This window comes from Scomber japonicus, chromosome 18 (assembly GCF_027409825.1).
Source record: "Scomber japonicus isolate fScoJap1 chromosome 18, fScoJap1.pri, whole genome shotgun sequence".
Classification (NCBI taxonomy): Eukaryota; Metazoa; Chordata; class Actinopteri; order Scombriformes; family Scombridae; genus Scomber; species Scomber japonicus.
The window spans coordinates 6,187,626-6,259,714 of NC_070595.1; the positions used below are offsets into that span (position 1 = coordinate 6,187,626).

The following is a 72,089-nucleotide window of genomic DNA, read 5'->3' on the forward strand; positions in this document are numbered from 1 at the left end:
ATGTACAGTAAGTATGTTTGCTTATATTGCACATTGTGGGAGATGACAGTATAAACTGGTCTTAAAATTCTAAATGTTTGCATAAAGCAGTTGTAGTGTTGCTCAAAGCTGAACCACTAAAAGGGGTTTGAAGAAACAACAAATACAGTGCGTTATAGAATCCCAACTCCCCTCCAAGTTGTTTAAACCTCCAAATTTCCAGAAACAATACAGTGGTCACGACTTCAATGATAGCTACAGTCCTGATTTCCATGTCTTTAATAGACTCCAGTATACACAATACTATGAACTGTCATATATACTTATGCACTAAAGGCACTAAACTGCCCAGGTCCATCAATTATATCTGGACTGCACCGCCTAAAGCTGACTGCCATCACATTCTCCTGCATTTTATTTGATATAGCCAAACCTTTATACATTTACTAGTTATCTTTATTACATTGGTCTTCATCTGCAACTCTTCAGTGAAGTGTAAAAAGATGTATTGACTTTTTATGGCACCAGGAGTCCCCTTTAAACCAAGTATCTAAATATCAATGACCTATTTGACTTTCATGAATATCAGCAGATAGCTCATGAGCCATGCTTCCCTTTGCCTATCAGCCTTACTGCTGCCAATTCCATACCAGTGACTTTTATACCTAAGAGCAGCAGGCCTTAGCTCAGGCCCCACTAACTGAATTTGGGATTCTTTCTTGGGTCCATCTGTACCACTTTTATTGCTCTGGTCCCGTTCATTTGGAGGCCTGGAGGTTTTGGAAAGTGGCCAGTAATCTAATATGCTGAGCTACCATAGTGTGTGTGGGCGAAAGGTTGAGGTGGGTTGGATAAGTGCGGGAGTGCATCACACATAGACATATAGAGCTCTGGGCTGAGTTATGAGTTAACGCATACAACAAACAAAAAGAAAAGAAATTTGGAATAAAGAAGAAAATGGAAAGACACCAAAAAAAAGGCTAGGCTTCTGGGGATCCATGTGGTCCATTACACAGAAGAGAAATAGCTGAACATCGCAGTCTAGTCACAGAATTATGACTTTTTCTTATTATATATAATTATCTCCACTCACTATGTTGATTACTGATCCTTAACCATACACATTTAGGAACTGTATGAAAATTATTAGGATAGGATAGGATAGGCTTTGCATTATCACTTTTTTTGATAAAGGGAGAGTAATCTTACTTTTATAGGGAGCATGGAAGGTCCTTTTACTTTTGTCAGTCCATATAATATATAATAATAATATAATATATTTTACTCTTGAAATGTGGCTGGAATATTTTGTAATTTTTGAATGTGACATTTCATTGTATAATGTGCATTGGTGGCTATTGTGTTTAAGTTATTAAGTTGTAATTCAATTCAAGACGTTGAGATCGAAAGCAAAGGTTCGTCATCTTAAATATGGTATTTGTTTCTAAATCAAGGTGAGAGTCTAAATATATAATAAGTAACTTCTCCATGCCAATAGCTTTCATGCAGTCCCTAATCTAACATTAATCCTAGTCTTAAACTGAAACCTGAACGCTACATGCTTTTCAAGGCATTCACAGTTTCTTCATTATAGAAAGTTGTATGGGGTTTTTTAGCTGTCAAAAATATAGAAATACAGGACTAAACCAAACAAAGTGTATATCATACATATACACTTGCACCTACACAGTAAATTTTGCAGTGTTAAATCAACACTTAAAGAGTTAAATAGTGTTAAATTTAACTCTTTAAGTGTGGATTTAACACTGCAAAATTGACTATGTACTGCCCATGTACATGTACTGTATTCATACCTCTGCCTGGTGATCAGATTGATGTAGTGTCTCAGGGCGGTGTAATACTTGGCCAGCTCTTCGGGTGGGGCGTCTTCACCGGGGTTCTCAGGTTTGGGGGGGTAGGCATCTGCCAACATTCCCAGACACACCAGCACACACAGCACAATGGCCACCAGCACTGTCCATGGCTTCAGCATCACGGCCATCTGGAACAGAGAGACAAAGAAGTGAGGACTTATAGATGCTGAGGGTCCAAAGTCAAACTCCTCTGACGGCTGCCGTGGGTCATTTATTTTTCTACGATGTGCCTGTTCAGCTCAGTCTGAGTTGTCTGATGAGTAAATAGATGTGTGTGAAGCAGTGAAACATGTCAATGTATTGTATATCATGTAAGGAATAAGAAAGCCTTAGGATGTGTATTGACTTATTGTCAGACTCCCCTGGCTGAGTGTTGCTTAGTTCCTGGGTGAAGATGAAGAAAATGGATTGACTAGAGAGGAGGAAACTAATTTCACACATTATCAGGGAGGCTGAGGATTTGATGGTTGGTATGAAATGGATCATCATTAATCATTTATAACAGCATTTGTAAGATGTGTTAATATATTTGATATGGTGTTGCGATTGCTTGATTTCCATTCTATTGATGATGAGGCAGTTATATCTTTATAACCTTTAGGGATGTTATTATTATGACTACTACTACTAATAATAAGAATAATGCTCAGGAATTGAATATTTGTCAGTTTGACCTGATAAAATCTTAGTTGTGTTCACTAGCAGGGGCTGAGTGGATCTCACTGTTACCCCTGTGAGTTTAACACCCCAAAGTGACCAACCTCAACTGGATAAAGGTTGTTGATGAGACAATAAAACCTCAGTTATTACACAGCATTCATAAAAACTAGTAAATTTGATATTAACTCTCAAGTCACACCATCAGTATCCCTAAAGAAAGCTGACAAATATTTCAATTACCAATTATATTCTGTGATAGCCACCACAATGTGGTTATACTGTAAGTCCACCTGTCATTACCCATTACTACTCCCTACACTTTCTGATTTGCTATAATGTTAAATAACTTCTTTAAATTAGCTTAATTTCAGGTGATAAGTAATGAAAACAGCTAATAATAAAAAGTATAGTTCCTTTACAGCCCCTTGCCCTTATTTTAGTGTATGAGGCATCATCCTGGTCCAGTTCTTTTTAATGCATAAATTATACCCTTTCTACCATATTATGCTCATTGTTTGAGGACAGACACTGTCAGATTATTGTAGGACTTTACCAATTTGGGGTGATCCCGCCTTGCTACAGCTCACATGCAAAACATCCTGAAATGATTGATCATAATAACAATAATTATTAAATTGTTTTTTCTACTTGGGCAACATGCAAAAGTATATGGAATATCTTACTTATCTGGATTTACCTATGTGCCTCTGAAATAGATCAATACTGTAGGTACCATCTCCTATTTTTAAATACTCACTATATGTCATAAATAGAGCTGGAAGTGTTAAAATATTTACACGGATTAAGAGCAACAGGTTGACTTCATCGTTATACTCAGCGCTCCTCTCATTCTTCTACAGAAGATAAATCACCTTTGCGCTTAGTTTTACTTTAAAAAGCTCATCTCGGGTGCTTTATATGTCTGAAATAATGTTATACCACTCTTAAATGAGCCTAATTTACTAGTTAATTAACTCTTAACCTATGAAGAGATGCTTTGCTGAGATGTTTTGTTGGATCTGCGTTTGATTGAAATGCAAGCAGCGCTGTCCGTGGTGCTGAAAGGTCTAGGTGATTTCGTTTCCCAATAGAATCTAAAGATTAGGGAGCCCTTTACCTTTAGGCGTCATGTTAACTCTTTTAGAAAGTCGTTTTCAATTGCAAATTCATTGAATCCTAAGGAATCACTTTGTCTCCTGCAGTTTAAATGCGTGCTTGTTTCATGCCTTTGCAGAACATTAGTGTGCCTGCAAAGGTGTGAGCTTTATGAAGTCAATAATTTTTCTTACGTGTGGTGCAAAAGTTAATTGGAAAAAAAAGGAAACGGGTAAACAAAAGCATTTCGACATTCGGTGTCATCTAAAGGTAGAAGGTTTTACACAGAAAAGTTGCAAATTGTTTGATATTATTCATGTAAACATGTGTAAACTGTTCAAGGACAAACTTGCTTTCCAATGCAGTTTAACTCTTTTAAAAAAAGATGAACATCCTCGCTTAAAATGTGTTGATAATCTGTAAATCAATAGCAGTGAGAAGCGTTGAAGACTTACTTTGAGAAGACTTTGGAGGTTATAGGTAGAAGTCGGAGCCACGGGTGGTTTCTGACTGTTGCAGGGTCCTGGATCAGGTCTGTTTTTCTGTCTTTGCTGTTGGATCAGTTTTTACTCTGCAGTTCGCTGCACCTTGGTTTCAAACTCCGACAGAGGTGATTTATATAGTTTAGCAGCACTAGAGGAGGGAGGGGTTAAACCACGTTGCGTGCATGCTTGTGTGTGTGTGTGTTTGTATGTGTGTATATGTGTGTGAAGGAAAAGGGTGGGTGAAGAGGCCGAATGCGTCAGATGGTGATGATGATGATGATGATGATGATGGAGACATTACTAACGCGTCGGTCACGCAGTCAGTCCTCTGTTTTTTGATAAAGTTACCAGATGACATTTTAGGCCATGACATTTATGACAGCTCTATTAGTGGAGAAAAAATAATGTTTATTGTGGATTTCCATCTGCTTTCTCCCGAAAATACTCATATATTTTAGTAGGCTCCAGTCTTCATCCACCCTTGCTGAATTGTTCCATACAGCAGTAGTGTAAATTCCTACAACTCTACCAGCATCTTGACCTATGACCTCACCATTAAGAAGCAAAAATGAGCAATATCTCCTTAGGAAAATCCATAAAATCTCACTTTACATGTTCAGATAACTCTATCACTCAACCAGAAAATGTCTAAAAGAGTGATAACTCTAACTTCATCTGCATTGGTCTTACAGACCTGTTGTTTTTTTTTGCAGTGCACAGAGGCAGCAGCTGTATGGAAACACCAAGGTGCAAGGAATCACTGTAATGGGGTTTTCTGATGAGCTCAATTGGGTCTTTAGTGAGAACATTTAAGTCATTTTCATTGCATTAGATATGTGCAGATGGGGAGTGTCGAAATCCTATATTTAATTTCAAAAACATGATGCTGTCAAATCATTTCACAGAGATTACATTTATTTTATTTGCCATGTAGACCATTTCATTTGGCTGAGATGGGGTTGAAGATGATTAAACAAGATGCACCTGCTCTGGTTCCCACCACTAGGCGGAGCTCTGATCTTTGTATGGCAACCATGAGGCTGCCAGGCAAGAATACAGGAATTTCATTGGAAAGTAGTTGTGGTGACGTAAAGTCTCAGCTCTCCAAGGCATTGACGCACAAACACATGTGTAGTATATGGCTTTATGCATCACCTTGTTTCTATTCCAGCCCCCCTCGGCTATCCATAAACCTCTTCTGTCTCCTCCTGTCTCAGATATTTCTCCTTTTATATAATGGCAATAGTGTTTGGCTACAGAGTGTGTGTGGTCTTTCTCTAGTCGTAGGCCTGCAGTGGCTTCATGTCCAGTGTGTCTGCAGCAACTATTTAAACTCTGTAACATTACTTGACTTTTCTCACTTTCAGAGTAGACGTTACATTCAGTGGTCTGACTGTGGTTATAGGAGAATTGATCGGTGTACTAAAGTAAATACATTGACAATAGCCTCTGAACCATCATCAAACAGACCTTAAAAGAATCTGGACACACAAGATCTCTGAGTCCTGCTGAGGACAGGAGGAATAATACATAAGCCGTCAAGTATTCTGTTCTTGCACTTGCACAGTCAACATGAGCTCCAGCTAACATGTTCATTTCCCAACTTTCATCTACAATTGTCCCCTAACATTGCTGTAGCCATGACAACAAAGTCGCAGCCAAGTGATCTTCTGTACCCTCCAGTTCTTGGTTTACTGACTTTTGGTACGAGCTTCCCTGAACAAAAAATCAGATCTGTGTGGAGTGATCAGGAGAATTTAAAGTTCTTCAGATGAATACATGAAACACACAGAAATGTCATATTTCCATCATGTCTCCCACAAAGTTTTCCATCATTTTAGCTTTGACTGTCGCTCTTTTTATTAGGTAATCTCATTGCAAATTTTTAGCTTGACATGCCAAACCACAATGTTAATATAATTGTTGTAGATCACAGTAATAGTTCTTTTATTTGACTACATTTTGCATGACAGTAGAATGGAAACGTGGGTGTGAGTACTTGCAGTTACTGTGGCTAGCAAGCTCCTGGTAACGTGTATGCTAGCCAGCCATATCTAGGAATTTTCTGTATCAGAGCTGATAATTCAGAGGTTGTAGGTTCAAATCTTGTCTGTACCCAGCTAGCATGGCTGGCTACATGGGTAGTGAGTGTTCATGGGCATAAACAGGGAAAATTTTAAAACGTGGGATGGTTAAATGAGCCCTTTCGAGGCACTCTGATCCCACTTAGACCCCATATGGGCAAACATATGGGGCCAACATGGGTCTTACCCAGTTGGATCCAACCTGAACCCCAGTCAGAACCCAGTTGGGCCACCATGGAAACTGTATACAAACCCACTTGGGACCCAAATTTGACCCTTATGGGGCCCACATGAGTAACTGTAATAAGTTGTCTTGCCTTACCCAGTATAATAAAACCAGAAATGACATGTAGCATATGATAAACGTCATGGGCCTTTATGTGAATTCATCACATGTGAAATATTTGTTACCTGTTACCCATATGTCACACATCACATCACACCACACTGACATCCTGCTGGGACAAAATAAACTATACAGGGATGAGAAGATATAGAACAGAATACATGATGCAATATGTTTAACACTACAAGCAGAAAGAAAAGAAAGAAAGAGACATTTGGTTTTAATGATTCTCAAGATACTGTGATTGTTGACAGTGACTCTGGCATTTGGACATTTTCCGTGCCGGGACTGCTAAAGATAACAAACTGTCTGTCTTCTACCTGTTTGCAATTTCAGTCTTCTTTGAGCGGTTTATGTGCAGCTCAGCCTGAAAATGAGAGCGATTTTTCAGATATCATTTTAATCAACTTCCATTTAACATTTAGTCAGTGTAGATAATGTTACACAGTCTGAAAACAACCCACTCAGACAGTTAGTTGTATATGTTTTAATTGGAATGAGGCATCACATATCAGATTGAAGTGTGAGAACAATCAGAGCTGAGATATCAATAACACTCAACTAATATGAAATATATAAATAAACAAAACCACCACTCATTTATTATGTCATAACTAATCATCTTTATTCCTCTCAATACTGAGTGGAAATAAATAAAGCCGTATAGTCTAGATGTGTGAAACCTGACCTATGTAACACAACACCCTTATTACTGTAGTAGAGAAAAATGCAATCAGATATCACTTTCCACTGCAAAGCGTGAAATTGAATCAAGTGAATGTAATTATTCAGCTGGATTATGACATACTGTAGCTTTGAAAATGAAAAAAAAGAGAAAAGGAAATATATAAATGAAGGAGATGATTTGGAAAAGATCACTGTGATGAATTACCTGTGAGCAAGTTTGCAATTTGATTTTCAGACCGTATTTGTTTGCTTTGCAACTTGTGGCTGCCTGGAGGGTAAGAAATTCAACTAAAATGTTTGAGTGTACTTTAGTAAATCTAGATGTAGGACATGCAACACTTACAAAATAACAGTTTGTTCCTGCAGAGAAATGTGATTTTTCTTTGAAAAGCACAATTTAAGCATCAGTGTGAAAGATGTGGTGCTATATATAGATAGAGAGACAGAAAGGGTGAGAGAGGCAGAGTCCTTTGCATCTTTCCTATTGTCTTGCGCACACACACACACACACACACACACACACACACACACACACACACACACACACACACACACACACACACACATGCTAGGATGACACATGCTTGACGTCAATCTTATATTACTACTACTCTTTTTACCTTACCATAAGAAACTTAACATCTTGCTTTAACTTTTTTCATCCCTTCTTCTCTCAATCATCTTTATCTAAAGCTTACTTGGTATAATAATAATAATAATAATAATAATCATGTATTTTATCATTTAAATCAGGATACTTTTTCCATTGACCCAGCTTAATCTTTCTTTCGTTGTCTCGTTCTCTGTGTGTATTGCTCACACACAGAGTCAATAAAAGCAGTTCAAACATGTCAGAGATTAGCTCTCAACCATAGTCTATTCCCATGAGCAAACACAGTAGCCAACCGCCTGTTTGTTTGTGTGTGTGTGTGTGTGTGTGTGTGTGTGCGTGTGTGGTGTGTGTGTGTGTGTGTGTGTGTGTGTGTGTGTGTGTGTGCGTGTGTTTGAAGGGGAATGTAGGTGTGTTTGGAGAAGCCAGAACACCATAGTTCCTTCCACAAATATTTTTACCTGTGATAATGCTTTGCTAAAAGGGCAATTATTAAGGAGAGTGTGTGTGTCTCTGTCTGTGTGTGTGCCTGACTGTCTACCCACGGTCCACGTTAAGGCTGCCAAAGACACTTTTTACAGAAAACAGATTCATTTATGAATTGAGACAAATAAAACTAATGGCAGCAACATTCCTCCTGTTCATACTGGCTATTAAAAGACCCCCCCTCAAACATGTGATGTCTGATCGTTGATTGCAGATTACATTACGTCTCATCCTATTTCATGGAACAGTTGGTACTCCTGGAGAACAGGGTCATGTGAAATTGGATGGCGCGAAAGAGATTAGTTGAACTCTAAAATTCACTGATGGCTGCAGTTCCATTGAAGTAAAATTGATTTTGGTTTGAAATTTTGCTGTTCTAAATGTTGGTGTGACTGCTGGTGACTCATGGATGGAAATTACAGGTGACAGCTTTTTCTTTCTCTCTCTCTCTCTCTGACAGCCTTGGGCTGTCTGTCTGTCTGTTGAGACAGCACCTGCTGCAGGTCAGCCTGAAGGCCCAGACACATGCACACACTCACGCACTCACATTTAGAAAGCATCACAGACCCATGTCGTCTAATCAGAAACCATTTTATACTGCATCTTGAAGTGTACCTGAATTATTTAGGTGTTTGTGCCTGGGTTGGAGAAATGGGAAGGGAGCACATGAATCATTTATTCATTAGTTTGTATCACTGTGAAATAAAAGATCCTCTCCAGACATGTAAAGACATATGTAATACTCTGCTGTCAAACTCAACACATATATCATTAAAGGGCAAACATCCAAGTGAAATAACATAGAATGGAAAGTAATGAGTGAAAGGTATTTCATTTTCATCCAGTCAAAAGAATTGTCCAGGTCTTTAGATATCCATCTGTGAGATTTCTGCTTCCACAACAATATTAAGGAGGTGAATGGATGTTGTCGGGAACTCACACCCTTGCTTGTATGATGTGTCTTCCAGCTAATAGTGAAAAAAAATGACAGCATGGAGCTACAATTCTTTTTTTTTGTTGGCATATTTTATTGGCTTTTTCAAACATTAAAAGCCATACAACAATTATAGAATTAATATCAATTAAATGAATATTCCATTGAGGTGGGTTAACATTGAGAAAGTTACAGGATCAGAAGTAAGTGCTACTTATTATATATAAAGTTACATTCAGAAAGGTGTGGGATTGAGGAGCTTGCCTCTAGTATAATCTACTTGTATAAATGGTTTGCCAGATTTTCACAAATGTTGCAGAGGAGACTTATATTGTGAGTCTCAATTTCCCAAGTTTGAGATGCTGCATCGCCTCCTGTATCAACTGTGTCCAGCTCGAAGGATGAGCAGACCTCCACTGGAGAAGGATCAAGAAGGATCAATCTTCGTGCCAACAGAGTGAGCTATGATTCTTGCTGAGCGTCACTGTTTAACACTACAGTAGCGCGAATGGATGATGCATGCTGATGACGCTTTCTTGTACATTGATTTTGCATCATTGTCTACAATTAAGTCGGTGTGATCAAACATCAAACTTGATATCGTACCCAAGTTTATTAGATCCATGTTGCACAGTGTGGCTTGCAATACATTTATAACATTGCCTTACACATCAGCGGTGTTTGTGTCTCAGACTTCTGCTTTCTGGGTATCCAGATAGAGGACGACCTGACCTGGAGCGCTAACACTACAGCATTTATTAAGAAGGCACAGCAGAGACTTTACTTTCTGAGGATCCTCAGGAAGAACCACCTCACTCAGAAACTGCTTGTGTCCTTAGCTACTGCTGCTCCATAGAGAGCGTTCTGACCTACTGTATCTGTGTATGGTGCAGAGAGGAAGGTGTTCCAGAGGGTCGTCACCACCACCTAGAAGATCATGGGCTGCCCTCTCCCCTCCCTGGAAGATCTCTACAGCATCCTCAAAGACCCATCCCACCTGGGTCACACTCTCATTGAAATGCTGCCCTCAGGGAAATGTTACAGGTCAGTTGAAAATGGACATGCAGGTTAAATAACTGTTTTTAGTCTAAAGCAATAACTGTTCTAAATGCTCCAAAAACCTGATTTCTTTGTGTGTAATATTAAGGGGAATCATGTAATATTGATGGCAATTTTTGGAATGTCCTGTGTGTGTAATATGTGTTTTTCCTACTAATTACTTATTTATTTCATTATTTTATAAGCATCTTCTTATATCCTTATATCCTCTGAAAGCACCATAAGGATTACTTTCAATTTCGTTGTACATGTACAATGACAATAAAGAATATTCTATTCTATTCTATTCTATTCTATTCTATTCTATTCTATTCTATTCCTCCTGCAGAGGTAGACTACAGTCATACCAGGAAGCTCCCAGCTGTGAATGTGAACATACACTATGCATTAATAAGACAAAAAAAAACATGTCTTAGAAAGAGCATGTCAGTGCGTCAGTGTGTTTACGCATCTGTGTTTGTGTCTGATAGTATCAATAGCAGCCTTGTAAAGGTTAGCGTCGCCGAAAGCGGAGTGGAAGAGTGGCAGGAAACATTTAACGAGCGCTGATAAAGCACACAGTGCTGTCGCTGTCATTGCATGTCACTCAGCATCTCCTCACACACCCACAAACACATGCACGCCCTCACATGTATACACTTGTGTCTTAAAATGTACAATATGGAGTTCATTTACTTTTAATAAGGGAAACTGCAAATCACATCTTGAGGAATGTTAACCAGTGCTATACATACAGATAACGAAGCACATAAATAAGCACATGCAATATGCTCTCACCCAAACAGGCAAACACATACACACACACACACACACACACACACACACACACACACACACACACACACACACACACATACACGCAAATGCTTTTAAAGCCCATCTCCTGTCCTGATGTGCGGGAGCCTTTCAATATTTATTTAAGTCTGTGATTCTTCTATCTGTATCTCCGCTCTGTCAGGACAATATGACAGCCAGACTTCACTGATAACCAGCCATATCAGCAACAAGACCAACATGTCTCTCTAATGGACCCTGCTGTGGGTTTTTGTCTGTGTGTGTGTGTGTGTGTGTGTGTGTGTGTGTGTGTGTGTGTGTGTGTGTGTGTGTGTGTGTGTGTATCTCTCATTTTGCCCCTTTTTATATATTTTTGCATGCACGTGTTCCCTGAATGTGTGTTTTATACTCAGTGTCTTCTCTGCATGTCTCTGTTCCTCAGGAGGGCTGTTATGCTGTTTATACAGACTATACTGCAAAGTCTAAATCCCAAAATGTGTCACAAAAAACCTCTAAAAAACAAAGCCTCAATCCTTTCAGGAATTATAATCAGATATTAGACATAATATAATGGCTGAGATTAATACGCTCAAGTTTCATAGCTATATCATTACACTGTTGTTTTCTTCTTCAATACCATGCAGCAAATGAAATTCTAACTAGCTGCTAACTCCATTACCTGCTGCTGTTGATTAAAAATGTGATGCTATCATAGTCTCTCATAGCCTCCTTTAATATCATATCATATCATATAAAAAAGGACACATCTAAAGAAAGTATTCCTCATGCACAATTTTTACATTAATGTAAGTGCAAGTTTTGCTATCAAACACGAACTGGTTGCTTCTATCTTTATTAGACCTGTTAGACTTCTTTTGAACCAAAATGCAGCATCGTAATCATAATCTTTATTCCTGACATTACATTATAAATCTAGAGTCACTTTATATTGTTCTTATAGTCAGCAAATAGAAACATTCAATACATATATTCCTGCTGAAGATGTGTACCTTTAGAAATGGGTCATAACTACAGGTAGCGTTATTCATGGTTCCCAGAGGATAAATCCTACTGACTTTGGTGAACCTCTGACATTTTCTTTAGTGCCACCATGATATTGATGTTTTTGATGTACCGAATGTCTTACCTTATGCTAAAAATAAATCCCTAGAGTGTTTTGCAACCAGTGTTCTTCATGACAAAGACTGGACCTTTGCCTAATCTCTCTTCCTGTTGTGTGTGTGGTGGGCTCACATGGTGGTGGTTCAATTTGATTTCCTTGAGCTAAGCCCAACAGGGCTCAATTACAGTCTAGCTATCAGGTGCTCGTCAGCATCTGTAATTGTTTAATTGCTCACTCTGGGTTGGAAGTTTGTCCCTTCCTCAAATGTTCAAATATTTTGTGATGAGGAGGAAATGAAGATAAGCTAGAACACAAGATTAGTGAAACTCTTGATCCAACCCTCAACAATAGCCATGAGCTTTGGGTACCAACAAAAGAGACCAAAATCTATTTCTTCCACTAGGTGGCAGGGTGTCTCCTTAGATACAGGGCGAGGAGCCCAAACATTTAGGACAACTATGGAATGTTTGAACTGAAAACTAGCTGAGGTTGTTTGGACATTGTCCTGAATACCTTCCTTGTATGTGGACAGTCCAACTGAGAGATGCTGGAGGGATTGTACATATATATCCCATCTGACCTAGGGATGCCTACAAGTTGGAGGACATGGTTAGGAAGAGGGACATCTGAACTACCTTGTTGAGGCTGCTTCCTCCATGAAAAGGAACTGGATAAACTGCAGAAAATTGATGTAAGGATGGGCTATTACCTTTTTATTATTATTATTAACTTAAAATGGTGTTGAGACTTTCAAAATATCAAAGAGCAGTTGAGATTTTTGCCCTTGGCAGTTACCGTTGGTTGGTTTGTTCAGATGTAAGGCCTGTTTCCCCAGGGCATGAGGCTCTAGCATAATACAGGCTTCTCCCCATATTTATGACATGTCAGAAACAGCTTTAGTGCTGTCTTGTGTCCTGCTGTAACTCCTCTTATTCGATGCTGGAAAGCCAGGAGTGAGAATCTGTTCGTGTGTTTGTAAAATGAGATTTAGAGACAGAAGAATCCCAAGGGTCCTTACAGGTGAGTTGTCATCACTGGGAAAGTAAGAAATATCTAGAAAAATATCTATATAGATAGACATAGAGAGAAATCAGAGGCAGGCGAGAGGAGGGAGGGAACTGAGAAAGTAAAAAAGTAAAAAAGAAATTCTTGAAAAAAGACAGAAACCAGAGAAATGAGAGAAGGGTAACAAAGTGAACAAGGAGCCCCAGGGCTTCTCCGTTTGGTAGCCTATCCTCCGATCAATGAAGCTCATTTCTACCATCGATCTCCCAACATCTTGCACACACCTGCTTGCCTCTTTTAGAGTGGAGGCAAAAAGAAAATTAAGAGGCAGACAATCGAGAGAGCAACACAACCTTACAGACAATGAAAGAAACACATCTCAATAGGAAAAAAAGGAACATAAAAGAACAAATGGGGAAGAGAGAGAGAAAGAAAGTGGGAAACAGCAGAAGATTTAAAAAGAAACATCTACCTAATGCTTTTCTATTCATTGTCTTCAACGAGGTGAAAATGCAAAAGCACAGACAGACTTTTTTATTCATGGAGCTGGATGTTACTTTCATTCGTATCGGTCATTATAAACAAATTATTTATGATCATTACATTAAGATCATTATAGCACCAAGGAGCTCTGTGATAGAATGGATTAGATGGAGTGCACTGGACATTTTGATTGTTTCACTTTACTTTTAGGGTTTTAACTAGTTTTAATAAGTGTGTGTTTCTTGGCCCTAGTACAAAACGAGTAGTTACTTAAGAAATTTAAATGTATTTGAACAAGATGGTTTGGCAGGATTCTTTCCGACCTATCACAGCTCCAGTGACTGTACACACCAGGAAGCTTCAGAAAATCCAATTGGTTCCTGGATTTAGGCTTATCAATGACTAAGCTAGCCAGCTAAAAACAACACAACATGTTTTCATCTCAGGAATTGTCCCATGACCGCAGGAACCTTTCTTAGGGATTGAGGAGCTTGTTCTACATTTTGATAAAAACCTGGGTCAACAATTGCAGTAGTTTTATTATTGTTATTATTATTCATTATTGCTACAAGCAACAATATCATTGGTTGTGTGACTCTGTTCACTATGTACACGTTTTGCCTTCTACCTGTGTAGCATTTTGGAAAAGATTCCTACCTACAAAGAGAATGCTTGTATCATGCACAGTTTTCAAATGAGTGTTTTTTGTTATGCAGTGTAAATCAGCCCAACACATTTTCTGCCACAAAATGCCAAATGCAGTTTCAAGACCAGATGGCTTCTTTGTTGACATTTTGTTTCTTCTAGTTTGTCGAAGTTGACAGTACATACTGCCATTGGTCACCTTTTGATGAATCAGTGGTCACCATGTCATAACTCTAATGCCATTTGGTGGACATCTTGATCCAAAATGACTCACAAAAGCTGACAAAAGCTCATCCATTTTTAGCCAGGATGGCCCAGTGGGAATCAAATAGCTAATCCTAGCAGTGTTAGAATGCCTAACTCGTCCCTCACAGTACCGCAAATAAAGCAGCATCTTACAGACTAACCCTGTGAAGTTGTCATTCATGAGAAATCCAATCTAACAAAACTAAGATTGATACAAGCTGTTTTTTTTTGTTTTTGTTTTTGATTGATTGATCAGGGAACAGAATTAGTCTGTAATAAGTTGTTTCACAGTAAGCATGCCATGAAGTGCCTACTCCAGGCCAGGTATGCTTAACTGAGATTTATTTAAGTCATCGATCAGAATGTGGCATTTTGTAAGGGGAGCAGCACACACATTGATGTAACAATTAGAGTGATACCTGGAGAGACAGGAAAGCATCACAAAATTAAACCTGCAGGGTGAATTGCTCACCACTGCATACACCAATTCTGCTGTGACGTTAGTGCATTAGTCCGGTGGGATACAGCTGTAGGCAGTGATGTCGCACTAAAATGAAACAGCTCAGAGATACACAACATGTATGGCTGAGTTATTGCGCCATCCCTCTCTCGCTCCATTTATTAAAACTGTATGTGCTTAATGTAATATTGTGACTATTTTATACAGTGGCCGTAATATCTCAACACTTTGCAACTTAAAGGACCAAGCGTGTAGGATTTAGTGACATCTAATGGTGAAGTTACAGATTGAAACCAGTTGGAAGGCCCTCTCTAAAGACAGTATTTGGTTTGCTTATTCTGAGTTTCTGTAGAAACATGGTGAGCTCCGTAGATGAGGACCTATGTAGATATAAAGGTAACATTCTAAGGCATGGGTGTTAAAAATAAGGTGAATTATACAAATTTATCATCAGCACTCATGATACGGAGCAGCGTGGGTCGCAGTTGTAGGTTGACCCTATTAAACATGATGCTGTTCATCATTAAAGAAGTAATGTACACTGATCTGTGGGTGATGAGGTTTTTTTGGTTGTTTTTTTTAGTTGACACCCATTACTGTTAGTGGAGCATGCCAGTTCTTCTGTATACACTAATTAAAACATTATTTATTTGTATTTGGTTGTCTTTTCTGTATTTATAGCATGTTTTTTATTATGTTGCATTGTGTCAAATTAGAAAAGATGTCTAGTAATCAGTTGCAGTGCCTTGAGCTCTTGGGACCACTGTAATTTTTGTATGTAACAGAAGCAGCAAGTAATTACATGAATTCCTGGAAAATGGAATGCCTCAACTTGACTTTGACTTCAGCACCAAATAAGACTCTAGGGCTGATCCTCAGCAAACCGCAAAGATTACAATTCATATAATAAAGTGGAGCAAATCAACTCCTAATTTTCCTGTTAATTGACATACTTTTAAGCAATCCAGCTGTGGCCGAGTAGAGTCTTGGTATCTGGTATCTGGTGTCTCTGTAAGCAGCAAGAGGATTTTTAACCTTTAGTGGAAAATCAACCAAAGAACACCCGGACTGCCGTACACACAAGTACAAATCAGATTATTGAGATGAGAGTTTTGTATGTTTGAAAAGAACCGGCTGCCAATGTAAACAGTGTCCTCTGCGGAGGAAATCTGTCTCCAGGAGAAACAAAGTTTACCACCTTACTAGACTGGAGAATCCATCATCATTATGACCTCATATCTGTCGCCATGGAAAATGTGCAGTCATTTCAAAGTGTGTGTGCGTGTGTGTGTGTGTTTGCGTATGTGAGCTGGAGTCTTAAGTGTTTGGGTGGGGAGGGGGACAAAATATCACACCAAGGGATTAATCATCATTTGTGCATGGTTGTGTGAACATACTCATACACACACACAGACCTACACACACATCCGTATAACTTGTTTGTCGGCAAAATGCCTTCACTCTGAAGGACGTCATTCTACATGCCTGAACACATTTGGTCCTTACGACTGTAGAAATGCAAGAATACAAACACATGCTCAGTCACAATCACATACACCTACACACAACAACCCCCCGTGGTGCCTGTGAAGACATTTCATTCTGTGAGGACAATTACGAAGAATTTAAGGGGAGAAAGACATTGTGTCAAAGTCATAAAAACAGACTATTAGAAAGAAAGATGGGAGAACTTTGCTATAATAACCTACAAACTAAGGGCATTTAGTTTTGTAGGGGGCAAATCCAAGGCAATGGAAACAATGCATTCAAAAAAGAATCCTGTTTCATTTTGGTAGAGGAGAAAAACAGATTGATATAAAATAAAAAAGACATTTAAATCATATATATGATTACACATTTGCATCTGAGAAAGAAAGTGACCATCTATATGTCTTTCTTTTAAAGCCCAGGTTTACTTGCAGGCTCAAAAGTAGAACAATAAATCCTTGTTAAACATGTTAAATTTGTTTGCTTTGTTTGTGAAGTCTTTAAAGGACCATTGTGAAAGATTTAGTGGCACCTTGTGGTGACGTTGCAGATTGCAACCAACTTATTGCAACCCCTCCCTCTTCACCTCCTCAGAGGTCACTAATAAGCAGACTGCATTCTGGACTATTGTTAAATTTTATAGAGTGTTTCTATTTTAATGGGCACAGCTTCTCCAGCTAGTACCGTCAGTGAAGCGGCCCTCGGAAACCCACAGACCAATGTGCATAGCCAATCTAATCAAGCGACACTAATCAGCTAATCAAATCTGTGCATTCAGACTTGACTGTCAGTGAGCTAGACACAGAGAAAAGAGTTCATAGTGTTGAGATGTATTGTTATAAACTTATTTGAATCCCACAATTGAATGTAAATACTAGTAAATTAATTCTACTGCATTTAATATAGTCTACTATCTGCCCACTAGACACAGATGCTGATGGAACTACAATGCTACTCCAAGACACTGAAAAATAACGGTTTCCAAATGAAGGTCTGTTCCACAAATGCTACGAAATTATACACAGTGCACCTTTAAATTTGATGTTGACAGTAGTTCCACAGCTACATAAAATGATTGTTGGTCCTTGTAAAACAGTAGATGTGGTTAATGTATTGCATAAGTGCCATAGTATACGGTATAATAAATATAATAAATAAATACATAAATACATGCTTTGAAAATTCAGTGCTGCTGTTGCTCTGGCTAATTAACGAGAAGATACAGCTGTTGGCATTTTTTTAAATATACATTTTCTGTATGTTTCTCATTACAAACAAATTAAATGTATATTAATTCATTTATATTTGATTAAATCTAACTCATTTGAGATGCAAGCAGATCACAAATATCTCAAATTTGGACATATAACATCAAAACTACCTGCATACATAACACTAGATGCAACTGAGAACATGTTTTTCATATTGAAGTGGCTCCTACATGTTATAACTGCTTTGCCCCCAATTATTTACAAAATATGAAGTTTTCAAGATATAAAAAATAGAATACAAAACATTGAGTAATAGTAAAAATCTCTCTAAGGTTAAAAAAAGTTCCACAGTTGTCCTAAAAAGGAGAACCTTAAAAGAGCAAACATGCCCAAAAGAAGCCAAAGACCAAAGCCAAGGGGGAAAAAAGCTGCTTCCATCACATCATCCATATATGGTGAGAAACCAGAACACTAGAACTATCTATTGGATATTTCTCTATATACAGAAAAGGAGGACTCAGTTAGGTGCAGAAACCAAAGCTCACTTCACAGACCTCTGATTTCCTGCTGATATGCTTTTACTAAGCAGGGGTGTGATTTAAACTCTAAACACAAAAGTTCAGCTGTAGTTCAGCTTTTACTGACAGTTGCATTGTTTGAATTTGAATTCCAAATTTTGAAATATTTGTTATCTAAGGTTTGGGTCAGGTCTCGGACATAATAGGTGGCAAAAAAGAGGCAAAGATATTAATTATAGCAGAAAACAGCAGGTCACACTGTTATATATATACATCTATATATAAATCTAATCTCTCTTCTCTTCTCTTCACTTCACTTCTCTTTTGGCATTTCCACTTCTTTTCTCCTAATGCTTTTATTTCTTCTCTCCACTGCTGTGACCCCCTCAGGGCAGGACTCATAAAACATTCAACTGCTGCTTTTCTTTGTCACCTTGCTCCAGCGTGCTAACAAATAACTTCTCCCCAGGTGACCAAATGTCACTGGAACCTTTTAAAGGTACTAATTTAGTCACCTGAGGGGAGTTAAATGCAATGCTAGCAGTTAGGCCTTTTTCTTAATCTTCCTTCCTACTTTCTGTCTCCCTCACTCCCTTTCCCCCTGCAGGGCCTCTGTGTTAATAGGTTACTGGCGCCATCTTATGGTCACACAAGGCCATTAGGTATGTATAGTTTTCTATTTCTTCAATAAGTCCCTGCCCCATGCACACACTAATGTAGGTTATTTTCTGAAAATCACTTTATTTCATTTCATCAAATTATACAAATTACAAACAATTATAAAATAAATAATCTCTTCATCTTGTAATCATCTCATTGTAGATAGTCTTTTAGTGGAAGGATGTGTGTGAACATAAAAACATGTATATTTTAATTAAGGTGATGTGTGTATTAGTTTTTGTGGTCCTCCTCTGTCTTGTCCTTGGTGATGGGAAATTCCAATGATGTCCTGAACCGAATAGGCACCTCTCGCTCGTCAGTGGTTGGCTGTTTGGCCACAGGGGCGTGGATACGCAGCTGTCCATCGTCCATCAGGGAGCAGGATAAGCCAGACAGATCTAAATGGGGGGGCAAGTCGATCTTCTGGGCGAATCCCATCTGAGAGGCGGCTGAGGAGCAGAAGGAAGCTCTGGAGGAGGAGGAGGAACAGGACTGACTCTCCTCTGCTCCTGCCTGCTTCATGGCCACCACTGCCAGGCTGCGCCCCTCCAGTTTGACGGTGATGTCGTTGGGGGCATAACCGCGTGCATCTAGGGTCACCAGGAGGTCACCATTGTTTTCAGTGGCCTGCACAACTTGCTTTTGCACCTCTGAGCTGGGAGCGTCTTTCACCTGCTCTTTACCATCACTCACCCTGAAAGAGAATCACAATCTGGATCAGAATCAGCTCTCTGACTGTACTGGTCTAAAACATAACCCTGTTCAGGTGCATCTACTTATTCAATAGCGAGTTACTGTACATACCTGGAGAAAGTGGAGGAAATGAAGGGCAGCTGGCTAAGTTTGATCAAGTTGGGTCCATCGGTGAGCTCCTTCAGGAGGCTGTTGGCCAGTGTGGCTCTCCTGTTGAAGAAGTCTTGCTGCAGCGAGGAGAGAGACTCATGGTGGAGCGGCCACAGCAGCCGTTCTTGGCTAAAGAAAGGGTCATTGCTGAACAGGCTGGTCAAGGCTGCGTGCTGGGACATCATGTCAGAAAACAGCTCTTGATAAAAACTTTGTTTACAAGGCAACCTGTGAGTGTTGCGTATCCTCGCTGCTATGTCTTGAGATTCTTCAGATTCCCCTCCTCAGACTTGATATCTTAAGGCTCCAGTGACGAAAAAGAACTCTTCGTACTCTCTTAAGTTTCTTCTGTGTTGTTAGTCCCCTCTAAGTAGTTTGGGACATAACACAGGACGTCTCTCCTTTATATATCCCAGCTGTCCTGCTTCATCCCTCCCACTGAGCTATTTACGCCCCATGAGCTCACTGCTGTCTATTCGCATGTGCCAGGGAGGTCAGGAATGCCCTGTAGCTCATCAAAAGGCTAAAGACAGCTCATGGTCATACTCATAGCTGTTTGAGTTTGTGTGTATATGTCCATGTTCACACTGCAGTCCTAATTGTGTTTTTTTCCTTTCTTAATATACAGAGCAGATACAGATTTCTAAAGTGTGTGAATATAAAAATTGGTTAGCTTTTTGGCTATTCTTAATTCTGTAGAATGAGAACATCTGCAGGGTGTATATATGGTGAAAAGAACTGATGTAATAATTCACTCAAAATAACTGGAACTGAAGCACTTCATGCAACAAATGTCTTTCAATTCAATACTCTCTTTATTGAAACAAAAAAGAAAGTGTAAAAATGTTTTATGTAGTCCTGATGTTTAACAGGATATCATTGTTTCCCTCCAAATTTGTGTGTGATCCCAGCCAGCATGCCCATGTGGATCCCATTAGGGTTCAATTAGGGCTGCAAATATGGGTCCTGCAGTTGTGTTTGCCCATATGGGCTTCAAGTGGGTTCTGGCTGGGTTTCAGGTGGGTCCCAAATGGGTGAGAGTTGGAAAGTTGGATCAGAATGGGCCTTAAATGGGGCCCATTTAGCCAGCCCACATATATAGACCCATATATTTGCCCACTCAGTACCCACATTTAACCCCTGTGGGGCCCACATGGACATGCTGGCTGGGATTTTAAATGTGTGATGGCTACTAAAAAGTTGTGTTCTCTCTGAACATATCTACAGTAGGTTAAGTATCATAACTTCTTTAGATCCAGCATCTACTGTAATAAACATTAAATGTTCATTTGTATCAGCCAAAACTTGACTTATGTATAGGTGGACTCTGACCAACCATTCAGTGTTTTGTGTTATTAGATTAAATAAAAATAGTGAAGCGTCTTTTGCATCTTTTGCTTTTTTTACATTATACGTTCTGTTTATTTAAACATATTTTCACATCTTATTGATTTAAAACAAGATATAACAGACACATTGGGGTTTTACAGGGAGCTGTTGCGCAGGCTTTGTTAGTTTTGGACAGAGCCAGGCTAGCTAGGTTCCCTTGTTTGTGCTAAACTAAGCTAACCCAGCTGTTGGCTGTTGCTTCATATTTAGCCCATAGATATGAGAGTGGTATCAAGTTCTCATCTAATTTTCAGCTGGACAGTGAATAAGCATATTTCCCAACATGTAAAACTATTCATTTAAAGATGATATGCTGAAACTAGGATATGTCTGACCTGCCATGACTAAAGTTGCCAACCAATTTACCTCAAAATACTGAAATTCAGTTTATTGCTGATGGGATGCTTCTGTAACATTCATTAAAAACTTTTACTAATCTAAAATGTGTTTAAATCAAGTTGAAAGTGTACGTATTAGAACAAACATATGATCTTCTGCTTCTGTTACAGCTCACACATACTTTCATTGTTTACATGTCATGTGTCGTATGTACATTTTTCTCTTAGAAGACATAAACTCAAACACAAGAATCCGACCTCAGCAGCTGTTCAGAACTGAGCCTGACCTGCAATGTGAAGGAAGTGTCTCCTGTCTCAGGTTACAAGGCTTCATCACTGGTTCTTCTAGGGATGAGCTCAGTACACTCACATTCCCCAGAGAGTCTGTCTGCATATGTGTGTGTCCGTGTGTGTGTGTGTGTGTGTGTGAGGCAACATTACAAGGTGCCTGTTTCATATCTATTTATGGCTGTTTAAGCGTCATACGGTAAACCTGCCTTCACATCATTGGCTCGAACTGTGATGTAGCTCGCATGTGATTGGCTCATTGGGATTTTTGCTACTTCTGCTTGTCACAGTGTGCTGAGACAAAATAGACAACATTATATCAGTCTATCTATTGTTTCTCTATATGTTTTGTTTTAATCCATTAAACATTTTGTCAACAGTGTTAGTGTGGATGATTGTAACCTAACCGCTAAGCATGTAGTATTACTACAATTAAATATATTACTAAAGTAAAATGTGTTCCGTCATTGTTGGCAGGGTCACAGAGGTGTTGTAGTTACTTTTAAAGCCTTGTGTTTATGGTCATTATGGTCATGTTTATGGCAGAATGAGATATCATCAGACTGAAGAAAATAAAAACACACACAGATAGTCAGCTTTGAGTCATCAGGAAGGCTATTGCAAAAATAAAGAAGCGTGTCAGTGAGCCAAGGGATGCCAGGAACAGAAATAGAAATGGAGTTTCAAGATGGCTGCCTTTTCCTCAGCTCTAAATTACTGCACTATTATTACACCACCCAATCTGGTCAGTATTCATGGTTATGTGAGACCATCCTGCTAAAGACTCCCTATGGTTATATCTGGGTTATGTGTTTATGTGTGTGTGTGTAAAGAGATGGGCAAGATAACATATGACCTCATTACAAAATTTATTTATATGAAGTATAGATATATATTTTCAACATGAATCACTTCACATGTAGTCTTTAAAGCAATATTTAATTATAAAAAACGTACAATTTATATATTTAAATTATGTCCTCAAATGGTTTAAAACAGCAACACAAATATTTCTCAGTGCAGAACTCTCAAAAAACAACACAAATTTCATTACTGATCTACATTAGCACATCTTAACCTGAAACCCCAATAACATTATTTGATACAATAATTACAGTATATTTTATGTGTAACACTTACCAACTCGACATATGATTAAAAATCCCCTCCAGTCATGTTTTACGACATATTAACAGTAAAATACTTAAAATAATACATTCTGTCTGACGTGTTTTGTCCACAACAACTATTCATGAATATCTAAAAAAACAAAAACAAAAAACCCTTAAAATTACATCAACTATTTTACTCTCATTGAAAAATCCACAATCAATTAACACACAAATATATTTCATTTAAAAGTTTAACAGCTGGGCATGAGAGGTCTCCTACTTCACTGTAACATTTCTGCTCTGGAGGCTTCAAGTTTTCACATCGCACTTCGAAAATAGTTTTTATATCAGCTGACTCAGATTTGAAGCGAATACAGTAACTTTCCTCCTTCAGCAGGTGAATGTGAAAACAAACTCTACACATATTGTACATCATTCTACACAGTGAAGCAACAATAAGCATATTTTGTTTGACTAGAGAGGGGGATGTAAGTATTCAATGATGAGCATATTCTCCTTATCTCTCATTTCACATTATTTTCTCTTCACCAGTTGTGAGCCTGAAAGGAGATCATGTGTGTGTCCGTGTGTCACACACAGTTTGGGCTTATCTCAGACAAACCCAGGACACTTGGTTACAATGACATTGAATTATTCTATGCATCTTAAAGTAAATTCAGACATCCAGACACACCTGGAAACCATTTACTTCACTGTCTTGACATTTGGTGGAAATGTTTCAGAGGGACAATAGATCAGTCCGTTATTCATGGTAAGCACTAATATATTTCTGACCTGTGGGAACTTCAGTAATGTTATATATATCCTGCTGTTCTATATATAAATATCCACAATTTGTTCACAAAATAACTGGTTTTCATGGTCTACATTTTCATAGTCATTTTCATCATCACTGAAATTGTCATCTTCTTCTTCCTCCTCTCTGTTGTCCTCTACAGTAACAGCCTCCACAGTTATGTAAATTGCATCATTGTCCATCTCCTCATAATCATGATCTTCGTCACTCTCTGGTGTCTCACAATCGAAACCATCCTCTTCCTCCACTAACCCTGCTTTCTTCGTTGTGTATACTGGCTCAATGTTTTCATAGTCTTCCCCATCCTCCTCATCTTCATCATCTTCGAGTTTCTTCTCATTGTACACTGGCTCAACATTTTCATAATCCTGTCCGTCCTGCTCATCTTCGTCATCGTTGAGATTTGTCTCAGTGTACACTGACTCCATATTGACATAGTCTTCCCCCTCCATCTCCTCATCCTCGTCATACTGGTTCACAACACTGACAGCCACTGAAACACAAAAATGTGTCATGAATGTGAAATCAGTTTGTTACGAGCAAAAAATTCCTTGGACTAAAGTGTTTATTAAAAATGAAGGAATTGTGTGTTCTGGTGAGCACAGACCTGGACTCATGGCAATGGTTATGGGATGTTTGGCTCTTCGTCTTTTCCTGCAGACCAGACAGACCACCAACAAGACCAGCAGGAACAGCAGCAGACTCCCAGCAGCTACTGAGGATACCAGCAGCAACAAAGGGACTATAGGAGGAAATAACATCATATTCAGTTATTGTTCATCTTCAAAGCATATCTGATACTCTACAAGTATAAATTACTCCACAAGTCACTGCTGCAATTTTTTTTCCTGATGTAATTATGCCATATGAACTGAATTATTGCAAAATCTCTGTTCAGGCTGACCCTAACCCTAAACCTAACCTTTAACTCTAACTTGAAATAACTCTGACAGAGAGATCATCTAAAGTTTAGTCTAAAGTGAATTGTAGTGATTATATTTGTGCACTTGTCTGTGAACATTCTCAGTCATTTTAAAGCAACTGGACTTAACAATAAATAAATACATGTAGACGATTTTGTAGTGTTTGGGTGCAATGAGGAAGCAGTCAACCATTTAGATATATTTTAAATAGTATTTGTTATTTGCTCTTATTTCCTTCTTTTATGACTACACAAACCTACATCATCTGCATACACTTGCATTTTAATTCCAAAACAGTCAGTGGTTCTCAAATCTTTTTACATCAAGGACCCTTACTTACTTACATTTAATGGTAACAACAATCGGTGCTGTCTCTGGTGACCTGAAGTCCCGTCTGGACAGAGTGACTTCATACACACAGCTGTAGTTGCCCTCATGTTCATACTCAGCTACAGGGAAGTTAAAGGAGGCTGAGAGGTTGACTGCAGGTTTGGTGTTGGTGATGTTGGAGCCAGAGAAGATGAGCAAGAAACGGCCTTCATGATAGCTGGAGTTAATGGAGCAGGTCAAGACAAAGCTGTAGCCCCTAGTGACCTCTGCACCTTCAGGACCCCAGACCAGTCCTCCATTAGGAGATGTCAGGGAGATGCTGGGCTGCTGCAGTGGCACTGAGTACAAAAGGGGAAATATGTTTTTTTCAAAACACTTTTTAATGATTGTATGCTGCAGTACTGTTGTGTGATATTTGTTGTGTTTTTATTGTATTGATTAATTTCTTTTTCTCACCATTGACAGAGAATCTGACAGAGTCACTCAGGGGGGAGCTGAAGTTTCGTATTGAAATGCTTTTCTCATACTGACACTTGTATGGTCCCTCATTATCAAAGTTCGTGTCAGGGATGTTGAAGGTAGTAGAGTTGGTATTTGATGTTTGAGTGTCTCTGAATGAGCCTGAGGTCATCATCAGAATGAATGTTCCACCTAAATGCTGAGTTGAGATTGAACAAGTGATGCTGATGCTCTGACCCCAGTTAACCTCACCAGCAGGATTCATGGAGATGCTGGGCTTTGGGAGGTAATCTGAAACAAATAACACAGTAATCAAGTTGAGTCACAGCATTCAGTGTTGTATCTTTGATTCACTTTTGCCTTCAATTTTTTTCAGAGTTCAATGAACATGTAGTGGTGAGACAACCACAGAGGCAACTACTATGGACAGAATTGACATGCACCAATTACCAAATAATCACCAATTTACATGCTTTGTTTATCCAATCCTGTCTTTAACTGGATTCATGATAAATGATAACAATAATAAAAACTTAAGTACACGCAAAAGCCTGCTAGTTCACTGCTAGTTTGATGTATGCAACCCATGCCGCCCCAGGCAAGTGTCAGTTAACTTTGTAATAAATGGGGTTGTTTGTCATTCAGATTTCGAAGTGGAAGTTGCGCATACACTTTTTGTCGAATTAGTCAGCCATGTGTGAGTATGTGCGTGCATGCGTGACTTTACACCATTGTTCTGCATACCAAGATAGAGCTGGGGTTAACAGCTCTAACAGCTCTTGAATTTTTCACACTGTCTAACTGCTTTCCTGTTATCACCCTTATCTTGATTAAAGGACTGAATTCTGAGAACTGATCCATTTTGAGTTGTGCATTTGAGTCCATGACTCCAAATACAGACTTCTCAAATAGATTCTTAAATGTTTGAGCCTGAATCAGGTCTGAAATTTGACAGTGGACAAGGTGAACAATATGAAAAGACCTGAGTAACACCCTCAGAATCCAAGGCTACAGGACAGATGACTGTTTGTGGGCGTCAACAATCTGACCTCATCATGAGGAGGAAGTAGAGGTAACTGCAAACGGAGCATTGCCATTTTCAGTATACACATATCACAAAAATCTAGCCCCTTTTAACTTTTAACATGTTATTGCTATTTATGAAATGTACTTTGGGTGACACTTCAAGGATAGACAGTGCAGCATTCCTTTAACTGTGTTTCTAAACAGTAACAATGAATCACTTTCTATATTGGTTCACTTTGGAGAACTGCTTGGTTTTCCTAAATATCAGCTTAACATTGAGCAGACTTTGTAAATATCTTGTCAGTGTAGCTTTTCTGTTAAATTAGTTTTGCATTGCATTTTGCAACTCATATATCAGCATTGCTTTATAAAGCCCATCAGACTGCCAATCAGACTATTATTATATTATTACATCACACAGGATATCATATAAGTGATTAAAATGTTTTCTCACCTGAACAGACAACACCAGCATCCTCTTTGTGTCCACAGTTGTGTGTCCCAAATCCTTTGTGTTTACACTCAGTTAGAGACTTTTCACTGCCTGAACAGCTCACCTCATCAAGCCAGATTCGTCCTGTTCCTTGACCAAAAAGAGCAGATTGAGGGGCACTAACAGCTGTCCCACAGGACAACTCTCTGCAGACCACCTCAGCATCCTGTAAGTCCCAGCCATCATCACAGACTGTTCCCCAGGTGGAGTTGTGATAGATTTCAACTCTTCCAGAGCACTGAGTGGACCCAGATCCAGCTAATCTGACATCTAAAACAGAACACAGAAGACAAACTATTACTGGATAGAACAAGTTTCTCTTATGTGTTTATCTTGAGAGTAGTTTTACCAAAACCATTATTATTGATACTCTTTTATTATCGAGACTGTGGAAGAAACAAATAACTACAGTCACAACTGCCAGTAAGATATAATGCTTTTCATAGTTATTAAATGCTCAACAAATATTTACACTTACATCACAGTTTCATGAACAGTGGACAACATGTTGCAGAGAGTGGTTAGCAGCTGTTTTCCAGCAATGAACGGTGTTGACACACATCACAAGTCACAGTGACTGACTGAAAGAACTGTTAAAAATCCATGTGTATGTGATTGGTCACTCTAGTTTAGCCACACCCTGCAATCATTTATTGTTAGCAGGTGAGGCTCATCACTTCTCAGTCCTTAAATGTAGCTGTGAGCAATCACCAGTAGTTATGTGCTCTCATCAACCATATTATTTACATTAGATTTAAGTTACATCATCTCATTTGTTTTGATATGCTCCCATATTGTAAGGATTACGGCCAGTCTGTTTTTGTTTGAACTTGTATTACAAGACATACGCCGTGACTGTTGTGACCTTGTTTTCTATGTTTGGGCATTTTATGTTACTTTTACGCACTTTACGTTTTGTGACGATTGAATTGAAGGTGGTTGCTGCTCCCTTCATTAGAAGAGTGCGGTGTGTATGTGCCAGATCCCATTTGGATAAATTGTTCATGTAACTTGCAGGTACGTTAATCTTTAAGTTGGATGGTTTTGTTTAATATTCTCCTGAGTGGTCTTTAGATTTTAACTACTGAAATATGTTATTGGATTAATATATATTGTATACATGTCACCATATACTTTTGTATAATGTGTTTTCTTTACAACAGGAACTGGAAAATGATGTCCGCTCCTATGCCCTACTTCCTCTGGCTACTGCTGTTTTTGCCTTTTTACAAATGTATTTATTGTATATGGTTACCTGGTTTAACTGTATAGATTGTTAATTTATGATAGCTGGTCTGTGTTTCCTTGGTCAACTCAGTGGTCTGATTTATTTTCTTTTATAAACCAATCTTGTGAGTTAATGACATAGTTGAGGCTCTTTTTAGTGTTAGTGTAGGTGGGCTGTCATACGCTTACAGGTGGTGGGTCACTGGGTGGGGTTTCCCCCTGTGTAGGTTCTATGTGCATGCTTAAGTTGCTGTATATTCTAACCGAACCGTGTGCCTTTTTGTTTTGCAGTGTGTGTGTGTGTGTGACCTCTTCTTCCCGTACCTACTGGTGGTGGTGGTGACCCCCCTTTCCTCTCACTCCTCTAGGCCTCCCTTTTGCACTGGTAATCATCTTCCTGTAGTGGCGTCTATTTACTGAATCATAAATATATTTTGGTAATAAATCCTAAATTTGAACCTGTCCCAAATTTTATTATTTATGAGTCTGAAATTAAATCTGTGTAAATAAACTTAGTGGTTGAAACTGGAAATTCACATCTCTGCTCCTTTTTCTCTGTACTATAAGAACATGTTAAAGTGGGTATTCTCTGGGTGAATGTCCCAGGGTGGCGTTGTCACACTTGCTGTCAGGGTTTTTAACTGCCCTGGTCCCATGTACAATTATTCTAAATACTTGATTCAAAAGTTTCCTCACCTAAACAAACAACACCAGCATCCTCTCCATGTTCACAGTTGTGTGTCCCAAATCCACTGTGTCGACACTCAATTAGAGACTTTTCACTGCCTGAACAGCTCACATCATCAAGCCAGATTTGTCCTGTTCCTTCACCAAAGTGAGCTGATCCATTGTTGATGAGTGATGTCCCACAGCCCAGCTGTCTACAAACCACTTCAGCATCCTGTAAGTCCCAGTTATCATCACAGACTGTTCCCCAGGTGTTGTTGTGATAGATTTCAACTCTTCCAGAGCACTGAGTGGACCCAGATCCAGCTAATCTGATCTGACCATCTATCAGGGACAGAAGACATCAGAATTTTATAAATCATTTTCAATTCTGAAATTCTATGCATCACACAGGGAAATGGACTGACCTGCAGCAGTTGAAGTTGAAGTGAGGAGAAGAAAGACCATAGGAAAGAAAAAACACAACATGGCTCATTATATAAACTGAAAAGTGTTGAGATAAGAAATTGCGGACTCTGCACAAATCCGTCATGGTGAAGCTCTCGATTTACCAGTCGATTTTCCTTCCTACCCTCACATATGGTCATGAGCTTTGGGTAGTGACCGAAAGAACAAGATCACGGGTACAAGCGGCCAAAATGAGCTTCCTCCGTAGGGTGGCTGGGCTCTCCCTTAGAGATAGGGTGAGAAGCTCAGTTATCCGGAGGGAGCTCGGAGTAGACCCGCTGCTCCTCCGCATTGAGAGGAGCCAAATGAGGTGGCTCGGGCATCTAATCAGGATGCCTCCCGGACGCCTCCCTGGTGAGGTGTTCAGGGCACGTCCCACCGGTAGGAGACTCCGGGGAAGACCCAGGACACGCTGGAAAGACTATGTCTCTCGGCTGGCCTGGGAACGCCTCGGGATCCCCCGGGAAGAGCTGGACGAAGTGGCTGGGGAGAGGGAAGTCGGGACTTCTCTACTTAGGCTGCTGCCCCCGCAACCCGACCCCAGATAAGCGGAAGAGGATGGATGGATGAGAGCATATAGAAACAGTAACTAAGGTTTGTTTTGGTCTCCACCAACTCCTGAGAAAAATATATTCCTCTTTACTTGTTACAGGTCTGAAAAATCTGGTTTGTGTTTGCTGAACTGAACGTAGAGATATTATAAAGAGTAATATTGGAAACTACTAGCTACAAACTGAATATCTGAAAGGCAAACATATATGACTAGATATGCATACACCACTTTAATATAAAAGATAACATTTTTAGTAAATTGTAAACCTTTCATTAATTCCACTGACTCCTACAGGATGTAACAAAGCATAATTAAGAACAGACTGAAGTTGATATTCTGCCCTTGATATACTGTAGTTACAATATAACCATGAGACAAGTACAGGGCACATAAGCACACACTACCAATAACAGCAGTTCCCCTTGACAATCATTTAACCAAAACCAGTCTATGTGTTAGTTTCAATATTCTAGTCAAACACAGAGAAGCATGTAGACTCAAAGGAAGCTGCTTATGGTGCAGGAAGGCAGCACAACTGCTTACTGTTTGTGATACCAGCAGGGGCGACATTAGACCCTTTTTAGGGGGTCACTGCTCTCTGGTTGGTACTTTATTCCGCCTCGCTGTTCTGTATAAAAGGTCCAGACACTGAACAGGGGGAATCATAAATATATTTTGGTAATAAATCCTAAATTTGAACCTGTCCCAAATTTTATTATTTATGAGTCTGAAATTAAATCTGTGTAAATAAACTTAGTGGTTGAAACTGGAAATTCACATCTCTGCTCCTTTTTCTCTGTACTATAAGAACATGTTAAAGTGGGTATTCTCTGGGTGAATGTCCCAGGGTGGCGTTGTCACACTTGCTGTCAGGGTTTTTAACTGCCCTGGTCCCATGTACAATTATTCTAAATACTTGATTCAAAAGTTTTCTCACCTAAACAAACAACACCAGCATCCTCTCCATGTTCACAGTTGTGTGTCCCAAATCCACTGTGTCGACACTCAGTTAGAGACTTTTCACTGCCTGAACAGCTCACATCATCAAGCCAGATTTGTCCTGTTCCTTCACCAAAGTGAGCTGATCCATTGTTGATGAGTGATGTCCCACAGCCCAGCTGTCTACAAACCACTTCAGCATCCTGTAAGTCCCAGTTATCATCACAGACTGTTCCCCAGGTGTTGTTGTGATAGATTTCAACTCTTCCAGAGCACTGAGTGGAGCCATTCCCAGCTAATCTGATCTGACCATCTATCAGGCACAAAAGACGTCAGAATTTTATAAATCATTTTAAATTCTGATAATATAAAATGATTCTAAGCATCACACAGGGAAATGGACTGACCTGCAGCAGTTGAAGTTGAAGTGAGGAGAAGAAAGACTATAGGAAAAAAAAAACACAACATGGCTCATTATATAAACTGAAAAGTGCTGAGATAATAATTGCGTATTTAAATGAAACAAATTCAAGAATCTTTAAAATTTTATCCTCCTTCCTCTAAACTCTGAATACAGACGTCTGTTTCTTAGAACGCCATTTTAGAAAAAGCTTAAAACCACGATGTACAGAAACACTTCTGCTTGCCCTCACCCTTGCTAGAACACTTCCCCTTTCTCTAACTTGTCATTTGTTTTTGGGTTTTTTTTCGTGGTAAATTAAAACCACAATGTGAAAGGAACCAGAGCTGCAAAACTCAAGCAACACATTTGTGTATAAAAGTGACTTTTTTACAAACACGGCACTTCTGAGTTATTACCTCAGTGTAGTACATGAGTTATTTATTGTTATATTATATACACATATTCATGCATAAGTTATAATCCTTAGGATTTTTAATGACATCAAACTCAATCTTTGATACTATTGCAACAGCCATTAAATATATTTAAATTCAATATTTCTCTATATTGTGGCTTTTATTGGTAGTGTCAGAGTCTGCCATGGTTGTGCTGGATTCAGAGAGTAAACAAGTTTATCTCATTGGTTATAGACTCACTGTTTATGTCACACCATATATATTGTAGGCTATAGAGCATAGCAACAGTAACTAAGGTTTGTTTTGGTCTCCACCAACTCCTGAGAAAAATATATTCCTCTTTACTTGTTACAGGTCTGAAAAATCTGGTTTGTGTTTGCTGAACTGAACGTAGAGATATTATAAAGAGTAATATTGGAAACTACTAGCTACAAACTGAATATCTGAAAGGCGGAACATATATGACTAGATATGCATACACCACTTTAATATAAAAGATAACATTTTTAGTAAATTGTAAACCTTTCATTAATTCCACTGACTCCTACAGGATGGAACAAAGCATAATTAAGAACAGACTGAAGTTGATATTCTGCCCTTGATATACTGTAGTTATAATATAACCATGAGACAAGTACAGGGCACATACGTAAGCACACACTACCAATAACAGCAGTTCCCCTTGACAATCATTTAACCAAAACCAGTCTATGTGTTAGTTTCAATATTCTAGTCAAATACAGAGAAGCATGCAGACTCAAAGGAAGCTGCTTATGGTGCAGGAAGGCAGCACAACTGCTTACTGTTTGTGATACCAGCAGGGGCGACATTAGACCCTTTTTAGGGGGTCACTGCTCTCTGGTTGGTACTTTATTCCGCCTCGCTGTTCTGTATAAAAGGTCCAGACACTGAACAGGGGGACAGAGTTGCTCCGCCAGTAAGCAGCTACAGAAGGTGGCTATGTTGATTTTCACGTATACAGTACGTGTTCTATTAAAAGCCTTTAATAGGCTAGTTTAATCCTTTTTAAATACATATTCATTAAATTGTGTTCAGAAGACTCATTCACCTCTCGTAACATATCTTATAATGTGATAAACTCACCACTTAACATAGTCACCAGTTAAACTGAAACACCGGATTGACTGACGAAAAAAACCCGGTTAATCAGCTCCACCTCAAACCTCTGTGAAACCTATGTGAAACACACATAGACATAGCAATAGCACTATGCTGCTTTGATTGGTTCAGTGTAAAAAAGGCTTAAAGCTACCCTTACATTTTTCAATTTTTCCACTTTTTTTGTTTAGGTTAAAATGCTATTAATAAGGTAATGGCACTCTAAAATGTTAGAGAGATCCACCAGGTATAGAAATTCATCATTCTTCCATTCTCATAATATTCAGTGAAAACTCTGACCAATCATATCATTTGGTCCAAATGCTATGATTGGCCGAGCGACCTGCCTGTTTTCCCCTTCCACATTACGTAATCGTGCGCGCACCCCTACCCGGAAGAGAGTCTGTTGTGGATCCACAGCATTATATCCATGATACACGGAGATAGCCGTAAACAGACAGTAACGACTGACAGTGACAGACAAAAGCGGGACATGGCTTCCACCTCCAGCCGCTCCCACGGGGAAAAATAAAAGTTTATTAGAAAAAGCTACAAAGAAAGAGCTTAATGCTACAAGAGCTAAAACAAGAATCGACATCGGCTCTGCTTTCGAGCGATGGAGGAATCTGATGAAACTTCATCCAGAGCTAAAAAGGAATGAAATGGTCGCAGAGTTTCTGCTTGAAAATATTTTTATTTTGCATAATCTAACATTCAACATCTGAAGCAGCTCTTCTGCACTTTATACTGTATACTGGTTGGAGCTGCAATATGGACAGGAGACTCTCATTAAAGAGTCAGGGACTGGAGGTTTTCATTTAGCAGTCTTGTATAAAGTACTTGAAAGCGATATTTGAGTAAAAGTACAGGTATCTTACCAGAAAATGACTTTGGTAGAAAGCCCTTTTAAAATATTACTTGAGTAAAAGTCTTAAAGTACCTGACATTTAGTGTACTTAAGTATCAAAAGTAATTTTCTGATATAAAATGTACTTAAGTATTAAAATAAAAGTAAAGGTTGTTTTTTTTTGAAGTGAGCGGTTAGAATTTTGATTATGCATTTCATAATCAAAATTCTTGAAAGAGGCTTGAAATTCTGCCATCATCAATGGTGACTAGCTCTCTCTCTCAACCTCCATGTGTTATATGGACAGACTGCACGTGTCTTTCAACTGGCATGAAGTTATTAACTGAAACTGAAAAGGTGTCTGTTCATCTTCAGAAGAAGTTGATTTTCAAAGTTGTGAGAATTCAGTCTCGCTCTTCTTGGACTGAAAACGAGTCCTGCGATGCTGAAGAGCCTTTCACAGGCCGCTGAGGCAGGTAGAGGAGTGTTCAGCTTCACGGAAACCTTGGGAAGGATTTCAGCAAGTCTATGTGATCTGCTGAACAGGCCAAGTCAGGGTTCCTACTCCTAACCTGAAATTATTTTCCAGGACATTTTCAGCCGCTACAGAGACAAGTTATCATGTCATACACTAACACATTCCCCTGTCCCGCTCAGTCTTTGTTGGTTGTACAGCTACTTCCCTCTCCTGTGTCTTTTGAAGTAGCCCCCCTCATAAAATCATTCATCTCTCATTCTTTAATTGTCCAGCTGTCTTGATGTGGTCTTGCCCTCGTGCATGACTCTTTAGAGCTGACAAACCCATGTTGCCAACATCAAAAGACTTTCTATAAAATTTGCAGTATGCCCTGTGTATATCTCCTGACATCTCTCCTAGCCAGTCCCTGAACTGGGGGTCTTCCATCCACTCCCTTTTGAATTTGGAATGTCTTCCTGACATTGTCACTCACTCCTATAATAAGAGGACAACACAAACATTTGAAACTGTCTACTGCCCATTTTTTGTTGTTTAACACACACACACACACACACACATACACACACTGCACTTTATTTTCTCATCCCCAGCCACCCTATATCCATATCTGTGTAAATAATTTTGTCCTATTTTTATTTTTATTTAACGTGTGCCTTAGTATGCAATACTTTTTATTTATTAACATGAACCTCTATTCTATTCTATTTATTATGCTATTGTATGTAAGCTGCGGGTCCAATAAATATTTCGTTATCCAGCATAATGACAATAAAGACTCTCTTGACACTTGAATAAAGTCAAATTGACTGATTGATAGCTGTAATGTTAAATCACATTCATTTATGCTAACAACAGTGGAAATAAAAAATGACCCCACATTTAAGTTTTAAGTTAAGGTTTGTTATTTTAATTTTATGTACTATCCATTCCTCCATAATTCAAGATTTATTTATTAGTAACCATGGATACATTTGTTGCGCGGAGAGATTCAATATATACACTTATTTTTTTCACTATCCCCATGATGTCTACCTGTTTTGATTGTGTGGATTCATCCTTTGTCCACGTTGTACGGAATTAGAATTGTAGCTGCGATCAATTCAGGGTCTCCTGACATGTGGCCAAAACGGTTCTTGATTCCCACCTGCAAGGCTAGTTAACTAGCCTTGCAGGTGGGTTGCTGAGTTGCTGAAATGTGCTATACGAATAAATGTATTCGTATAGCACATTTCAGCAACAAGCACTGAAACCAAATGCCAAAGTAACACATTTTGAAAAGGACATTTAAGTATAATTGAAATTAATCACACTCCTCAGCCTCCCTGGTAAGGTCTATTCGGGGGTGCTGGAGAGGAGGGTCCGTCAGGTAGTCGAACCTTGGATTCAGGAGGAGCAGTGTGGTTTTCGTCCGGGCCGTGGAACAGTGGACCAACTCTACACCCTCTGCAGGATCTTTGAGGGTGCATGGGAGTTTGCCCAACCAGTCCACATGTGTTTTGTGGACTTGGAGAAGGCATTCGACCGTGTCCCTCGGGGGATCCTGTGGGGGGTTCTCCGGGAGTACGGGGTATCGGACCCCCCCTGGCTGTCCGTTCCCTGTACGACCGGTGTCAGAGCTTGGTCCGCATTGCTGGCAATAAGTCGGACTTGTTTTCAGTGAGGGTTGGACTCCGCCAGGGCTGCCCTTTGTCACCGATCCTGTTCATAATTTTTATGGACAGGATTTCTAGGCGCAGCCAGGGTGTGGAGGGGGTCCGGTTTGGTGACCTCAGGATTGGGTCACTGCTTTTTGCAGATGATGTGGTCCTGTTGGCTTCATCAGACCGTGACCTCCAACTCTCGCTGGATCGGTTCGCAGCCGAGTGTGAAGTGGTCGGTATGAGAATCAGCACCTCCAAATCCGAGGCCATGGTCCTCAACCAGAAAAGGGTGGAGTGCACTCTTCGGGTCGGGGATGAGATTCTGCCTCAAGTGGAGGAGTTCAAGTACCTCGGGGTCTTGTTCACGAGTGAGGGAAGGATGGAGCGTTAGATCGACAGGCGGATCGGTGTGGCGTCTGCAGTAATGCGGACTCTGCACAGATCCGTCGTGGTGAAGAGGGAGCTGAGCCGAAAGGCGAAGCTCTCGATTTACCAGTCGATCTTCGTTCCTACCCTCACCTATGGTCATGAGCTTTGGGTAGTGACCGAAAGAACAAGATCGCGGGTACAAGCGGCCGAAATGAGCTTCCTCCGCAGGGTGACTGGGCTCTCCCTTAGAGATAGGGTGAGAAGCTCAGTCATCCGGAGGGAGCTCGGAGTAGACCCGCTGCTCCTCCGCGTCGAGAGGAGCCAGATGAGGTGGTTCGGGCATCTAATTAGGATGCCTCCCGGACGCCTCCCTGGTGAGGTGTTCAGGGAGACCCCGGGAAAGACCCAGGACACGCTGGAGAGACTATGTCTCTCGGCTGGCCTGGGAACGCCTTGGGGTCCCCCGGGAAGAGCTGGACGAAGTGGCTAGGGAGAAGGAAGTCTGGGCTTCCCTGCTTAGGCTGCTGTCCCCGCGACCCGACCCCGGATAAGCGGAAGAAGATGGATGAATGGATGGATGAAATTAATCATTAAAGAGTTAAAACAATATAAAATAAATACAAGGATAAAAGTTACCTGTAAAGCATCCACCAGAGGCTTGCAGTACTTTAGTGACAACTTGACTCAAGTTTGATGGTCAGCAGGTTGATGGTCGGAAGTAGCCAACCCATCATGGCATTTGCTTCTGCTTGCAAGATGTTGGTTGCCTGTGCAACTGGGCTCATGGCAGCAGCATACTCCCCAGATAGCAAAACTCTTTTGGCCCATATCTGGCCCACACCTGACATGTTCATCCGGCCCACATACAGCATGGAATGATGGCACTTGGGCGGTCCGCTCATGTTTGCCAAAAGTGGGCCATAACCAAGCCATCACAATGCCAGATGTCAACCAAAAACACACCAAATAAACCAGTTCGGCCAAGACTGGCCCAAATATGTTTCAACAAAGGTGGGCCAAGTATGTTTCCTTATATGTGGGCCTCTTTAGGCTCACATCCGGATTAGTCATTGCCATACTTGCCATATTTCGGCCAAAGATGGGCCATATTCGTTTTGTGATATTTGGCCCTAATGTCATTTACTACATGGGCCAGTTTTGGTTCACGTCTGTTTTGTCCGGGCCAGAAGAATGCCTACAGTGCCGGATCATTGCCTCAAGTGGCCCACATCCGCATGCTATCTGGGTCTGTAAGGAAGGCACGTTCAGCTGGATTGAACCTGTGATGAAAACAAAGACACAATATAATTGTTTATAATAAAACTAAAACCAACAAAATAATTGCTGGATGAGTAATTAAGTAAAATGGATCAATGATGAGTGGAAGTTGGGATACAATGTGAAAGTTATTAGTGTCCAAAAAAGGATTGGAAAAATATCGTAAGTAAATAAAATCGTAAGACTTCATGTTCAGTTATGATGAAATAAAACTAAATAAAACATACATAATTCTTACTTACATTGGAACCTTTAAGTTGATGCAGATGCCTCTGATGGCCCCCTCTCCCTTTTCTTTCATTATTCTCAGCAGTCTTTCCACTGCCAGGAACACAGAGTTCCACCTTGTAGCATTTGGGCGCAGCAGCTGGAGGGAGCAAGCATCTTCAACAGTTTCTGCTGCAAGGGTGGATATTCCACATTTATTCCAAAGTGCATTACACTTGCCAAATGTTGGTACACTTTCTTGTACACCTCATTGGATGTTGCTTTCATGGCGTCAACTGTAACTTCCGACTGCATTGTTGTTCTCATCTTCACTAAAAACTTGGAAAGCTTTTATGAAGTTGGAGCCGTTGTCGGTTGTTGTTCGCACAATCTTCCCCCGAATTTATAGGAGTGGTTGTCATTCAGGGCACTTGCCAACACATCAAATGTGTGTGAACCTCTCAGTTGTTTACAGGCTAGGGCTGATGAGCATCTTTTGAGACTGTTAGGGTCAATCCAATGGTCAGTAACACCAATGAAGCTCCGCCTTCTAGCAGACCAGCAGCAGTCAGTAGTGGTGCGATATGGTCGACTCCCCTCATGGCCTCAGTCACCGCCTTCTTCATTCCCATGGAGGCATCATCAATCATGGAGCACAGGGTCAGCCATGATATAATTCTTGCATTAGGCTGCAGTTCCTTCACAAAATCTCGAAATGGTTGTTGTTCAACAACATGGAATGGCTGGAGCCCTTGGACCACATACTTCAGGATAGCTTTGTCAATGGACCTCTGAGACACAGTCCTGATGTTCACCAATGTGGTCTGCCTAATGGTGGAGGTGGTGGGAAGAGTCTCAGGAGCCGTTTTTCTCTTTCTTGATGTCAGCTCTTCATATTTTTTGAGGTGGCCTGCATGCTTTATCTGAAACAATGAGAGAAAGACATTTTATAAGCAAAACAACTTAAGGTACAGGGCTTAAAAGTTACTCAACAATAACAGTCAAATGACCATTATTTGATATTATCTTTACCTAATTGCAAGAATTATAAACACTGGAAGCCCACCCCTACCACCAAGTCACTAACACTATTAACTTGGACTTGGGTTCATTGCTGTTGTTGGGGTTGTGTAGCCTGTACTGTATTTGTGTTAACTGGTCGTTTGTCTCCTGTTTGTTACTAGCTGACCTACATAAAAAAAATCCACCAACTCGTTGTGTGGCATTAAAAGCACTTTGACTTTGATCAATAATGTTAAATAACGTTGATATTGTGGCTTCATTGAATGAAAATTAATTTAACCTACCTCGATGTGCTTCTTCAGGTTGGACGGGGAGTTTTTGAATGCCAATATTTCAGTGACTCTTTGTCGGCATAACAGGTACTTAATCCGGTAGGAAGAATCTTTCACTCCAACGTATGAAAATATTTCTTGCAAATACGGTCACCGGTGTGTAACATTATCTTCGTCACCACCACAGACTTCACCAAGTTCACCACTGTAGTTGGGATGCTCGTCAACTGCTATCAGAGTGGTAACGTTGACATGACAACAAACAGGCATTACGTCACCAACTCAAATTTCTTCTGATTTTAATTTGTAGTAACGAGTAACGCAGATGGTTAGGAGAAATGTATCGGAGTAAAAGTACACATTTTATTTAGGAAATGTAGTGGAGTAAAAGTGAAAGTTGTCAGAAATATAAATAACTAAGTAAAGTACAGATATGTGAAAATTCTACTAAAGTACAGTAACAAAGTATTTGTACTTCGTTACGTTACAACACTGTCATTTAGTGAACATTTAATATAATTTTTCATCAGCAGATGTTACAGGTGATGGTATAGATCAGAGGTCTTCAACACTGGGGTTTGCGAAAGTTTTGGTTGATTAGACATTTTTTTTATATTCCCCCTTGCAATTTTTTCCACAAATTGAAATGTCTTTAAATACATTAACATGAATCCAATACACTGTAGTGAACAGATAAATGCAGGCAGAAGACGTCGTTCAGTCAGCAATGCACACATTCAGCGATACACAGGAGCTCTTTCAAGCTGAGCACCTGTCCCACTAACGAGGTGGACCCGCCCCTATCGCTGCTGTGCCAATCACGAGGCCATACCTTGCACATGTTAAATAAAAACATTAATATATGAACCTGTGTATTACAGACATCCCAACTCTCCCGAAAGTTCCGGGAGTCTCCTGCATATTGATAGCGGCTCCCTGATGCCCGCAAATGAGATCCAATCTCCTGGAATCTGGAGCGAGCAAGAGCGCGAACTAGAGAATGACTATGCGCGTGTGTGTTTGTGTAACTATAAATGCAGCGCGTTATAGTTATAGTAGAAATGCGCTAGCATAATGCTAACGAGTGCTATAACTGCCGTTTAAATTCTATAAATGCCGTCAGATTTACATAAATCAATAAACAGATTATAGTCAAACAAACAATCACTGAAACATCAATTGACATAACTTACTTATCATTTAAGGACGCACATTAGGGAAAATAAAGTTAGCCGGCTTCATAGCGTGTAACACAATAACCTGACAGGGAGGAAACCATGGCAACAACAAACTAAGGTTCCGCCTTCAGTCTTTTTAACAACATCATATGTAATAACGCTACGTTTGACTGTATTTGTTGTAACATTACAGTTTTTTACCGGATCACATTTAGCATATTGATAACGGACCTAAGTTAGCTCTAGATAAGTACCTAGTGTCGGGTAAACTGTGCGTAAATAATGCCAGATCTCTCACGATTGGCGCTCTTTCCATGTTTGGTAAAATGTACAGTTTATCAGAATTTAACTTTCCGCTGTAACCAGAGGTGGTCCTGACACTTGCAGAGCGTTAAAGTTCTGATGCTACAATCGGCCCTGGTTAGCAGTGTAGGTTACTGTTTGACAGCCCCAACCCCCTGTGTTTTTAACATTTTGACACATTTTGTTTCCACCCATTCAGTATTTGCTTTCTCCCTACAACACTACAACACTAGTTCTTGGTCACATATCACCAACTCATTAATACAACTTTCAGGTGTTCAAAGACTGTGTCTGGAGGATTATTACTTCTTTAAAATGTAGTTTTACTACTATGCAGGATTTTCCTAAAATGTTGCCAGAAAAGGTCAACATGACATGTATGCTTATGTATAAATGGGAGTATATGTTCATATGTATTTGTAAGATGGATTACTTTAAAACATTTTTTTACATTTGTTTGACAGCAGAAACAAGCTGAAAATGTAACTTTTAGTTGGGTTTTAGTTATGGTTAGGTTAGCAGGCATTAGATTAACGAGAGTTTATTTGCCCACTGAGTCTGGAAACAAGGTTGATGAATGAAGTCAAAGACCAAAATAATCAGCTTAAAGGTGCTCCATGCTGGTCCATAGAGCAGAGGGAAACTTTAGAGTTTTTGCATTTTTTCACAGTGTTTGGGATCATCACACTGAGCCATGCTGGGATCACTCAAGTGTTTTTCCATTACAAAGCACAGCAGGTAAAAGAAGTTGTTTACCCACTAGAGTGTGCTGTCTAATGAAAATGCAGTAAGAATATGACCTCTACAGTTCACAGAGGTGGGAAGTAACAAAGTATTTGCACTTTGTAACTGTACTGAAGTAGATTTTCCAGGTATTTATTTTTCTGAAGACTTTTTACTTTTATATCCTACATTTGAACACAAACATCTGTACTTCCTACTCCTTACATTGACAAAACAGGCTTGTTACTTTCAACCTCAGTGACATTATATAAAGACAACATGACATGCAAATAAGCAATAGAAAACAGATCTTTTTTTTTTTGTTTTGGTGTGTGCGCTGCTCTGTGTCACCCCCGGTAAGGAGTGGGTAAGTTAGGTGTGGGCCACAACTGATTTGTTAGTTGTTCACCCTTTCATTTTGGCAAATCTGCATAATTGAAATAACTGCATGAGCTATTAGTACTTCCTGTTTGCACTATAATAATACACAGACTACCATCATCACATCACTAAATGTGATGACTAGGTAGCAAGATGTGAAGTTATAAGAAAATCTGTTTACCTATGACTTCTAAGCAGATTGTTGTTGCTGTCTTTGGATGCTACCAGTCTTGGGGAAGCCACTTTGCAAGTGTAACTTGTAAAACTACATGTAGTTCAGCCTGTCAGTAGTTTGTAAAACTACAACTAAAAAAAGCTTTAGCAACTACTTATACTCATTATACTCAACATGTGGTGTATATGAAACAAAATATAATAGCCTACAAAAAATTCACATGCCAGCAGAAATATGCCTCTCAACTCAGTTTTATTTTATTTTATTTTTTTAAAGAAAAAACATTGACATTTTTGGTCAACATACTGTTGAAATACTACAAAATATGAATGTAGTTTAACTACGAGCAAGTTACAGCAAATTGTAGTTAAACTATGTAGTTCAACTATAGTTTAAGTCTCCCCAACATTGGGTGCCGCTCTCACTGCAGAGGTTAAGTAGAGCTGATTCCAGTGGGCTGTGTATGATGTTAGTGTGTTATAATGGCACCAGCTCAGTCTGAGTGTCTCCAACAACACTTTCAAAACTCAGGTGATGAATATTAATACACCACCTCCAGCAACAGTTTTACAGTTGACATGCACATATTTTGCTGTATATGTATATATTGTATATTAATATCTACTGGAACAACTTTGCATGATTTACAGTTAAAATAAGTCTATCTTATACTGTCCTTTTATGCAGTGCCTCAGTTTACCATTGATTAAATGCTGTGATTAACACTCACCTGCTGCTCTCCCCAGCAGGACTCAGTGAGTTGTAATATATGCTGAGAGGGCCGACTGCAGTAACCCTTGACGACCTCTATCACCTCCTCCTCCCTTACACAATGGTGTGTTACAACACACTGTGGTGCGAGGGCCCGTTCATCACTGCACTAATTTGACTGAAAGTCCACATAAAAACACATAATACACAAACGCACAAATGTTTCATGACTACTGCAGTGACACTGTTATGCTTCTGTATAACAGGGAATAATAATCACATGAGTGATTGTGCCATCTATGATTGAATGCCCAAGACAAATGTCTCCTAAGGTAGACGATAAAGGTTCATCTTATATTATCTTATACATGATATCAATAAATTCAAACAAAAATAATAACATTTTTAAAACATGTGCATTCAGCATCTGAGGCAGTAGTTTTCCATGCATGTGTTGATGTTTGTCGAATATTTTATTTTAAGGGGAATACTAAACCATTTTGTTATGTGGACGGACAAAAAATTATTAGTGCTACCAGTAGCAACTGTGCATCCTTTTGTTGTTAGGACAGTTACATGTGTAAATAAAGTCCAGGTCATGAAAATGCTGTTAATGCTGACAGCAGATCCAGCTATGCTGTCTTAAGCAGAAACTGACATTTCTTCTAACTATGGTTCAGAGGACAAGTGTCATTTCAATAAAATTATGTTTTGTTTGTTCCTTGAACCTCTGCTCTGGTCTTCAGTGGGACAGATTAAGATGAAAGTAAAAAGAAAATATCGATGCATTTAAACCACCTGGTGCCCTCTACTTTCAACCACATCTCATGGCCTTCCTCAGCAGACACAGTTTGATGATTTCAAACTTCAGGATATGGTGTGTAATAGAACATGGACATTGAGTCGTACAAAGCCAAGAAGAAATACAAAAGCCTCCATTGGGGCAAGTTGTGAATTTAAGTTTAAAACTGTACTCTTTCTCAGTGTCAAATCTTCACACACAGACTAACTTACACTTCCCAGGATGTCACTCCAGATCATGTTAAAATCACCCCACCTCTCATGAAGAAATAAATACTGTTTGAATGGGGTTCTTGATACATTAAATAACATTGTAGCACACTTGAGTAAGACACTCAGTGGGCTTTAGAATTATATTCACTCTACTGGGTTCTCAGCAAACAAAAAAATACTCACAGACAGCGATACATTGTTAGTTACACATTTCTGTCGTTTTATTTAATCACTGCACAACAATGTATGAGTGCTGCTGTAGTTTTCCTGACAGATAGCAATCACAAAGCATGACCTCCATCTTGTGGTGAAACTTAGTTACTACATCAACAATGTCCAATGCCTGTGTAATCTAGTTGGAGCACAACTACTTATACATCATACAAAAAACATCAGCAGCAAATGTTAAACAGATGGATACACAAATCAGGACCTATATATATATAAATGAACAAATACAAACCACTATTTTACACATCTTAAAGAGAACTGAGATTATAAATGTTTGCAGACACATGGCATGTGTACTCTTCTAGTTCAACATGTATCTGCTCCAGCCATTTTTTATTTAATTCACTGTCTCGATAGTTCCAACATTTGGTGGAAATGTTTGCTGAAGAACTATTGTTCAGTCCTTTGTTCATGGAAAGCACTGTAATGCTGTTGACCTGTAGTTTTTATAAATATGCTGGTGTTCTCTATAAATATTGGTTTTATTCACAAAATAACTATATTAATCTATATATTCATAGTCATTTTCATCATGATTGAATTCTTCTTCTTCTTTCTCCCTATTGTCCTCTACAGTGACCTCCTCCACTGCTATGAAAGTTCTATTATTGTCCACGTCCTCATAATCATGATCTCCATCACTCTCTGGCTGCTCATAATCATCACTATCCTCTTCCTCTACTAACCCTTCTTTCTTCTTCGTGTATACTGGCTCAACGTTTTCATAGTCCTCCGCGTCCTCCTCATCTTTATCGTCTTTGAATTTATTCTCAGTGTTTACTGGCTCTACATTTTCATAGTCCTCCACTTCCTCCTCATCTTCATCATCTTTGAATTTATTCTCAGTGTTTACTGGCTCTACATTTTCATAGTCCTCCGCGTCCTCCTCATCTTCATCATCTTTGAGTTTCTTCTCAGTGTACACTAGTTCAACATTTTCATAATCCTGTCTGTCCTCCTCATCTTCATCATCGTTGAGAATTGTCTCGGTGTACCCTGGCTCAATGTTTACATAGTCTCCCTCTTCCACCTCCTCTTCCTCATCATACTGGATCACAACACTGACAGCCACTGAAACACAAGCATCAGAAAAAAATGTGTCATGAACAATTCTAAAATCAATTTGTTAAAATCACAACATTCTTTGAACTAAAGTGTGTATTATAAATGAAGGAATTGTGTGTTCTGGTGAGCAAATTGTGAGCACAGACCTGGACTAATGGTGGGGATTATGGGATATTTGGCTCGTTGTCTTCTCCTGCAGACCAGACAGACCACCATCAAGACCAGCAGGAACAGCAGCAGACTCCCAGTAGCTACTGAGGACACCAGCAGCAACAAAGCGACTATAGGAGGAAATCATTTTATCATCAGTAATTATTCATCTTCACTGCATACCTGAAACTCTTCAAGATTACTCCACAATTCATTGTTGCAAAACTGTTTCACAGACATAAATTCAAGAAAACACAATATTATCATTACTGTAAAAGTAATGCCTTTGAGCTGAGCCATATATTTTCCACTCTTGTTAAATTGCTTAATTTGAATTGATTATACACACAAGAGAATAAAACATCAAATACAGGACCTGGATCTTACCAGTAACAGAGAGTCTGACAGAGTCACTCAGTGGGGAGCTGAACGATTGACTTGAAATGCTTTTCTCATACTGACACTGGTATGATCCCTCATTATCAAAGTTCACATTCGAGATGTTGAAGGTAGTAGAGTTGGTACTTGATGTTTGAGTCTTTTTGAATGAACCTGAGGTCTTATTCAGAATGAATGTTCCACCTAAAAGCTGAGTTGAGATTGAACAAGTGATGCTGATGCTCTGACCCCAGTTAACCTCACCAGCAGGATTCATGGAGATGCTGGGCTTTGGGAGATCCGCTGAAAGAAAACAGCACAGTAATCCAGTTGAATCACAGCATTCAGTGTTGTATCTTTGATCCACATTTTATTTCAATTTTCCATGAGCACGTAGGTCGTCTGAAACAAATAACAATAATCAAGTTGAGTCACAGCATTCAGTGTTGTATCTTTGATTCACATTTGCTTTTCCTTTGCACCAGTTACAAGTTTTGTTCATCAACCCTGTCTTTAATTGGATTCATCAAAAATGATAACAATAATAATAAGTTATGTACAACACACTCCCTTTTATTTTTGCTTACTGTATTTCAAGCTTCTTAACACATTTTAATGGGTGGAGTCATGGTGATTTACTTGTTAAATACAGTGACAATAAAAACATCAAAAATGTTAAACTCCTGCATTGAAATTCCAACTTCAGTGAAATTAAAGATCTTGTACATGCTGTACATGTAGACTACTTAAAGTATAGTTTCATATGTGTGTGTATGTGTGTATATATGTATATTGTATATGTATAGATACACACACACATACTGTACATACATACAGTACCAGTCAAAAGTATGGACACACTTTCTCATTCAAATGATTGAGAAGGTACTGTATATACGTACATACACACACACACACACACACACACACACACACATATACATATATATATATATATATATATATATATATATACACATATATACACACACACTGTAATAAATGGGGTTGTTTGTCATTCACATTTCAAAGTGGATGTTGTACACATTTTGTGGAATTGGCCAGCCATGTGTGAGTATGTGCGTGCATGCATGACTTTACACCATTGTTCTGCATACCAAGATAGAGCTTGGGTTAACAGCTCTAACAGCTCTCAAATTGTTCACACTGTCTTGATTAAAGGACTGAATTCTAAGAACCGATCCATTTTGAATTGTGCCATTGAGTCCAAACGTGTTTCAGACATGACGGTGTGACGTCACGGAAACACAATCAACCAACATCTATAAAATCTAAGGAACCTTTTTAGGGGCTGAGCCAAAAGACCTACAAGTAAGGCGCTGACACCCCTGACCTAAATCCAACAGGGAGTGCAAAATTTGCCTTTAAATGTACGATTTTTGCAGATTTTTTGCCTCCTACAAACATTTCTTTTCAAACTTAAATAGTTGACTTAGCACACCCTGCTGCACCTTATTCCTCTCCCATTCAATCCTAAATCCACCTGCTGCCTCTCCTGCTCTCTGCCATGCTGTCCAATCATTAACTACCATGGCAACGAATGTGTGTGTGTGTGTGTGTGTGTGTGTGTGTGTGTGTGTGTGTGTGTGTGTGTGCAGCTGGCACAAGTTGAAGCACTGTGCCACTCCTCTGATATCTGTGCAGTCTGTCAACTATTTCACTGACATTCCTGTCAGAGTCTAGATCAAACAAGAGCATGACCTACAAACATATCTACAGGTTTCACTGGAAATAAGTTCCTCTCCTGTTTTACTTATCAAAGTGTTGGCAGTTCATTTCAGTTGCTCAGTCTAAATGTCTACACAGACAGACAGACAGAGAGAGAGAGAGAGAGAGAGAGAGAGAGAGAGAGAGAGAGAGAGAGAGAGAGAGAGTGACTGTGTGTGTTTGTGTGTCTGCGTATGTGTGTGTGAGTGTGTGTCTGTTTGTGTGTGTATGTAATGTATATCTACTTATTGCAGTTTCCAATCAACGCTGAAGGCGTCTAAATGCCCCTAACAGGAACCTTTCCACTTCGCCATGGCCTGACATGCACAAGGGTGTGAGGTCCCGGCCAACACTTCTTGCAGATTTAATGCTTTTTATTTTTTTTCTTATCTTAGCGCTATCTTGTTCTGTGTATGTGCATGTCTGTGTTTGAGTGTCTGTATCTCAGGGTGTAGGCGTATGTATATATTATTATGTGATGACAACTGAAAGTGATTGTATGGAACTTTGTAGATGGGCAATTTAAGCACACTCAATTCATGTTAGTTAATTTCTAGAAGAAATGATAAGGATTTCATTTCTTTCTATTGTACTTTACTCCAAATACAAATTTAACTAAAATAGATTCTTAAATGTTTGAGCCTGAATCAGGTCTGAAATTTGACAGTGGACAAGGTGAATAGTATGAAAAGACCTGAGTAACACCCTCAGACACCAAGGCTACCAAGGGGGACATTTTCACATATGTTCACTTCAACCCACTGAACTTCAAATTGTTCATTACTTTTTTTTAAAGTACTTTGGGTGATACTTCAAGGATAGACTGTGAGTGCAGCATTCCTTTAAACAGTGTTTCTAAACAGTAACAATGGATCACTTTCTATATTGGTTCACTTTGGAGAACAGCTTGGTTTTCCTAAATATCAGATTAACATTGTACAGACTTTGTAAATATCTTGTCAGTGTAGCTTTTCTGTTAAATTAGTTTTGCATTGCATTTTGCAACTTGTATATAAGACTCATATATCAGCATTGCTTTATAAAGCCCCTCAGACTGCCAATCAGACTGTTATTATATTATTACATCACACAGGATATCATATAAGTCATTAAAATGTTTTCTCACCTGAACAGATGACACCAGCATCCCTATTGTGTCCACAGTTGTGTGTCCCAAATCCACTGTGTTGACACTCAGTTAGAGACTTTTCACTGCCTGAACAGCTCACCTCATCAAGCCAGATTTGTCCTCTTCCTTCACCAAAGTGAGCTGATTGGGCACGAGGTGATGTCCCACAGCCCAGCTGTCTGCAAACCACCTGAGCATCATGTAAGTCCCAGCCATCATCACAGACTGTTCCCCAGGTGTTGTTGTAATAGACTTCAACTCTTCCAGAGCACCGAGTGGACCCATTCCCAGCTAATTTGATCTGAACATCTATCAGGCACGAAAGACATGACTTCAGAATGTTACAAATTATTTTAAATTCTGATAATATAAAATGATTCTATGCATCACACAGGGAAATGGACTGACCTGCAGCAGTTGAAGTTGTAGTGAGGAGAAGAAAGACTATAGGAAAGAAAAAACACAACATGGCTCATTATATAAGCTTAAAAGTATTAAGATTTTTAAAAAGGCTATTTAAATGAAACAAAGTCAAGGATCTTTAAAATTAATTAATCGTAAAGTCCTCCTGTCTCTAAACTCTGTAAACAGACATCTGTTTTTTAGAACGCCATTTTAGAAAATGCTTAAAACCACTATGTGAAAGAAACACTTCTGCTTGCCCTCGCCCTTGTCCTTCCCCTTTCTCTACTGGTGAGTTTAATTCTTGGTAGAAGAAAACCACAATGTGAAAGGACAACAACTGTAAAATTCAAGCAACACAGTAAACAATGCATGATGTATGTAAACACAAGTTTATCTCACTGGTAGTAGACTCACTGTTTATGTCACACGATATATACTGTATATGTAGTTATAATATAACCACAAGAAAATGACAGGTCACATACAGTAAGCACACACTACCAATAACAGCAGTTCCCCTTGAAGCACATCTCATCAAAACCAGTCTACGTGTTAGTTTTAACATCCGAGTCAAACACAGGAGTCAAACAAAGGAGACTGCTTATGGTGCAGGAAGGAAGCACAACTGCTTACTGCATGTGTTAACAGTGTAGGCTAGCTTCACCACCCCAACCTCCTGTGGTTTTTACACTTTGACATATTTTTTTCCACATAAGGTCAAACGTTGTTTCCTTCCTACAGTACTAGTTTCTGTGAAGATATTACCAACTCATCATTAATACACATTTCAGATCTTCAAAGACTTTGTCTGGAGGAAGATTCCCTTTTTTTAAAATTAAATAAATCTACCTAAAAACTAAAAAAACAACAATACATGTCAAGACCTATACAATAACAATCCCTCTCAATCATCACTTACTAGAAATGTGAGGTGATGTATTTATCAGATACCATGCCCTCTGCCTTAAAACACAAAATGTGTGCTAACTGGCACATGTCAAATGGGTTTTTCCTAGAGTTGTAACATTTTATGTTTACCTGCTTTATGTAATTTAATGTCTTAGAGTGTACAGGAATAAATAACATGGATGATATTATATATTGTGGCTACATTCATTCAGGTGTTTGCAGAACAAGCTGAAAACAGAACTGTTATAAGTTTAAGATATTATCACCTTATAAAGTTGATGAATTGAATTGCCCATGTTCACATGCAGCAGATGCAGACCAATGCAACCTGTAAAATATGTGACTCTTAAGCTCCTTGACTATGTTAAAGCTTGTCTCTAACTTTGGCTGTCTTCTGTGCATCAAACTTTCTAGTACCAGTGTAGTTTGTCTGTTTTGGACAAATCGAGCACAGAAAAGAAAGAAATACCACTACTCCACTCTATCAGGAGAGAGTTATGTGAGGCAGTGATGGAAGAAGTACTGAACTATTTTTCTTAATTTTGTAGAAATACCAGGAATAGTAATACTATTCACTTTACTGGGTTCTCAGCAAACAAAAAAATACACACAGACATAGGGATACTTTGTTAGTTACATGTTTCTCATGCATCTCATCACTGCACAACAATGTGTGAGTGCTACTGTGGTTTCTCCTGACAGATAGCAATCACAAAGCATGACCTCCATCTTGTGGTGAAACTTAGTTACTACATCAACAATGCCCAATGCCTGTGTAATCTAGTTAGAGCACAATAACTACTTATACATCATACAAACCAAATCAGCAAGAAAATGTTAAACTGAACAATAGACAAATTAGGATCTCGGACAAGTAAATGTAGAGTGTGTCGTTGGCATAATGTCACTATTCTCACACTAGTCTATACATTTTAAAGAAAACTGAGATTATAAATGCTTGCAGACATATAGCAGAGATTTGCACTCATCTACTTCAACATTTATCTGCTCTGCTTTCAATATTTGGTGGTAATGTTTGCAGGTGGACAATGGTCCAGTCCTTTATCCATGGTAACCTCTATAATACTGTTGAATATTTAATATATTCAATATATTCAATATTTACATGCAAAATACACGTACAATTGCATTGAAATGAATTGCGACAATCCTGGTTGTGCAAGCGAGAATAAAAACAAGAATATAAAAATATGTATCTACGTAAGAAGAGGGATAGGGGGAGGGAGAGCTATGTACATAACACAATAGAAATGAGATACAATTATACAAATATACAATACAGTGCAGTACAGTGATCACACTGTAGAGAGCTCTCCTGTCCAGAGCAGTGCAGTTACCATACATGCATACTAGGGATTAGCGAGTACAGCATTATCTGTATCTGTATCTGTACTCGGGGTCGGGTTGTCCGTTGTCGTGAAATGGGCGGGGTTGTAACCGGTATGTTATTAAGCGAGTTTTATTTTAAATGAGTTGATCAGAAATTCTTATATTTATTGCTGATTAGAAAACCAACCCTTTACAGGACAGCATCAGCACTGAGCTTCAGATCAATGGTTTTGATCACAATAGCAAACAAACTATAGAACAAGTTTCGCAACAATGAATACAACACATGCATGCACATAAAATGTAATGAACAAGAGTTTTCATACTCAACATAACTTTCTTTTTTTAACTTTTATTTTTTTTATGATCAATGTGATTTTGTGTGTGTGTGTGTGTGAGTAAGAGAGAGAGAGACGGGGGGGGGGTGTAAATTAATTTGTAATATTATTTATACCACTACTACCTTTATTTTTTTATGAAACACAGCAAGAAAGCGTCAGACACTTCACACGCGTGAAGTAAAAAAAACTGGTTAGTGCCAGCTGACTGTTAAAAAAAGAAAAAGAAAAAAAAATCTCCAACAGGCAGAGACGCAGCAAGTTGCATTCTATCAAGCACCACGTCTCAACGAACCCACGTTTACCAGAACTCTACTGGCCTACTCAACTCTAATACATAACATACAGGTGGTTATGCTCCTGGTGAGCACACACTCTATTGCTGTGGTGTAGAAGGCCTTCTGCAGAACTGTGGAGATGTTGAATTTCCTCAACCGTCTGAGGTGGTACAGGTGCTGTCTTGCCTTCTTCACCAGGGTGGTGATGTGGGTGGACCATGTTAGGTCCTCAGATATGTGAACTCCAAAGTACATGTAGCTGCTGACTGTCTAAACCGGTAACCTGTGGTAACCTCAGTAGTTTTTTATGAATGTCCTGCTGTTCTCTATAAATATCCACAGTTTGTTGAATTGAATTGTCTTTATTGTCATTGCATTGAGGTCAACACACAATGAAATTTGAAAAAGCTCCATCCTCAGTCATCACTCACACACACATGTCAAAATAACTGGCTTAATCTACAGTGTCATAGAAATTTTCATCATTGTCTTCTTCTTCTTTCTCTCCATACTCCTCTACAGTGACCTGCTCTAGTGTGATGTAAGTTACATTGTCCACATACTTATAATCATGATCTTCGCCACTCTCTAGCTGCTCATAATCCCCACAGTCCTCTTCCTGCACTAACTCTGCTTGCTCTTTGATTTTCTTTTCAGTGTACCTTGGTTCAGTGTTCTCATAGTCTTCCCCTTCCACCTCCTCTTCCACTTCGTAATGGTTCACAAAACTGACAGCCACTGAAACACAAGCATCAGAACAAAAATGTGTCATGAACAATAGTGAAATCAGTGTGTTAAAAGCAAAGAATTCCTTGGACTAGAGTGTTTATTAAAAATTAAGGAATTGTGTGCTCTTGTGTACACAAACCTGGACTCATGGCGATGGCTATGCCATGTTTGGCTCGTCGTGGTCTCCTGAAGACCAGACAGACCACCAACAAGACCAGCAGGAACAGCAGCAGACTCCCAGAAGCTACTGAAGACACCAGCAGCAACAAAGGGACTATAGGAGGAAATAACATCATAGTTAGTTATTGTTCATATTCACTGCATACCTGATATTCTATAAGTATATATTACTCCACAAGTCATTGCTGCAAAACTGTTTCACAGACACAAATTCAACATTCAACAAGACCACTCTTTTCTGATATAATTATGCCATATGGACAGAATTATTGCTAAATCTGTGTTCAGGCTAACCCTAAACCTTACTTTAAATAAGCCTGACAGAGCTTCTGAGATATCATCTAAAGTTTGGGGCGAAAGTGAAAAACCTGATAAATATTTGTGCACTTGTCTCTGAACTTTCTCAGTCATTTCAAAGCAACTGGACTGAATGTCGAAAATGTGTCATCTCTCATCCTAAAGACTTTTTCAGTTCTGACTGACTGAGTTTCTTGTGTTAGTGCTGTATAAAATGAGCTTCTATGTTTTTGCATGCACTCACATTTTTCTATCAACATTTTACATGACTGCCACTTTTAAAGCTTGTGTTGAATGTTAACACTCCTTAAGAAAAAATAAATTCATGTAGACCATTTCAATGTAATGTAGTGTTAGGGCGCAATGAGGAAGCAGTTAACAATTCAGAGAAATAGAATTTGTTATTTGCTCTTATTATTTGCTCTCGTCTGCATACACTTGCACTGACATCAATAAAAATCACTGGTTCTCAAAAGTTTTCACATGAAGGACCCCTAAACTGACTGACACATTAGACCACAGACCCCCATTTCCAAAACTTTACAAACTCAAACTTTGTCTTCCAGTGAGGAAGTGTGGAAAGTTATTAGCACTAGTTGATCAGTCAGCATCTTTATTTGTGTTCAAGTCATAGTATACAGAGGTTATATGACTGATACAAGTTTTAGTGATGTTCATAAAATATAACAAAGCTTAGTTTAAATTCTAAAGTCTACTTACATTTAATGGTAACAGTAATCGGTGCTGTCTCTGGTGAACTGAAATTCAGTCTGGACAGAGTGACTTTATACACACAGCTGTAGTTGCCCTCATGTTCATACTCAGCTACAGGGAAGTTAAAGGAGGCTGAGAGGTTGACTGCAGGTTTGGTGGTGGTGGTGTTGGAGCCAGAGAAGAAGAGCAAGAAACGGCCTTCATGATAGTTGGAGTTAATGGAGCAGGTCAAGACAAAGCTGTAGCCCCTCGTGACCTCTGCACCTTCAGGACCCCAGACCAGTCCTCCATTAGGAGATGTCAGGGAGATATTGGGCTGCTGCAGTGGGACTGAGTACAAAAGGGAAAACAGGATAAAACTGTACAATTTTTAAATCATCAAAGATGAGGTTCATTCCGAACTCTGTATATTCAAGCTACATTATTCTAAAAAAGAAAGAAAAGATTTCACATATCTGATCAAAATTCAGTTTAAAAAAATCAAATAATGCATTTTATCTTGTGATCTTTTAAGGCAGATTTGATTAATGTTTGTGATTGTATGCTACACTACTGTTCTGTGATATTTGTTTTAAAATTGATTGATTGATTAATTTGCTTTTCTTACCAAGGATAGAGAGTCTGACAGAGTCACTCAGTGGGGAGCTGAATGATCGACTTGAAATGCTTTTCTCATACTGACACTGGTATGATCCCTCATTGTCAAAGTTCACGTTAGGGATGTTGAAGGTAGCAGAGTTGGTACTTGATGATTGGGTCTTTCTGAATGAACCTGAGGTCTTCTTCAGAATGAATGTTCCACCTAAATGCTGAGTTGAGATTGAACAAGTGATGCTGATGCTCTGACCCCAGTTAACCTCACCAGCAGGATTCATGGAGATGCTGGGCTTTGGGAAGGTCACTGAAAAAAAAATAAAAAAAAGAGTTTTAAATGTGATGCCTTTGAGCTGAGCTATGTATTCTGCACTCTTGTTAAGATATTGACTTTCTATTGATTATACACATGAGAATAAAACATCAAATACAGGACCTGGATCTTACCAGCAACAGAGAGTCTGACACAGTCACTCAGTGAGGAGCTGAACGATCGACTTGAAATGCTTTTCTCATACTGACACTGGTATGATCCCTCATTGTCAAAGTTCACGTTAGGGATGTTGAAGGTAGCAGAGTTGGTACTTGATGATTGGGTCTTTTTGAATGAACCTGAGGTCTTCTTCAGAATGAATGTTCCACCTAAATGCTGAGTTGAGATTGAACAAGTGATCCTGATGCTCCGACCCCAGTTAACCTCACCAGCAGGATTCATGGAGATGCTGGGCTTTGGGAGGATCACTGAAAAAATGGCACCGTAATCAAGTTGGGTCACAACAGCATTCAGTGTCATACCTATCTATCTATCTATCTATGTGTATATGTGTGTATATATATATATGTGTGTGTAGATATAGATGTAGTTATGCATACATATATATATATATATATATATATATATATATATACATATACACACACACTCACACACACACACTTTTACATATATAGGGACCCATCTTGAGGTCGGCACACAGCAGATGGCGGGCGTGACGCTTGTGTCTTTGTTAGTTTCCCCTGACACAGTTGTTTTCTGGCCCTGGACCTGCATGGTCTAAATACACACTGCTTAATATGTTGTACAAGCACTTGGAAGGCACAAAGCCTCATGCTAAATTTGCCTTTTATTGACTTCTCGTCAGCTTTTAATACAATACAGCTTACTTATAAATGTATTAGTCATTTTAACCTGGATCTTAATGTGGTGGAGTGAGTTTTAGACTTTTTAACAGAGAGAAATCAGAGGGTAAAAGTTAATGGCTGCCTCTCTGAAGCTGCTGTCCTCCACTGGATCCCCACAGGGATGTGTACTGTCACCCCTGTTATAAATTTTGTATATAAATGATTGTCGCAGTCAATATGAAAACAGGAACATAGTGAAGTCTGCCGATGATTCAGTTATTGTGAGCTTACTGGAGGATAATGAGTCAGGCCATGGTCCAGTATTGGATGATTTTGTTGCTTGGTGTGATGATGCCTTTTTACAGCTTAATCCAATCAAAACTGAACAAATGTCAGTTGAATTCAGAAGGAAATCACCAGTCTCTACACAAACCAGCATTAAGGGGGAGATAAAAGAGAGTGTGGAGTCATACAAATACTTGGGAATAATACCAAAACATGTGGTTGTTAGATTTGCTGGTTGTCACATTCTCTTTGGGGTTGGTTGTCACATGTTGGTATATGCATATAGTGTGATATATCTAGTTCTTTCTTCTTTTAAGATAGCTAAATGACCAGGAACTTTTTCAGGAAGACAAACAAGGGTCAGACTCGTCCAGATGTAAAGCTCAGAGCAGTCAGAGAGGTGGAAATCTGAGTAAAAATGTTATATAAGGACAGAAAATGCACTTAAAGGAATGATTTTCCTGTTTATGTTCTCTTGGTGCAGGGGGTGTAAGGTTGCTGTATTTCAATGAAACTAAACATTTATTGTGCTTGTTTTTGATGTTTTTTGTTGTTTTTAATTTATTGTTTACTTTTTTATTATTACCATTTTTAATAGTTGTATCTTATATTTTTAATTTAATTTGTCTATTTATTTTGCCTTTTATTCTCTCTCTTAATGTAGCTAGGGTCCAGCTTTTATTAAACTTCATCTTCTATTTGTCTTTTCTTTTGTCTTTTTAATCTAACCTATTTCTTTACTCTAACTTTTAATAAACCTTTTTTCTTATTCTCTCTTATTTGATTTATTTATTTAATGATCTTTTTAATTATTTATTTTTTACTTATTTTATTTCCATATTTAAGCATTTTTATCATTTTTATTTTTTTTTACATGCATTGGTCTCTAGTTTTGTCTTTTAAAAGTATTATTATTATTATTATTATTTTCATTTTGTCACTTGTTCTGACTTATTATCAGCTTGTCAATCAGCTAACTGTAAAGCACTTTGAACTACACTAGTCTGTATGAAAGGTGCTATATAAATAACATTTGATTGATATGGCAGTTTTTCTGGTAACACACGCCAAATAAATGCACAATCTATTGCACTGTGCACGCAATTTAGTACCCTTTATTTGGGACCTTAGTGTCTCCTTGTATATAAGACTTACATGATATTAAAGTGATCAGCATTGTGTCATATGGCCCCTTATACTGCCAATTTCTCATTATCTTATTACAGTATGTTATTATACATGATTAAAATGTTTCCTCACCTGAACAAACAACACCAGCATCCTCTCCGTGTCCACAGTTGTGTGTCCCAAACCCACTGTGTTGACACTTAGTTAGAGACTTTTCACTGCCTGAACAGCTCACATCATCAAGCCAGATTGGTCCTGTTCCTTCACCAAAGTGAGCTGATCCAGGAGCACTGAGTGATGGCCCACAGCCCAGCTGTCTGCAAACCACTTTAGCATCATTTAAGTCCCAGTCATCATCACAGACTGTTCCCCAAACATTGTTGTGATAGATTTCAACTCTTCCAGAGCACAGAGTGGACCCAGACCCAGCTAATCTGATCTGCTGACCTATCAGACACAAAAGACATAACATGTAAAAATTTCACAAATCATGTAAATTCTCATAGTCTAAAATGATTCTATGCATCACACAGGGAAATGGACTGACCTGCAGCAGTTGAAGTTGAAGTGAGGAGAAGAAAGACTATAGGAAAGAGAAAGCACAACATGGCTCATTATATAAGCTGAAAAGTACTGAGATAAAAAAAAATTGCCTTTTATATGAAAGAAAATCATTAATCTTTAAACTGAAATGTGAAAGTCCTCCTTCCTGTAAAATGTGAATACAGACAAACTGTTTTTCAGAACTCCATTTTAGAAAATGCATCAGGGTCAGATAGCAGAGCTTTTTCTGTAGTATGCTTTGATGGTTAAGACAAAGACAGAGCAGTTAACAGAAAACTACGCTGTGTACAGAAACGCATCATACTGCATGCCCTTACTGGACCACTTCCTGTTTCACCTTCTGGTCTTTTTTCTTCTTCTTAAAATAAAACCATAATATCAAAGGAACAAACACTGCAGCACTCAAGCAACACATATGTGTATACTGTAAAAGGAAGTACAATTCTCACTTTTAAATATAAGCACTGTAGTTCTACCAATAAATTATGTAGTATGTAATCAACATATTTACTGTATACTATATTTACTTAATGTTACAATTCTTGATATTATTTAATGGAGTCAACCCTTCATTTTTTCTGCAATAGTTATTCAATATATTTCAATGCAGATATTTCTTTTCTATATAGTGGCTTATACTGGTAGTGTCAGAGTTCACCATGGTCACACTGGATTCAGAGACAATCTGAATTATGAAGGATTCACAGTAAACAACACATTTATATAAGAACAAGTTAATCTCATTGATAACATGTAATGTCCTAAAACTACTGTGAAAGAATGGAAACCTCAACAGTAACTAAATACTCATTCATTACTTTTACATAAAAGTTAACATTTTTAGTGAATTGTAAACTTTTCATTGATACTACTGCTACAGCTGGCTCCTACAGGATGTAACAAAGTATATAAGTTGTACTGATGTGTGAGACAAAGTCTATTTTGGGGGGTCTCATGCTGGGTAAAATGCTTTTCTATTAAAGACTGGTTTATTTGAATGCACCACTATCTATTTATAAAGACGTTCATATTCTCAAATTACTTGTATTTGAAATGCAATAATTTTTCCGTAAAACGTACAGCATTAATGGGTCAAAGGACCCATTCTGGCTCAGGCTCTGGTATAGATGTAGATAGGCAGCTCTACTGCTTACTGCATGTGTTACTGCACTTCATCACACCAATACTTTTCTTTTCAAAACCACAAATACAGCAGTTCCTTCCTTTCACAGCTAGAAAAAAAGTAAGAATGAAATAGTACTACTTCCTGTTCAGGAGACTTACTTCTTTTAAATGTAGTTAAAAAAAAACAACCATGTGGCCTACTATGTATGATTTTTACTTTTTAAAAAACCCATTCATACAAAAATAATTCCTCTCAATCATCACTGATGACCCACTACAAGTGTGTGGTGCTGTATATAGCTACATAAACCCTGTCCTCTGTCTCACACAAAACAGAGTTGAGTGGCTGGTTGTCTGCACATATTGAATAGGCTTCACCTACATTTGTGAATTGGACTTGATCCGATTTTGCAAACTGTTCAATCATTGGATGAGCCCTTTTCTCCCTCATTTCTCTCCATATTGCAGTTATAATTTTCAAATATACAACCATGCAAGTTGTAGAATACTGAAATAGGAGTTGATTTAAGTTGCAAAATTGGAAGTGATAAGAAAGAACTGGAGCACAAGAATGACCATGACTGAGAAATGCACAGCAAGAAAGTCTTATAAATACATCATGGATTAAATTTACATAATATATAAAATGTGGCTGTATTTTGCCCTCAATATTTGAAGTATCCTGGCTATGGCCTTGCTCATGGGCCTTGTCCTTTGTGACAATCTCACTGTACAACATAGGTCCCTGTTTGAAGGTGGCTGCTGAGTGGTCTGGATACGCGTATTACATGGATTAAGCCAAGATTTCCCAGTTATCCTGGCCGAGTTTAGCCAGGACTCAATTGCATGAAAGCAGAGGCACATAATTACCATGGAGATGTATTCTGTGCAGCTAGCCTGCTCCCGAAAAGGCTAGCAGCCAGGTTTAACTAATCCTGGTGTTGTATTCATTCAGTCAACTGTCACTCCAGTCGAAAATAAATGTGATTTACAGTTATATTAAAATACAAGTGTATGCAGATGCATGCAGGTTTGTATAGTCATAACAGAATGAAACAAGAAGAAGCCTATTGGCAACACTGATAACCCCCGCCACCTCAGTACGCAAGCCAGTTGTGTCCCCCCCCCACCTCTGGAATCAAAATTTCGTCCATGAAATATATATTTAAAAAATGTATAAAATGTATTTATATAATACCTATTTCATGTGATAGTCATGATTAGTAAGGCTGACTGTTGTTATATGTATGAAAACTGCTGTCCACATTGCTGTCAGAAGTTTAATGAATACTTTACTTTATCTATTATTTCAGTTTTTGAGATGATTAGGTTCTCTCTGTCTGCATCAGTAAATCTGTGATCAATCGAGTGGTTAAGAAAGCTGTGTACTTATCTGTATTACTGGCTTGACATAGTTGCATATCCTCATCCTGGTTTGGCAAACATGCAACAGATTGAATCAGGATGCAGTGAATAGACTGGGTCAAGCCTCACTTTTTCAGTTACACTGGATTTCTTAATTCTGCTTTTGTGCAATAGCCCTCCATATTTTCACACTAAATCAAATCTCACACCAAGCCAATAATTAAACAAATAATAAGTTGGTAGTAGTAGGACAAGCAGCATGTCACTTGAAAGTCCACTTTGAAATAGAAGGATGTCATGCAAGATGGCAGGTAATGTAAAATCACCCCATCCACTGAGGTGTTGACATATTAAATTACATAGTAGTACATTTGAATAAATCAGTGGGCTTAAGAGTTATATTTAGGTTTTACTGTGTTCTCAGCTAACTGCAAACACATACAGATATAGCAGCACATTGTTAGTAACACATTTGTGTCCTTTATCTCATCACTGCACAACAATGTAGGAGTGCTGCCAAAGCTTTCTTCTGACAGATAGCAATCACAAAGCACGAGCTCCATCTTGTGGTGAAACTTAGTTACTACATCAACAATGTCCAATGCTATCTAATTGGAGCACACTAACTACTTATAAATCATACAAACAAAATCAGCATGAAATGGTAAACTGAACAATACACAAATCAGGACCTTTATTCATGGTTAGCACTGTAACACTGTTTACCTGTGGTAACTTCAGTAGTTTTTGTAAATATCCTGCTGTTCTCCATAAATATCCACAGTTTGTTCACAAAATAACTGGTTTAATCTACAGTTTCATAGTCATTTTCATCATCACTGAATCCGTCTTCTTCTTTCTCTCTGTTGTCCTCTACAGTGACCTCCTCCGCTGTTATGTAAATTACATTGTCCACGCACTTATAATTATGATCTTCACTCGCTCTTCCTCTAATAATTGTCTCCTCTTCCACTTCATAATAGTACACAACACTGACAGCCACTGAAACACAAGCATCACAACAGAGATGGGTCATGAATATGAAATCAGTTTGTTAAAAGCACAAAATTCCTTAGACTAAAGTGTGTATTAACAATTAAGGACTTATGTACTTTCGTGAGCACAGACCTGGACTCATGGTGGGGGTTATGGGATATTTGGCTTGTTGTCTTCTCCTGCAGACCAGAAAGACCACCAACAAGACCAGCAGGAACAGCAGCAGACTCCCAACAGCTACTGAGGTCACCAGCAGCAACAAAGGGACTATAGGAGGAAATAACATCATAGTCAATTATTGTTCATCTTCTGTGAATACCTGATACTCTACAAGTATTTATTACTCCACAAGTCACTGCTGAAATATTGTCTCAGAGACATGAATTCAACATTTATTTACAAGACTTTCTGATGTAATTATACCATATGAACCAAATTATTGAGAAATCTGTCTTCAGGCTAACCCTTAACCCTAACTTTAAGCCTGACAGAGCTTTAGAGATATCATCTAAAGTTTGGGCGAAAGTGAAAAACCTGATAATATTTGTGAACTTCTCTGTGAACTTTCTCAGTCATTTCAAAGCAATTGGACTTGAAAAAGTGTCATCTGTCATCCTAAAGACTTTTTTCAGTGCTGACTGGCTGTTTTAGAAAACTGAGTTTCAGTGCTTGTGTTAGTGCTGTATTTGTTATTTGCTCTTGTTTCATTCTGTTATGACTATACAAACCTGCATCATCTGCATACACTTGCATTTTACTTTCACAACAGTCAGTGAATCTCAAAACTTTTCACATCAAGGACCCCTGAACTGACACACATTAGACCACAGACCCCTTTTTGAAAATATTTTGCCCTTGGGTCTGTCCTCTGAAAAGACTTTACTTAGACTTAAATGTTTTTGTTACAGAAAATATATAAAATCCATGACAGCTATGCATTCTGTGATTGTTACTTATGGGTGGAATTATAGTGAAAATAAATAATTCACCTTTTTTTGCTGTAGACTCTCTCAAACCCCACAGAGTCTCTGTTCTCTCTAAGAGTCTCTGTTCTGTACAGTATTCATGTTTGCGTGGTGTATAAATAGTGCCTGAGCTAAAAACTTTACAAACACAAACTTTGCGCTCCAGTGAAGAGGCATAGGAAGTAATTAATTGACTTGGAGCTGGCGTGTGACACTGGAATAATTATAGATTTTTCAGTGTGTGATTATAGTCAATCAACAAACTGATTTGCTGTGAAAACCATTAAGTTTAAATTATATATATAATATTAGATATTTATTAAGATTTTTAAAAATAATTTAAAAATATAATTAAAATGGCAGTTAATCATTTTATACTAATATCATTTTAATAAAAGAATGAAGAGAGAAAGTGAGAGAGAGAGAGAGAGAGAGAGAGAGAGAGAGAAACAGAGTGTGTGTGTGTGTGTGTGTGTGTGTGTGTGTGTGTGTGTGTGTGTATGTGATACTAATGATTGTTGCTGGTTATGCAATATTTTTGATTTCTTTAAACAATAACTTTTACCAACATCATTTTTGAACAACATGACTACACAAACACACTAAATTGCATCACAATTATTTTAGTTTTCTTAATGTTGTGATCGTTTCAGACAGATTTGACAGTGCTGCTGCACTACTGTTGTGTGATTCTTGTTTGCTTTTTTCAGTTAATGTATTTATTAGTTTGCTTACCATTGACAGAGAATCTGACAGAGTCACTCAGGGGGGAGCTGAAGTTTCGTATTGAAATGCTTTTCTCATACTGACACTTGTATGGTCCCTCATTATCAAAGTTCATGTCAGGGATGTTGAAGGTAGCAGAGTTGGTATTTGATGTTTGAGTGTCTCTGAATGAGCCTGAGGTCATCATCAGAATGAATGTTCCACCTAAATGCTGAGTTGAGATTGAACAAGTGATGCTGATACTCTCACCCCAGCTAACCTCACCAGCAGGATTCATGGAGATGCTGGGCTTTGGGAGGATCACTGGAAAAACAACATAATATTAGAATTAAATATGTTACCTTTGAGCTGAGCCATATATTTTCCACTCTTGTTAGGTTGCTTAATTTGTATTGATTATACACACAAGAGAATAAAACATCATGTACAGGACCTGGATCTTACCGGTAACAGAGAGTCTGACAGAGTCACTCAGTGGGGATCTGAACGATCGACTTGAAATGCTTTTCTCATACAGACACTGGTATGATCCCTCATTATCAAAGTTCACTTTAGGGATGTTGAAGGTAGCAGAGTTGTTACTTGATGTTTGAGTGTCTGTGAATGAACCTGAGGTCTTCATCAGAGTGAATGTTCCACCTAAATGCTGAGTTGAGATTGAACAAGTGATGCTGATGCTCTGACCCCAGTTAACCTCACCAGCAGGATTCATGGAGATGCTGGGCTTTGCTGAAACAAATTACACAGTAATAAAGTTGAGTCACAGCATTAAGTGTTGTATCTTTCATTCACATTTGCTTTTCAAGAAAATAGCATGTAATGATGAGAAAACCACTGAGGCATAACTGACTGCAGCAACTATCAACTAATCACCAAGTCACAAGCTTTGTTGAATCCTGTTGAAGTTTTGACAGGAGCAGTCTTGGTCATTTAATTGTTAAATGCAGTGACAATAAAAAGATCTAAAATGTTTACTTGAATTAAACTGAATTAAATTTCCATTCTGATTCCTTAAGACAACTGATGAAAGCTGTGCCATTATTCCGCCTCGCTGTTCTGTATAAAAGGTACAGAGCTGGCTGCAGAGGTATAGTCACAGAGCTGATCAACACTGGCACGATGGGATAGGGAGCTAACGCTGTTGTTAGCAGCTGTGGTCGAGCGAGCTTGAGAGTGAATGAAAAGATGGAGCACCATCACTAAGAAAGACGGTGAACCAAATCAATAAAACTTTATTTTCTGATTGTTTCACAGCACAACAGCTTTGCAAAATCAGTCTCATTTTATGAAATACGTGCAGAAAGTAGAATTCGCTTGATCGTAATATATGACTTGGAGTCACCGATGCCTGAGTTGAATTTTGAGAGTAGAGGTATGTAAGATAGTTATTAGAATAAGGCCTCAGGCTTATTGCACTTTTTTGATTTAAATTAAATCTAAAAGCTAGTTCATAACTTTCTTTGGATTTATTTGATTCCGAATCAAGATAAAGTAATAAGAGGATTGCTTTCCATCGTTAATATAGACTTGTTGGTTTTATGTCTTTTGAGATGACTGTAACCAGGTGGTAATAGTAAAATCTAGAGAAGATAAAGTCCACATTTATGAAGTTCTCCGCTGTACTGTTATCTGGCTGGGGATGCTTACTTTGGACAGCAGGGGGTGTGGTTTTACTGTTTCTTGGAGCGGTATGCCTGCTGAGTTATCTGTACGGAAATCGTTCTGAGTCTATTTTGTTTGTTTGTTTTTTTCTTCTTCCTTTTGTAAGTTAGAAAGCCAAAATTGTGAGCTACTCTCCGAAATTGGGGGAAACTACAGAGTAATAGGAAAGAAAATAAAGTCCCCACAAAGATAGCATTTGAAGTTGTGTGTTCAATTTATCCCAGCTTCATTACATTTGCCTTTTTTTATTATTATTATTTTACCAAAAGTAAAACTGAGTGCTCCTGAAAATGTTCCATGGTGTAAACACAAATAATGATACATATTAAATATTTTAATCACCTACATTGTATTTAAGTGCATTTATGAAAAGAATTACTTCATTTTAAAATATCAAATGTAAAGATTTTTTGTGAGTATTTCATTTTGTCAATATTGAGCAGGACATATACTAAAAACAAAACACATTTTTCTAGATAAGTTGATAATAATATGATATAATAATTTAATGATGTAAAATGTAAAGGAATATTTATTCCACATTTTAGTTCACATTTATTTTCCTGTATTTCTTTTTATTGTTCTTTATTTCAGATGCAAACTTCTCAAATACATTCTCAAATGTTTGAGCCTGAATCAGGTCTGAAATATGATAGTGGATAACATAAACAGTATGAAAAGACCTGAGCAACAACCTCAGACACCAAGGCTACAGAACAGATGACTGTTTGTGGGCGTCAACAACAATCTGACCTCAGTAGAGGTTACTGGAAATGAAGCATTGAGACCAGGTTACAGCCCTGGGTTTGGACTTGCAGGGAGCAAGGGAAGATATGTTCACCTCATGTTTGACCAGGTTTAACTGTCTTGGAATAGTATATTAAACTGTTATTTTAACAAAAAAAGACTTTGGGTGATATTTCAAGGATAGACTGTGAGTGCAGCATTCCTTTAACAGTGTTTCTAAACAGTAACAATGAATCACTTTCTATATTGGTTCACTTGGAGAACTGCTTGGTTTTCCTAAATATCAGCTTAACATTGAGCAGACGTTGTAAATATTGTGTCAGTGTAGCTTTTCTGTTAAATTAGTAAAGAGTCATTTTGCAACTTAGTGTCTTTGTATATGAGACTCATATGAGATTAAAGTGATCAGCATTGTGTTACATGGCAACTCAGACTGCCGGTCAGGCCATTATTATATAATTACATCATACAGGATATCATATAAGTGATTAAAATGTTTTCTCACCTGAACAGAAAACACTAGCATCCTCATGGTGTCCACAGTTGTGTGTCCCAAATCCTCTGTGTCGACACTCAGTTAGAGACTTTTCACTGCCTGAACAGCTCACCTCATCAAGCCATATTTGTCCTGTTCCTTCACCAAAGTGAGCTGATCCAAGGGCGATAACAGCTGTCCCACAGCCCAGCTGTCTGCAAACCACTTTAGCATCATTTAAGTCCCAGTTGTCATCACAGACTGTTCCCCAGGTGTTTTTATGATAGATTTCAACTCTTCCAGAGCAACGAGTGGACCCAGATCCAGCTAATCTGACACCTAGACACAGAACACAGAAGACAAACTATTACTGGATAGAGTCGTTTTACTAAAACCATTATTATTGATACTATCAAATGACAGCAAACACAGCTTAAAAACACTAAACCAGTCACAAGTAATATGAACATACATAAATGATCCCAATACATGACATTATATTATCAATATCACAAATAGGTTTTCTGAGACTTGCAGCAGGTTTTGGTGAGTCTTGGAGGGAAAATGTGTTGCTGTTTTGTTGGCAGAAGCCTCGAACCAGCAGGACTTGACTTAGAGCCTGAAAACAGGCTCTAATGGAAGGCAAGGCAGCTTTGTTTGTATAGCACATTTCATACACTACAACAAGTAAAAGTGCTTTACAGAGTAATACAAAATACAGTGAAGGTAAAAAACTTACAACTAAAATGTGGACAAATACAGACAAGGATACAAAAGGTATTAGATTTAAAAGTAAACCAGTGCTGTTTAAATCAAGTGAAATAGAAACATCACCATGTTTTATTCTAACTCTTGGGACAGCCAATAGACTAGCCACACAAGGTTGAAGGTTGATATGTCACAAACATATTAGACATGTACAATATTTGGGTCCAGAGCCACAGAGTGATTTGTAGACTAGCAGTAAGGGAGTTTCACATCACATCTTGTGCTACAGCCTCAATGTATGAAGAAATGAAAGAGATGAAGAGATCACAGGTCTGGTTTGATGGTAAATGTGAGAGACAGGCTGTATGTACTACATTTATGACAGAAACTATAGTTGTCATTAATGTACCTACTTTGCATCACACAAACACACTGATGGAGAAACAAAAATATCTGCAGTCACAAATGCTAGTAAGACATAATGTTTTTCACAGTTATTAAATGCTTAACAAACTTCTACATTTACAGTTTCATGAACAGTGGATTAAGCAACATTTCACACTTGCTATTCTGCTTTTTCATTCTGACAACATGCTACAGAGAGTGGTTAGCAACTGGTTTCCATCAATGAACAGTGTTGAAGAAGCAGTTAAAAATCATCATAAAAATTGATTCTAAATACTTGAATTCTTTCTTACCCGAACAAATGACAACAGCATCCACACTGTGTTTACAGTCGTGTGTCCCAAATCCACTGTGTTGACATTCAGTTAGAGACTTTCCGCTACCTGAACAGTTCACATCATTAAGCCAGATTTGTCCTGTTCCTTCACCAAAAATAGCTGTTTTAGCAGCACTCACAGGTGTCCCACAGCCCAACTGTCTGCAAACCACCTCAACATCATGTAAGTCCCAGTTATCATCACAGACTGTTCCCCAAGCATAGTTATGATAGATTTCAACTCTTCCAGAGCACTGAGTGGACCCAGATCCAGCTAATCTGATCTGAACCTCTATTAGGCACAAAAGACATGACTTCAGAATGTTACAAATTATTTAAAATTCTGATAATATAAAATGATTCTATGCATCAGGAAATGGACTGACCTGCAGCAGTTGAAGTTGAAGTGAGGAGAAAAAAGACTATAGGAAAGAAAAAACACAACATGGCTCATTATATAAACTAAAAAAGTGCTGAGATTAAAAAATAATAATAATAATAAATTAAGCAAAGTCAAGAATCTTTAAAATTTAAATTTAAGTCTGAAAGTCCTTTCTTCTGACATCTGCTTTTAAAACCACAATGTACAGAAACACCTCACATCGCCTGCCCTCACCGTTGCTTGAGCACTTCCTCTTTCTCTGTCTGGTGGTTGGTTGTTTTTTTTTCTTGGTAAATTAAAACCACAATGTGAAAGGAACCAGAGCTGCACAACTCAAGCAACACATTTGTGTATAAAAGTCACTTTTAAATGCAAACACTGCACTTCTTAGTAATTATTATTATTATGTTGTCCACATATTTCCTCTATGTATAATGACTTAAAGTTGTAATCCTTAGTATATTTTAATGAATTCAAACTCCATTTTTGATTTTATTGCAACAGCCATTAAATATATTTAAATTCAGATATTTCTCTATATTGTGGCTTTTATCGGTAGTGTCAGAGTCCACCATGCTTGTGCTGGATTCAGAGAGTAAACAATGCATGTATGTAAGCACTAATTGATCTCATTGATAGTAGACTCACTGTTTATGTCACACCATATATATTGTATAGAGCACAGCAACAGTAATAAAGGTTTGTTTTGGTCTCCACCAACTCAAAATATATGGCTCCTTACTTGTTACAGAAAAATCTGTTTTGTGTTTGCTGAACTGGCAAACTTACAGATATAATAAAGAGTAATGCACAAACTAAATATCTGAAAGAACATATATGACTAAATATGCATACACCACTTTAACATAAAAGTAAATTTTAGTGAATTATAAACATTTAATTAATTCCACTGTTGTAGCTGGCTCCTATAGGATGTAACAAAGCATTTATTATTTATTCTCTTAGAGCATAAGAACAGATTGAGGTTGGCTGTAGTTATAAAATAACCATGAGAAAAGTACAGGCCACATAAGCACACACTAGCATGAACAGCTCAACTAGGTGTTAGTTTCAATATTCTTCAAACACAGAGAAGCATGCAGACTCAAAGGAGGCTGCTTATGTTGCAGGAAGGTAGCACAACTGCTTATTGCTTAGCAGTGTAGGTTAGCGTTTCACAGCCCCAACCTCCTATGTTTTTAAAACTTTGACACATTTTCTTTCCAGAACAAAAACAGGAGTTGCTTCCTTCCTACAACACTACAACACTTATGATGTGATAACGCTATGGTTAACAAAAACACTTTGTTATGTGTGGGAAAGATTTTTTGTTAATGTTTTTTTTTTTTGCTTTGGGTTAAATCACTTTGTTACTTTGTTAAAGGTACTTTCATCATCACAGCTACAATAATAACCACAGGGTTAAGGAAAAGAATGATTGTAGCTAGGATGTCTTTTAAAAAACCTCCTGATTTGTGGTTGTAATTGTGATACTCACAGTAGTAAATGGCATCCATGTCACGCTAGATGGCATCTGTAATTTAAATGTAATTATGTTGTTTTTAAGCAACTATTGTTAATTTTCTAGAAGACAGTCTTGATCATTCACAGTGGGTTTGTCAATAAGCAGGTCATTTTACATGATACATTTTCATTTCTCCATTGTTAATAAAAATATATATCTGTATATACATCACAGAGATGGACTCAACATACTTTACAATTTGCCTATTGCCTTTTGACTTGCACATTTTTGTAAAGTGGCCCTTTTGACATGATTGTCCTTTTTGCTGGGCAGGCTGGGTGGTTTGCAAAGTGAACACACTTTATCCGGCTTTTCTTCTCTGGAATTTTCATTATTTCTTGTTGTAAACACTGTTCACTCCCTCACTGTCCTCAGCTCCACTGTTAGTCACCTTCACATCCTTGATCTTGGTCTCCACTCTTCCACACTGTGCCACTGTCAGCATCAGTTCCTCTCCTCAAGCAATTTCTTCCTTATGTAGTTCAATGTGCATGCGCTCAACACTGCATCCCATATCTGGTTATCACTGTCAGCAGCAAATGCACAGTCTCCAGCAACTTGATGTAATCTAGTTACAAACTGCTGCACATATTTTCATGGTTTCTGTGTTATCTGCCAGTCCTCTCGTGTCAGGAAGCACTGAGAAGATATCTTGTATGTCTGTACCAACATGGTGAAGCAACAAAGTTTGATTCTCTGTGTTGTTTCACAAAATGTATCCTTTACTCTTGGTGTAGATTTCAAAAGCTGTGAACCATCTAGACCACCGTGGCCCCAATGTGTTCTATCTTCATCTTTTTCATCAATATCACATCATTAAGCTTTTCAGATATAACTACAGTAAAATGTATAATCCTCATTGCCATTATCATCAGCAATGATGTCCTCAGTACATGACATCGGCCTCCCATAGAAAAATTAATTCTGTCTGAATGGAGTTTTGGGGTTAGGATTAGGGTTAAATAACATTGTAGAGCACTTGAATCAGACACTCAGTGGGCTTTAGAATTACATTCACTTCACTGGGTTCTTAGCAAACTACAAATACACACAGACATAGTGATACATTGTTACCAACACATTTTTTTCCTTTTACCTCATCAGAGCATAATGTATGGGTGCTGCTGTGGTTTCTCCTGACAGATAGCAATCGCAAAGCATGAACTCCATCTTGTGGCGAAACTTAGTTACTACATCAACAATGTCCAATGCCTGTGTAATCTAGTTGGAGCATAATTACTAAAATGGTAACTAAACTGAACGATACACAAATCAGGATCTCACACAATAAAACAAATACATAGGGGTATCTTTGTTCGAAAGCCACTATTCTATGCATGCTAAATCAAACTGAGATTATACTTGCAGACACATATGGCAGAGACTAACTGTCTTTATAATTCCAACATTTGGTTAAAATGTTCACATAGGCACAATGGTTCACCCCTTTATTCATAGTAACCACTATAAAACTGTTGACAGGGTCACACAGGTCAACAACCGCTATTTTGTCTGATGAGAATTGTTTTTAGAGCTATTTCTTTAGCTATTAGTGGAGTCCAAAACAATCATAGGAAAGTTAGGCTTGCAGTGGTTAAACATTTAGAAACACATGCTGTCAAATATAAGAACACAGTAAGAGGTAGATATTCTTCTATGTCAGACTACATTGAGAAGTCATAATTGAACAAATGGGCAACAGAAGTAGAAGTTCAGGCTACTGCAGATTATTTTGGAGTTTCTGTCTTTACATATCATAATGATAGATGGATAGAATATAGTTGTAAAGAAAACTACTCATCCGGAAGAGGGATCCATTTAGAACACGATAATAATAATAACCATTATGAAACAGTTCTATGTTCATAAACGCCAAGCCAGATGTTACGATTTGTGCCAAATTATGTTTCAATGATAAAGGTTTCAATATCAAACAAAGTAATTCTGAAGATAAAGTAATGACAACAGATGTTTGTATAGATGCAAAGACAAACATCTTCAAGGCAATTGACAAGAGCACATAAATTACAAGCAAATGAGAAAGATAACCATAAGTATGCATCTGAAAGTGCAAACTCTTTGCCTACTGATATAACTGGTGACGATATCGTTCACACAGAGTAGTACACACTGAGTAGTACACCAACATGAGAACAAACAGAGGTTGAATGGCAGTTGTATTTTTTTCCACACAAAAAACGTTTAGTATAAATGACTATGATAAATTCCAAACAAAGCACACCTTATTACACATACAACTATTTACAAAATCACACTGCACTAAAAAAACACACATGAACATTAAATAAAGCAGCTACTCTCCTTCCCCACACATTGGTTCCACCACCAACTCCAGATGTTCCATGTCTCCTGCAAAAAAAAGTTTCACAAAACAACACAATCACAGTCATTTAACATTTATCTCAATACATTATAAAAATACAATAATCCATTTTCACTCATAACATCCCGCTCGGACGCCTCCCTGGTGAGGTGTTAAGGGCACATCCCACTGGTAGGAGACCCCGGGGAAGACCCAGGACACGCTGAAGAGACTATGTCTCTCGGCTGGCCTGGGAACGCCTCGGGATCCCCCGAGAAGAGCTGGACGAAGTGGCTGGGGAGAGGGAAGTCTGGGCTTCTCTGCTTAGGCTGCTGCCACCGCGACCCGACCCCGGATAAGCGGAAGAGGACGGTAACGGTAACAACCCAGATTACAAATCATGTAATACTACTATGTATACAAAAAATACAAACACATAACGATAGCTTACCAATTTCAACTTCCACCACATCAGGAGACAGTGGTGATGCTCCACCACATCCTAAAAGACAATATGAAAAAATAATCAACAACAAAACTACATGTAATCAAACAAAAACAAACCAAAAAAAACAACATCAATATGCCTCTATCTATAAAATGTCCTATAAATCCATCAACAATAACAAACCACATTATAAACATATTAGACACTTTGACACGATCAAACCCAAATACATCAATAATCTTTAATAATAAAACTACCATAACAAAAGGAATGAAAAATAATAAACTGATACGCAAATAATACTACTATTTCCTCAACATTCATATGACATAATCTAACTTTAAACAATAATTAGATCATCCTTATCAAATCTATCCATGCACTATCAATAAAAATCAAAAACAACACAAATAAATCTACACCCTCAAAACTCATACCATTTAAAGGCAATGTTGGTAAATCAGGTAGCTCGGGAAAGGCTGGCGAACGGGCATTAACATCTGTCCCTGAAATACAAACGGATATTAAAAATAAATTATAAGAAAACAATCCATTCCTTATTAGTACATAACATAACACAGCACACATACTTCTCCAACACTTAAACTGTATGTGAGATAATAAGTGATGGCATTCAAATAAAATATAATAATTAACCTATACAATTAAATGATAATTGCTTTCAAAAAATGAATTTCTTAACACTATTAGGTTGTTAGAAACACTTAAATTAGTTACAAGATTGATGTTACTGCTACATTCACATAATTGTTGTAATATCACAATATATATTCCTTGAAAAATAAAACAACTTATTTCTCTGATAAATATTATAATCTTAACTGTCATTATTGATATACAGAAAAATATATTGTATACAAACAACATACTTAATTGGAAATATAACCAACTCAAATGTCTTAAAACAAAATATGATGAGTCTTTATTTATTTAAAAGCAAACACAGCAGTTAACTGTACACTCACAAATACCCCTTTCACACCAAAGCAGTTCCAGTGCTGGTGTT

At 38.4% G+C, this 72,089-nt stretch overlaps 3 protein-coding genes across 3 annotated transcripts in view; all 3 read right to left on the reverse strand.

The window, feature by feature from the left end:
- Positions 1-1,981, reverse strand: part of pyya (peptide YYa) — a 4,904-nt gene extending 2,923 nt beyond the window's left edge. The window contains exon 1 of the mRNA XM_053339046.1: positions 1,794-1,981. Coding sequence (XP_053195021.1) covers positions 1,794-1,981 — 188 coding nt within the window. The remainder of the gene's footprint in view (positions 1-1,793) is intronic.
- A 16,998-nt stretch (positions 1,982-18,979) lies between these two features.
- Positions 18,980-20,103, reverse strand: hspb9 (heat shock protein, alpha-crystallin-related, 9). The gene is made up of 2 exons (XM_053339040.1): positions 19,717-20,103; positions 18,980-19,606 (listed from the first exon to the last, which is right to left on the reverse strand). Exons 1-2 carry the CDS (start codon positions 19,938-19,940, stop codon positions 19,144-19,146), a joined length of 687 nt encoding a protein of 228 aa, XP_053195015.1. The 5' UTR covers positions 19,941-20,103; the 3' UTR covers positions 18,980-19,143.
- Positions 20,104-23,716: 3,613 nt separating this feature from the next.
- LOC128378675 (uncharacterized) lies at positions 23,717-51,536 on the reverse strand. The gene is made up of 8 exons (XM_053338242.1): positions 51,350-51,536; positions 47,999-48,310; positions 30,782-31,096; positions 26,892-27,200; positions 25,409-25,702; positions 24,967-25,290; positions 24,307-24,441; positions 23,717-24,192 (listed from the first exon to the last, which is right to left on the reverse strand). The coding sequence occupies exons 1-8, from the start codon at positions 51,534-51,536 to the stop codon at positions 23,717-23,719; spliced, it is 2,352 nt and encodes a 783-aa protein (XP_053194217.1).
- Between the last annotated feature and the right edge of the window lie 20,553 nt (positions 51,537-72,089).

Bases quoted from the DNA above. Each gene is read 5' to 3' on its own strand.
- hspb9 (XM_053339040.1), bottom strand. From the start codon at position 19,940: ATGATGTCCCAGCACGCAGCCTTGACCAGCCTGTTCAGCAATGACCCT. The intron at 19,607-19,716 runs GTATGTACAGTA...ATTCTCTTTCAG, and splicing joins ATTTCCTCCACTTTCTCCAG to GGTGAGTGATGGTAAAGAGC.
- LOC128378675 (XM_053338242.1), bottom strand. From the start codon at position 51,536: ATGTACTTTGGAGTTCACATATCTGAGGACCTAACATGGTCCACCCAC. The intron at 48,311-51,349 runs GTATGTTATGTA...CGTGCCTGATAG, and splicing joins CACCAGGAGCATAACCACCT to ATGTTCAGATCAAATTAGCT. The intron at 24,442-24,966 runs GTAAGTAAGTAA...TTCCTCCTATAG, and splicing joins GATTGTTGTTACCATTAAAT to TCCCTTTGTTGCTGCTGGTA.